This window comes from Coregonus clupeaformis, unplaced genomic scaffold, assembly GCF_020615455.1.
Source record: "Coregonus clupeaformis isolate EN_2021a unplaced genomic scaffold, ASM2061545v1 scaf1586, whole genome shotgun sequence".
Taxonomy (NCBI): domain Eukaryota; kingdom Metazoa; phylum Chordata; class Actinopteri; order Salmoniformes; family Salmonidae; genus Coregonus; species Coregonus clupeaformis.
In genome coordinates this window covers 11,656-83,744 of record NW_025535040.1, presented here as the reverse complement: position 1 = coordinate 83,744, position 72,089 = coordinate 11,656, and the positions used below count along the sequence as shown (strand labels likewise).

General features: G+C 44.1%; 3 protein-coding genes across 3 annotated transcripts in view; 1 reads left to right on the top strand and 2 right to left on the bottom strand.

Moving 5' to 3' along the window:
* LOC121540840 (tripartite motif-containing protein 16-like) overlaps positions 1-16,476 on the bottom strand; it is a 33,760-nt gene extending 17,284 nt beyond the window's left edge. The window contains exons 1-2 of the mRNA XM_045218443.1: positions 15,886-16,476; positions 15,262-15,357 (exon numbers count right to left, since the gene is read on the bottom strand). Coding sequence (XP_045074378.1) covers positions 15,262-15,357; positions 15,886-16,476 — 687 coding nt within the window. The remainder of the gene's footprint in view (positions 1-15,261; positions 15,358-15,885) is intronic.
* LOC121540838 (solute carrier family 15 member 5-like) overlaps positions 1-34,232 on the top strand; it is a 74,297-nt gene extending 40,065 nt beyond the window's left edge. Inside the window, exons 3-7 of the mRNA XM_041849952.1 lie at positions 32,594-32,771; positions 32,927-33,124; positions 33,417-33,548; positions 33,699-33,807; positions 34,145-34,232. Of these exons, the coding sequence (XP_041705886.1) occupies positions 32,594-32,771; positions 32,927-33,124; positions 33,417-33,548; positions 33,699-33,807; positions 34,145-34,232 (705 nt within the window). The remainder of the gene's footprint in view (positions 1-32,593; positions 32,772-32,926; positions 33,125-33,416; positions 33,549-33,698; positions 33,808-34,144) is intronic.
* Positions 34,233-43,428: 9,196 nt separating this feature from the next.
* Positions 43,429-63,590, bottom strand: LOC121540843 (tripartite motif-containing protein 16-like). The gene is made up of 6 exons (XM_041849954.2): positions 62,994-63,590; positions 61,669-61,764; positions 44,723-44,956; positions 44,366-44,525; positions 44,181-44,240; positions 43,429-43,943 (listed from the first exon to the last, which is right to left on the bottom strand). Exons 1-6 carry the CDS (start codon positions 63,588-63,590, stop codon positions 43,429-43,431), a joined length of 1,662 nt encoding a protein of 553 aa, XP_041705888.2.
* Positions 63,591-72,089: the final 8,499 nt, after the last annotated feature.

Here is a 72,089-nt window from a genome sequence, read left to right as displayed (position 1 = left end):
CATCGTTACAACGCTGTACATAGCTCCTATTCAATTTACCAGATTAGAAACTTTGTTTTTTATTGTTTTCACCTTTATTTAACCAGGTAAGCCAGTTGAGAACAAGTTCTCATTTACAACTGCGACCTGGCCAAGATAAAGCAAAGCAGTGCGATAAAAACAACAACACAGAGTTACATATGGGGTAAACAAAACATAAAGTCAAAAATACAACAGAAAATATATATACAGTGTGTGCGAATGTAGTAAGTTATGGAGGTAAGGCAATAAATAGGCCATAGTGCAAAATAGTTACAATTTCGAATTAACACTGGAATGATAGATGTGCAAAAGATGATGTGCAAATAGAGATACTGGAGTGCAAATTAGCAAAATAAATAACAATATGGGGATGAGGTAGTTGGGTGGGCTAATTTCAGAATGGCTGTGTACAGGTGCAGTGATCGGTAAGCTGCTCTGACAACTGATGCTTAAAATTAGTGAGGGATATAAGAGTCTCCAGCTTCAGAGATTTTTGCAGTTCGTTCCAGTCATTGGCAGCAGAGAACTGGAAGGAATGGCGGCCAAAGGAGGTGTTGGCTTTGGGGATGACCAGTGAGATATACCTGCTGGAGCGCAGACTACGGGTGGGTGTTGCTATGGTGACCAGTGAGCTAAGATAAGACGGGAATTTGCCTAGCAGTGATTTATAGATGACCTGGAGCCAGTGGGTTTGGCAACGAATATGTAGTGAGGGCCAGCCAACAAGAGCGTACAGGTCACAATGATGGGTAGTATATGGGGCTTTGGTGACAAAACGGATGGCACTGTGATAGACTACATCCAATTTGCTGAGTAGAGTGTTGGAGGCTATTTTGTAAATGACATCGCCGAAGTCAAGGATCGGTAGGATAGTCAGTTTTACGAGGGCATGTTTGGCAGCATGAGTGAAGGAGGCTTTGTTGCGAAATAGGAAGCCGATTCTAGATCTAACTTTTGATTGGAGATGCTTAATGTGAGTCTGGAAGGATAGTTTACAGTCTAACCAGACACCTAGGTATTTGTAGTTGTCCACATACTCTAGGTCAGACCCGCCAGAGTAGTGATTCAAGTCGGGTGGGCGGGTGCAAGCAGCGTTCGGTTGAAGAGCATGCATTTAGTTTTACTAGTGTTTAAGAGCAGTTGGAGGCTACGGAAGGAGTGTTGTATGGCGTTGAAGCTCGTTTGGAGGTTTGTTAACACAGTGTCCAATGAAGGGCCAGATGTATACAAAATGGTGTCGTCCGCATAGAGGTGTATCCGAGCGTCACCAGCAGCAAGAGCGACATCATTGATATACACAGAGAATAGAGTCGGCCCGAGAATTGAACCCTGTGGCACCCCCATAGAGACGGCCAGAGGTTCAGACAACAGGCCCTCCGATTTGACACATTGAACTCTATCTGAGAAGTAGTTGGTGAACCAGGCGAGGCTGTCATTAGAGAAACCAAGGCTATTTAGTCTGCCAATAAGAATGTGGTGGTTGACAGAGTCGAAAGCCTTGGCCAGGTCGATGAAGACGGCTGCGCAGTGCTGTCTTTTATCGATTGCGGTTATAATATCGTTTAGGACCTTGAGCGTGGCTGAGTTGCACCCATGACCAGCTCGGAAACCGGATTGCATAGCGGAGAAGGTAAGGTGGGATTCGAAATGGTCGGTGATCTGTTTGTTAACTTGGCTTTCAAATACTTTCGAAAGGCAGGGCAGGATGGATATAGGTCTGTAACAGTTTGGATCTAGAGTGTCACCCCCTTTGAAGAGGGGGATGACCGCGGCAGCTTTCCAATCTCTGGGGATCTCAGACATTACGAAAGAGAGGTTGAACAGTGTATTAATAGGGGTTGCGACAATTTCGGCGGCTAATTTTAGAAAGAAAGGGTCCAGATTGTCTAGCCCAGATGATTTGTAAGGGTCCAGATTTTGCAGCTCTTTCAGAACATCAGCTGTCTGAATTTGTGTGAAGGAGAAGTGGGGGGAGCATGGGCAAGTTGCAGCGGAGGGTGCAGAGCTGGTGGCCGGGGTAGTGGTAGCCAGGTGGAAAGCATGGCCAGCCGTAGCAAAATGCTTATTGAAATTCTCGATTATCGTAGATTTATCGGTGGTGACAGTGTTTCCTAGCCTCAGTGCAGTGGGCAGTTGGGAGGAGGTGCTCTTATTTTCCATGGACTTTACAGTGTCCCAAAAGTTTTTGGAGTTAGTGCTACAGGAAGCAAATATCTGTTTGAAAAAGCTAGCCTTTGCTTTCCTAATTGATTGTGTATATTGGTTCCTGACTTCCCTGAAAAGTTGCATATCGCGGAGGCTGTTCGATGCTAATGCAGTACGCCACAGGATGTTTTTGTGCTGGTCAAGGGCAGTCAAGTCTGAGGAGAACCAGGGGCTATATCTGTTCTTAGTTCTGAATTTTTTGAATGGGGCATGCTTATTTAAGATTGAGAGGAAAGCACTTTTAAAGAACAACCAGGCATCCTCTACTGACGGAATGAGGTCAATATCCATCCAGGATACCCGGGCCAGGTCAATTAGAAAGGCCTGCTCGCTAAAGTGTTTTAGGGAGCATTTGACAGTGATGGGGGTGGTCGTTTGACCACAGACCCATTACAGACGCAGGCAATGAGGCAGTGATCACTGAGATCCTGGTTGAAGACAGCGGAGGTGTATTTAGAGGGTAAATTTGTCAGGATGATATCTATGAGGGTGCCCATGTTTACAAATTTTGGGTTGTACCTGGTAGGTTTGTTGATAATTTGTGTGAGATTGAGGGCATCTAGTTTAGATTGTAGGTTGGCCGGGGTGTTAAGCATATCCCAGTTTAGGTCACCAAGCAGTATGAACTCTGAGGATAGTTGGGGGGCAATCAGTTCACATATGGTGTCCAGGGCACAGCTCGGGGCTGAGGGGGGTCTGTAGCAAGCAGCAACAGTGAGAGACTTATTTCTGGAAAGAAAGAAGAAGCTCAAACTGTTTGGGCACAGACCTGGATAGTACGATAGAGCTCTGCAGGCTATCTCTACAGTAGATTGCAACCCCACCCCTTTGGCAGTTCTATCGAGACGGAAAATGTTGTAGTTGGGGATGAACATTTCTGAATTTTTGGTAAACCTTCCTAAGCCAGGATACAGACACTGCTAGAACATCAGGGTTGGCGGAGTGTGCCAACGCAGTGAATAACTCAAACTTAGGGAGGAGGCTTCCGATGTTAACATGCAAGAAACCAAGGCTTTTACGGTTACAGAAGTCAACAAATGATAACGCCTGGGGAGTAGGGGTGATACTGGGGGCTACAGGGCCTGGGTTAACCTCTACATCACCAGAGGAACAGAGGAGGAGTAGAATAAGGATACGGCTAAAGGCTTTAAGTACTGGTCTTCTAGTGCGTTGGGTACAGAGAAGAAAAGGGGCAGGTTTCCGGGCGTTGTAGAATAGATTCAGGGCATTATGTACAGAAAAGGATATGGAAGGATATGAGTACAGTGGAGGTAAACCTAAGCGTTGGGTAACGATGAAAGAGATAGCATCACTGGAGACACTGATTGAGTCGGTCTCCGCGTGTATGGGGGGTGGGACAAAGGAGCTATTTATGGCAGGTTGAGCTGGGCTGGGGAATCTACAGTGAAATAGTACAATAAGAAATAACCAAAACAGCAATAAGGAAGGCATATTGACATGGGAGAGAGGCATAAAGCAATCACAGGTGTTATTCGAGAGAGCTAAGACAACAGCTGGTAATGGCGACAAAGTTTGGACTGAGGCTAAACTTTAACAGGATGCGGTACTGTATAAAGGAACAATCCAGCAGGCATCAGCTGTATAGCTGAGTTATCATAAGGTCCGGTGAACAGCAATAGGAGAGTTCGGAGGTAGTTCGGGTGCTGCTATAGCACTGGCGAGCAAGAGGCCACGGCTAGCGTGTGCTAGCGGGCCGGGGCAAGCAGATGGATCTTCGTGGTCGACGTTGTAACAGGAAGCCTGTTGTAACCACATCAGACGATTTCGTCGGCAGACCAGTCGTGTTGGATCGGCGGGGCTCCGTGTCAACACTAGGAGGTCCCGTCCGGTTGACAGAGAGGTAGATAGCCGGGAGATGGGCCTGGCTCGCGGCTAGCTCAAGGCTGATTAGCCAACAACAATGTCCATTTGGTTGCAGCTAGCTATTTGCTATGATCCGGTGTTAATGGTCCAGTGATTCAGTGATTCCGGCAGAAAAACCGATATGTTCTGGGTCGATAACGCGCTGTGCAGACAGTGCATACTGGCTGATAATAGTCCAGGCTAGAGCTGGCTGGCTGGCTGGTAGTGCAGGCCACGGACAATGGTGAAAAATCGCTAACGGTGGCTAATAGCAAGTAGCTAGTTAGCTGACTACTCCCGTCCAGTAGACAGAGAGGTATATAGCCAGGATATGAGGCTAGCTCAAGGCTAACTGGTGCTTGCTTCAGGGGCAGTGACATCAGCAACATCCATTCGGTTGCGGCTAGCTAGTTGCGATCCGGTGTTAATGTCCAGTGATTCAGTTATTCCGGCAGAAAATCCGATGTTCTGGGTGAAAACCTCTAACGGTGGCTAATAGCAAGTAGCTAGTTAGCTGGCTAGCTGGTTTCAACTGGAGATTCTAGATAAAAGGTAAGTCAATAATAGAATCCGTTCCACATTGAGTGAGGCGGGTTGCAGGAAAGTATATTTTGTAGAAGGATGAAAAGTGTGATAGGGAAATTTGTACTTAAAATAAAAAATAAAAAAACAGGCTATTTACACAGACACATAACAAAGACCACGACCGCACTGTCAATACAGACAGAGAATCTGAGCATACTATAATTCTAACAGGTTGTACGTCCTCCACCCACTGGAGGGCAACTATTATCACCATCAGTTCAACTGAGTATACTGACAGTTCATCTGTTAGTATTCTACATATCTGCACATCAAATTCAGGAACGTAAACGCCTGTTCCTGTGTCCCCACTATCTGGGTCCTTGGATCCATCTGTGAAAAGCGGTAAAAAAGCATAAAAACTTCTACCAATGTAATTGTCAACCAGTTTCTCTATATCACTGACTTCTGACCAATCTTTCATTTTCTCTACCAAGGTTAGTTCAACAACAGGATCTGGGAGTAACCATGGAGGAACATCCCCTATCACCACAGAAGGGCCAACCTACAAATCCCTCAAACCACTCTCATCAGCAAGCTTTCCAACTGCCCAACCAAAACCACTGCCTTGTCTACTAGTATATTCCCAACAGTCATCTAGAACAGTAGCAGTGGGATGCTCAACCTCACAGCCTTTCAACCTAACCCAATAAGATAATGACCATTTTTTACGCCATATACCCAAAGGCATCTCACCTGTATCCACCAGTAAGACACATACAGATGTTGATTTAAATGCACCAATAGATCCTTAAAGCTATATGATGGAGTCTGTCTTTGCCGCTGTTCTTCAGAAGTCTAATCTCGTATGCCCAAATACTTCTCTGCATTTGCCACCACAACATCTATTTTCTGGGATTTACATTCCATTTCTGCAGTACAGTTGATAACCATTGCTATGAACGCTAAGAAGCAAACCTTACTGAATCATATATCACTCGTTGGGCTATCCCTCTGTGCTGGCACAGATCTACTACTCACAGGGATCCTCTCAGGATCTCTCACCCTTGACCCATCCTCCTCTACTTTCTTCACTGCCTCAGCATACGACACCTTCTGCACTACTCTGACTCTAGCCACCTCAACCTGCCTCTCTCACACCGGACACTTCCGATCCCCAGCAACATGGGCATCCCTACAGTTGACATAAACAACTTTATCCACCAAAACTACACAATTCTCTATCCCATGACCTCCTGCACACTTCCCACATCTTGGAATCTCCCTCCAACAAACTGCTGAAACATGACAAATGTTGCACCTGAAATAGCGCATTGGAGTTGGCACAAAAGCTCTAACAGGATAACTGACATATCCTGACATGACTTTGTCGGGTAAAGACTCAAAACTCAAAAGGACTGACAGTGACTCCTCTGTTTCACCACGCTCACCACCGGGTCTGCGTCACACCAAACGGCGGGCATCACAAACACCAGGAATCTTCAACTTCAATTGCTCTACCTCCACACTTAACTCTACCCCAGAAATCACTCCTTTCAATGGTGCCCTGTTCCTAAGAGCAAAGCAAGAAACAGATCTTGACCCAAGTTGCGTGACACGGAGCACACACTCCCTCTCGTCAGAAGAAACACAAACAAATATCACAAGTCCACTACAGGTTACCTTCACTGATTCAACTCCTTTCCCACCCACCCTGAAACAACAACTGGATCTGCCAAAAGGTATGGATCCACTATTCCCAAAAATGTAACTCCTACTGCACCAGTGTTACGTTCCCCAGTTTCTATGTTGTGGTTTGTGTATTTTCATGTAGGTATTTCAGGAAATGGGTTCTTGAAATTCCCCAACAAGCAGCTGATTGATTTGAAAAACATTGATGATTGGAGAGCTGACACCGCGCCCTCGTCAGGACGCAGCTGTCTCCAATTTACCAACTCCTCCTGAAGCTATATAAGCCCCAGTTGCTCAGAAAATGCAGGAAAAAGGGGAACCAGAATTGCTGAGAGTTACAGCATGTTGGTTGTATGCTAAGAGTTTGGTATGTACTGTTGTTGTTGCTCTGAGAACCAATTGTAATGTTTTGTGTTAGTTTGTGGCTCAGAGTTTCTTTAATGTCCTGAGTTAGTTTTTTTTCTTCTCAGGTTTTGTTGTGAACCAGTTTGTGCTATTTTTGTTTCATTTGTTCCCAAGGGGGGGAAGGGGAAGGCACCTAGGGAGTGCTTAGGCAAGAGGCCCGCGGGCATACATTACCTGTAGAAGTTGACTGTCTATGCACACTAGGAAAGACCTGGGCGGACCATCCCTTGTATTTTGGTTAGTGCACCAGGTGGTGCTAGTTAAGTAAGTAGTGGGTAGGCAGGTAAGGTAGGAGAGGGGCTTTGATATTTACTTTCTTTGCTTTGGTTCCGTCCAGCCCTTTTTCCCCAAACTTACCGTGCGAAGGAATAAAATTCCCTGTTAACGGTATTCTCTGCCTTTTGTCATCCTTACTCACACCTAGAGTCCCACACCTCTTTCACATCACGGAGAGTTGAGTTGTAGCAGGGTGTTGTGTTCCCTCTTCCGAGAGGCGTGCGTAATATAAATGGGGGTTCGTCAGGGATTTCATTAAACCCACAGGACCCTACTGCACTGAGCTCTCTGAGTTGTGATTGAGGTGTGATGGTAGGTTGTGAGTTTGGGTGACTTGTTTAGTTTGTGTGTATTCAGGAGGCTGCTGTATACAAGATGGCTGCCTCAGCCATCTCCAAGTTCATTGAAGCGCCCTCTGTTGATAGTTTGGTGAGGTTTCGGAAAACAGATCTTTTCGCTATTGTTGTCCCTGAGAAAGCCCTAAAGGTGGAGCTTTTGGTGCTAGTCAGGGAGGGTTTAATGAGAGAGCGAATTCTCTCATTTCAAGATAAGGAGCGGGAGGCTTCAGGAGAGGAGACGGGTAGAGCTTCCGATGCCAAGTCGGAGGACAGGACAGAGGAAGGGGTTGCTCGTACCCCCTTTACATTGCCCCGATTCGATCCTTTATCTTCTGCTTCAGGTCATTCAAGCGGGACCGCTAGGCTAAAGGTGAGGCTGGCCCGGTTAGAAATGGAGCAAAAAGATAGAGAGACAGATGCAGTTTGAACTTGAAATAAGGAAAATGGAAATTGAAAAGGAAAAGGAGGTGAGAATCCGACAACTGGAGCTAGACGCTGGCTTCAGTGCGACTCCACAAACTGCTTATCATCAAGCCCACTTTGATGTAAGTAAAAATATAGCGTTAGTCCCTCCATTCCGAGAGTCGGAAGTTGATTCCTATTTCTTTGCTTTTGAGCGTGTGGCCGCTGCGCTACATTGGCCACGTGAGGTTTGGCCGCTCCTGTGACAATGTAAATTGTCTGGGAAAGCCCAGGAAGTAGTAGCTGCTCTCTCCCTGGAAGACAGTTTACAGTATGATACAGTTAAAACTACCGTGTTGCGGGCTTATGAGTTGGTGCCTGAAGCTTATAGACAGCGCTTCAGGAACCACAAAAAAAATCTCACCGTACTTTTGTTGAGTTTGCAAGGGACAAAGAGTCTCTGTTTAATCGCTGGTGTTCAGCCAGCAAAGCTAACAACTTTGCTGAGATTTGGGAGTTGATGCTGTTAGAGGATTTTAAAAGCAACCTCCCTGATATAATTGTAGTTCATTTAAATGAACAGAAAGTGGTGACATTGGCCCAGGCAGCAGTGTTAGCAGATGAGTACGCTTTGACACACAAGACTGTCTTTGGTGCGCCTGTTTGAAGACCGAACGATTACATCATCAGTGCCTCGTTCAGGTCGCTTTTCCTCTGACAACCCTAAGCCTTTTCATGAAAACCGTGAATGTTTTTACTGTCACCAAAAGGGTCATGTGATTGCGGACTACCCGGTTTTGAAAAATAAACTTAAACAGTCCCGGTCACCGTCCCCAAAAATGAAAAGTATGGGTTTAGTCAAGTCTTTGGCTCGTCCGTTGGACCGAGTTATTGATTCAGCATTTGAGAAACCGGATCCTGTCTATGCTCCGTTTATATTTGCCGGTTGTGTTTCCTTAACTGGAGAACAAGCTGATCAAAAGCCCATTCAAATCTTACGAGACACCGGGCGGCGCAGTCAGTAATGGTTACTGATGCTTTTCCCTGGTCTCATGAAACATATTGTGGCTCGCATGTCATATTACAGGGGGATCGAGACAAAAACAGTACCTGTACCATTACACTGGGTCCACTTAGAGTCAGACTTGGTATCAGGATGTTTCCGAGTTGGTGTAGTGTCTACACTACCAGTAAAAAGGAGTTACATTGTTACTAGGGAATGATATTGCTGGTGGTAACGTCACTCCTGTGTTAGAGGTAGTAGACAACCCAGAAATCAGAATTGCAAATGATAAGCTGGTTCAAGCATTTCCACATGTTTTTCCAGTTTGTGTGTTAACGAGGGCACAATCTCGCAAACTAGGAGATGTGGTGGATTTGGCTAGTTCCATTTTTGAGAAAGTTGAGGTAGAAGACAATGCACCGAGTATTCCTTCTGCTATGCCGACAGTTTTTACTCTCGTAAAAACTAAGGCAGGGGAAAGTGAAATCGCGCCCCAATTACATGACATTCTTTTGTCTGTCATCCCTGAGAAGGTGATTGAATGTCAAAAGAGACACCAGTCTTCGCAAGTGTTTTACTTCGGTAATGTCCATTGAGGAAGTTAAAACTAAGGAGAATGCTTATTTAACCCTCAATTTGGCCAGGTGTGAGTTTGGGAAGGCTACTGTGACTTACTTAGGGAAACAAGTGGGACGAGGTCAAGTGCGCCCAGTAACTGGCAAAGTGGAAGCAATTGTTGCTTTTCCTGCTCCCACGAATCGCCGCCAGTTGCGCAGATTCCTGGGGATGATAGGGTACTATCGTACATTCTGTAAGAATTTCTCGACGGTAGTAGCTCCCCTTACATCTCTGCTTAGTCCTAAGGTACCATTTATGTGGTCCCTGGACTGTAACTATGCTTTTGAGTCCGCTAAAGCGCTACTTTGTAGTGCCCCAGTGCTTACCACCCCCAACTTTGACAAACCTTTTAAGTTGGAGGTAGACGCTAGTACAGTGGGGGTGGGTGCGGTTCTCTTGCAGGAAGATGGAGTGGATCAACCCGTCAGTTTCTTCTCCCGTAAGTTCAACTCGTGTCAGTCAAGGTACTCCACAATTGAACAGGAGACGCTGGCTTTATTGCTAGCCTTACAGTTCTTTGAGGTATATGTGGGCTCCAGTGCCTTGCCTGTTATGGTCTTCACGGACCATAATCCGTTGGTGTTCTTAAAGCAAATGTACAATCAGAACCGCCGCCTTATGCGGTGGGCTCTGATTGTACAAGGATATAATGTACAGATAGCCTATGTGAAGGGCACGGCAAATGTGGTTGCCGACGCCCTATCATGGGTTTAATAACTGGGGATGCGTTGGTTTTTGTTATTGCAAACCGTATGTTTGCATTTTTTGTGGTGGGCGTGTTACGTTCCCCAGTTTCTATGTTGTGGTTTGTGTATTTTCATGTAGGTATTTCAGGAAATGGGTTCCTGAAATTCCCCAACAAGCAGCTGATTGATTTGAAAAACGTTGATGATTGGAGAGCTGACACCGCGCCCTCGTCAGGGACGCAGCTGTCTCCAATTTACCAACTCCCTCCTGAAGCTATATAAGCCCCAGTTGCTCAGAAAAGGCAGAAAAGGGGAACCAGAATTGCTGAGAGTTACAGCATGTTGGTTGTATGCTAAGAGTTTGGTATGTACTGTGTTGTTGTTGCTCTGAGAACCAATTGTAATGTTTTGTGTTAGTTTGTGGCTCAGAGTTTCTTTAATGTCCTGAGTTAGTTTTTCTTCTCAGGTTTTGTTGTGAACCAGTTTGTGCTATTTTTGTTTCATTTGTTCCCAAGGGGGGGAAGGGGAAGGCACCTAGGGAGTGCATAGGCAAGAGGCCCGCGGGCATACATTACCTGTAGAAGTTGACTGTCTATGCACACTAGGAAAGACCTGGGCGGACCATCCCTTGTATTTTGGTTAGTGCACCAGGTGGTGCTAGTTAAGTAAGTAGTGGGTTGGCAGGTAAGGTAGGAGAGGGGGCTTTGATATTTACTTTCTTTGCTTTGGTTCCGTCCAGCCCCTTTTCCCCAAACTTACCGTGCGAAGGAATAAAATTCCCTGTTAACGGTATTCTCTGCCTTTTGTCATCCTTACTCACACCTAGAGTCCCACACCTCTTTCACATCACGGAGAGTTGAGTTGTAGCAGGGTGTTGTGTTCCCTCTTCCGAGAGGCGTGCGTAATATAAATGGGGGTTCGTCAGGGATTTCATTAAACCCACAGGACCCTACTGCACTGAGCTCTCTGAGTTGTGATTGAGGTGTGATGGTAGGTTGTGAGTTTGGGTGACTTGTTTAGTTTGTGTGTATTCAGGAGGCTGCTGTATACAAGATGGCTGCCTCAGCCATCTCCAAGTTCATTGAAGCGCCCTCTGTTGATAGTTTGGTGAGGTTTCGGAAAACAGATCTTTTCGCTATTGTTGTCCCTGAGAAAGCCCTAAAGGTGGAGCTTTTGGTGCTAGTCAGGGGAGGGTTTAATGAGAGAGCGAATTCTCTCATTTCAAGATAAGGAGCGGGAGGCTTCAGGAGAGGAGACGGGTAGAGCTTCCGATGCCAAGTCGGAGGACAGGACAGAGGAAGGGGGTTGCTCGTACTCCCCCCTTTACATTGCCCCGATTCGATCCTTTATCTTCTGCTTCAGGTTATTCAAGCGGGACCCCTAGGCTAAAGGTGAGGCTGGCCCGGTTAGAAATGGAGCAAAAAGATAGAGAGACAGATGCAGTTTGAACTTGAAATAAGGAAAATGGAAATTGAAAAGGAAAAGGAGGTGAGAATCCGACAACTGGAGCTAGACGCTGGCTTCAGTGCGACTCCACAAACTGCTTATCATCAAGCCCACTTTGATGTAAGTAAAAATATAGCGTTAGTCCCTCCATTCCGAGAGTCGGAAGTTGATTCCTATTTCTTTGCTTTTGAGCGTGTGGCCGCTGCGCTACATTGGCCACGTGAGGTTTGGCCGCTCCTGTGACAATGTAAATTGTCTGGGAAAGCCCAGGAAGTAGTAGCTGCTCTCTCCCTGGAAGACAGTTTACAGTATGATACAGTTAAAACTACCGTGTTGCGGGCTTATGAGTTGGTGCCTGAAGCTTATAGACAGCGCTTCAGGAACCACAAAAAAATCTCACCGTACTTTTGTTGAGTTTGCAAGGGACAAAGAGTCTCTGTTTAATCGCTGGTGTTCAGCCAGCAAAGCTAACAACTTTGCTGAGATTTGGGAGTTGATGCTGTTAGAGGATTTTAAAAGCAACCTCCCTGATATAATTGTAGTTCATTTAAATGAACAGAAAGTGGTGACATTGGCCCAGGCAGCAGTGTTAGCAGATGAGTACGCTTTGACACACAAGACTGTCTTTGGTGCGCCTCGTTTTGAAGACCGAACGATTACATCATCAGTGCCTCGTTCAGGTCGCTTTTCCTCTGACAACCCTAAGCCTTTTCATGAAAACCGTGAATGTTTTTACTGTCACCAAAAGGGTCATGTGATTGCGGACTACCCGGTTTTGAAAAATAAACTTAAACAGTCCCGGTCACCGTCCCCAAAAAATGAAAAGTATGGGTTTAGTCAAGTCTTTGGCTCGGTCCCGTTGGACCGAGTTATTGATTCAGCATTTGAGAAACCGGATCCTGTCTATGCTCCGTTTATATTTGCCGGTTGTGTTTCCTTAACTGGAGAACAAGCTGATCAAAAGCCCATTCAAATCTTACGAGACACCGGGGCGGCGCAGTCAGTAATGGTTACTGATGCTTTTCCCTGGTCTCATGAAACATATTGTGGCTCGCATGTCATATTACAGGGGATCGAGACAAAAACAGTACCTGTACCATTACACTGGGTCCACTTAGAGTCAGACTTGGTATCAGGATGTTTCCGAGTTGGTGTAGTGTCTACACTACCAGTAAAAGGAGTTACATTGTTACTAGGGAATGATATTGCTGGTGGTAACGTCACTCCTGTGTTAGAGGTAGTAGACAACCCAGAAATCAGAATTGCAAATGATAAGCTGGTTCAAGCATTTCCACATGTTTTTCCAGTTTGTGTGTTAACGAGGGCACAATCTCGCAAACTAGGAGATGTGGTGGATTTGGCTAGTTCCATTTTTGAGAAAGTTGAGGTAGAAGACAATGCACCGAGTATTCCTTCTGCTATGCCGACAGTTTTTACTCGTAAAAACTAAGGCAGGGGAAAGTGAAATCGCGCCCCAATTACATGACATTCTTTTGTCTGTCATCCCTGAGAAGGTGATTGAATGTCAAAAGAGACACCAGTCTTCGCAAGTGTTTTACTTCGGTAATGTCCATTGAGGAAGTTAAAACTAAGGAGAATGCTTATTTAACCCTCAATTTGGCCAGGTGTGAGTTTGGGAAGGCTACTGTGACTTACTTAGGGAAACAAGTGGGACGAGGTCAAGTGCGCCCAGTAACTGGCAAAGTGGAAGCAATTGTTGCTTTTCCTGCTCCCACGAATCGCCGCCAGTTGCGCAGATTCCTGGGGATGATAGGGTACTATCGTACATTCTGTAAGAATTTCTCGACGGTAGTAGCTCCCCTTACATCTCTGCTTAGTCCTAAGGTACCATTTATGTGGTCCCTGGACTGTAACTATGCTTTTGAGTCCGCTAAAGCGCTACTTTGTAGTGCCCCAGTGCTTGCCACCCCCAACTTTGACAAACCTTTTAAGTTGGAGGTAGACGCTAGTACAGTGGGGGTGGGTGCGGTTCTCTTGCAGGAAGATGGAGTGGATCAACCCGTCAGTTTCTTCTCCCGTAAGTTCAACTCGTGTCAGTCAAGGTACTCCACAATTGAACAGGAGACGCTGGCTTTATTGCTAGCCTTACAGTTCTTTGAGGTATATGTGGGCTCCAGTGCCTTGCCTGTTATGGTCTTCACGGACCATAATCCGTTGGTGTTCTTAAAGCAAATGTACAATCAGAACCGCCGCCTTATGCGGTGGGCTCTGATTGTACAAGGATATAATGTACAGATAGCCTATGTGAAGGGCACGGCAAATGTGGTTGCCGACGCCCTATCATGGGTTTAATAACTGGGGATGCGTTGGTTTTTGTTATTGCAAACCGTATGTTTGCATTTTTTGTGGTGGGCGTGTTACGTTCCCCAGTTTCTATGTTGTGGTTTGTGTATTTTCATGTAGGTATTTCAGGAAATGGGTTCCTGAAATTCCCCAACAAGCAGCTGATTGATTTGAAAAACGTTGATGATTGGAGAGCTGACACCGCGCCCTCGTCAGGACGCAGCTGTCTCCAATTTACCAACTCCTCCTGAAGCTATATAAGCCCCAGTTGCTCAGAAAAGGCAGAAAAGGGGAACCAGAATTGCTGAGAGTTACAGCATGTTGGTTGTATGCTAAGAGTTTGGTATGTACTGTGTTGTTGTTGCTCTGAGAACCAATTGTAATGTTTTGTGTTAGTTTGTGGCTCAGAGTTTCTTTAATGTCCTGAGTTAGTTTTTCTTCTCAGGTTTTGTTGTGAACCAGTTTGTGCTATTTTTGTTTCATTTGTTCCCAAGGGGGGGAAGGGGAAGGCACCTAGGGAGTGCATAGGCAAGAGGCCCGCGGGCATACATTACCTGTAGAAGTTGACTGTCTATGCACACTAGGAAAGACCTGGGCGGACCATCCCTTGTATTTTGGTTAGTGCACCAGGTGGTGCTAGTTAAGTAAGTAGTGGGTTGGCAGGTAAGGTAGGAGAGGGGGCTTTGATATTTACTTTCTTTGCTTTGGTTCCGTCCAGCCCCTTTTCCCCAAACTTACCGTGCGAAGGAATAAAATTCCCTGTTAACGGTATTCTCTGCCTTTTGTCATCCTTACTCACACCTAGAGTCCCATACCTCTTTCACATCACGGAGAGTTGAGTTGTAGCAGGGTGTTGCGTTCCCTCTTCCGAGAGGCGTGCATAACAACCAGATTCTTCTTTATCATGTCCATTGATGCCAGGCTCTGGTTCCAAGCTCTTCACCAAACCTTCTACCTCACTTAACTCTACCGCAGTCATTTCCATTTCACCTCCAGAACTCGGTCTGGCGCATGGCTCACTCTGTTTGCACTTGAGTTATAACATTTGAAATGTCTCTATTCCTTTGAAACTTTTGTGTAACGTTGACTTAATTTCTGATTTGTTTATTATTTATTTCCCTTGCTTTGGTAATGTAACATGTGTTTCCCATGCCAATAAAGCCAATCTAACTGAATTGAGAGAGAGAGAGAGAACTCCCTGTTAATGTATAGCAGACATGAGTCGCTTATGGTTATGGCTTGTGACTTTAAATCATTGTCAGCACAATAGGGAATGTCCTTTTGGTCAAGATGATGGTTTCTCCTGCAGTAGACCCGGGTTCATAACCCGTCGGTTACATTAAGCAGTCTATTCTCTGAAAGTGGTCCAGACAGCCTGTTCCCAACAGTGGGATTGGATAGGGGCCCCTCCCCCCCCTCTCTCTCTCTGACTGGAGGAGAGAAGTGAAATGGTGTGTCTCCTCTGGTCAACAATACTCACCTTGAGAGACTCCACAGCCTGTTGGAGCTCCATCAGCTTCTTCTCTCTCTCCTGGAATCTCTTCTGGACCTTCTGCTGACTCATCCCCAGCTGCCTCTGTGGAGAATCACTTCAATGAGCTATCAAGCTTTATTTGTCCAGCAGAACAATAGTATAATCATGTGACAGAGGAAGGTCAAATCTTGAGGAAATGTCTCTTTCCAATATTATACAGTATTTTATATGTTGCTATGTGAATAACTATAGTTTTTATGGTAGGAGTAAGTGTATCAAGGGCAATCAGAATGATAATGGTGTTTGACTTTAGAAAATTGTGATACATTTGGAATAAACTTAATATACTCAAGGTCTGTGTTCATATTTATTCTGCAGAGGATTGATTTTATTTGAATGATCTCATATTCAAACAGCCTTAGTTTACATTTTAGTCATTTAGCAGACGCGCTTATCCAGAGCGACTTCCAGTTAGTGATTGCATTCATTTTCATACTGGCCCCCCGTGGGAAACGAACCCACAACCCTAGCGTTGCAAGCGCCATGCTCTACCAACTGAGCTACAGGGGACTACTGTATCTGGAATTCTTCGATTATCAGACAGTAACCAACAAGTTGTTCTGGTTTTACCTGTTTCTCAGTCCTCTCTGCTGCAGCTGACACTGTATCATGGCCTTTATGTTTATCCATTGTACACAGCAGACAGATACACTGCTGATCGGTACGACAGAAAACCTCCAGCAGTTTGTCATGATGAGAGCAGATCTTCTCCTGTAGTTGTGTGGTGGCTTTAACCAGCTTGTGCTTCTTGAAAGCAGGAGATTCATAGTGAGGTTGGAGGTGAGTCTCACAGTAAGAGGCCAGACACACCAGACAGGACATTAGGGCTTTCTGCTTTCTGGTCCCAGTGCAGAAATCACACACCACATCTCCAGCATAGCACAGAGCAGGAGGGGGAGCAGCCTGGAGTCCTGTCTTCTTCAGTTTCTCCACCACTAAAGCCAGCACAATGTTAATCTTCGGAACAGGCCTTGGAGTGAAGGTCTGTCTGCACTGAGGACAGCTGTAGACACCTTTCAGATCAACCTGATCCCAGCAGTCCTCAATACAGCTCCTACAGTAACTGTGGCCACAGGGAATATCTACTGGCTCCTTCAGTAGATCCAGACAGACAGAACAATAGAACTGGTCCTGGTCCAGCAGAACTCTTTGCTGAGCCATTTGGACGGTTGTTCACTCTCACACAGACAGACGACACAGAGACTCAGATCAGTTTTGTTTCCTCAGAAGAGAGTTTGTGGAGGGGGATGGACTTCCTGGTTCTGCCAGAGGGGTGGGGTTAGAAGGAGGGAGGGAGAGGTTAGAGGAATGGAGGAAGAGAGAGAGGAACTGCATGCAACAGGAAGAGGGAGACTAATAGTTTTGTTCCTAGGTTAGAGCCCTTAACATGGAACAAATTAAATAATGAATCTTAAAATGTAAGTTGTTAGAATATATAAAGGGTAACTGTTTCTATGAAGTACATATTATAATAATTTTAATGACCTTCATAATGTCTTACAATACACTTGTGCTCTAATTAAGCAATAAGGCCTGAGGAGGTGTGGTTTTTGGCCAATATACAGTACCACAGCTTGATGACAGCTTTGCACACTCTTGGCATTCTCTCAACCAGCTTCACCTGGAATGCTTTTCCAACAGTCTTGAAGGAGTTCCCACATTTGCTGAGCACTTGTTGGCTGCTTTTCCTTTACTCTGTCGTCCAACTCATCCCAAACCTTCTCAATTGGGTTGAGGTCGGGTGATTGTGGAGGCCAGGTCATCTAATGCAGCACTCGATCACTCTCCTTCTTGGTCAAATAGCCCTTACACAGCCTAGAGGTGTGTTGGGTCATTGTCCTGTTGAAAAACAAATGTGATGGGATGTATAGGCAATATGGATAGAATATGTAGTATATCTGAAGAATAGTGTATGTACAGCAATAGTTAAATAGGATAGGCCTTGACTATAATACAGTTTATACATATGAAGTGGGTAAAACAGGATGTAAACATTATTAAAGTGACCAGTGATTCCATGTCTATGTACAGTTGAAGTTTACATACACCTTAGCCAAATACATTTAAACTCAGTTTTTCACAATTCCTGACATTTAATCCTAGTAAAATTTCCCTGTTTTAGGTCAGTTAGGATCACCACTTTATTTTAAGAATGTGAAATGTCAGAATAATAGTAGAGAGAATGATTTATTTCAGCTTTTATTTCTTTCATCACATTCCCAGTGGGTCAGAAGTTTACATACACTCAATTAGTATTTGGTAGCATTGCCTTTAAATTGTTTAACTTGGGTCAAACGTTTTGGGTAGCCTTCCACAAGCTTCCCACAATAGGTTGGGGGAATTTTGGCCCATTCCTCCTGACAGTACGGGTGTAACTGAGTCAGGTTTGTAGGCCTCCTTGCTCGCACACGCTTTTTCAGTTCTGCGCACAAATGTTCTATAGGATTGGAGGTCAGGGCTTTGTGATGGCCACTCCGATACCTTGACTTTGTTGTCCTTAAGCCATTTTGCCACAACTTTGGAAGTATGCTTGGGGTCATTATCCATTTGGAAGACCCATTTGCGACCAAGCTTTAACTTCCTGACTGATGCCTTGATGTTGCTTCAATTTATCCACATAATTTTCCTTCCTCATGATGCCATCTATTTTGTGCAGTGCACCAGTCCCTCCTGCAGCAAAGCACCCCAACAGCATGATGCTGCCACCCCCGTGCTTCACGGTTGGGATGGTGTTCTTCAGCTTGCAAGGCCGCCTTTTTCCTCCAGACATAACGATGGTCATTATGGCCAAACAGTTCTATTTTTGTTTCATCAGACCAGAGGACATTTCTCCAAAAAGTACGATCTTTGTCCCCATGTGCAGTTGCAAACCGTAGTCTGGCTTTTTTAATGGCGGTTTTGGAGCAGTGGCTTCTTCCTTGCTGAGCGGCCTTTCAGGTTATGTCGATATAGGACTCATTTTACTGTGGATATAGATACCTTTGTACCTGTTTCCTCCAGCATCCTCACAAAGTCCTTTGCTGTTGTTCTGGGATTGATTTGCACTTTTCGCACCAAAGTACGTTCATCTCTAGGAGACAGAACGCGTCTCCTTCCTGAGCGGTATGACGGCTGTGTGCTCCCATGGTGTTTATACTTGCAAACTATTGTTTGTAAAGATGAACGTGGTACCTTCAGGCGTTTGGAAATTGCTCCCAAGGATGAACCAGACTTGTGGAGGTCTACAATTTGTTTTCTGAGGTCTTGGCTGATTTATTTTGATTTTCCCATGATGTCTAGCAAAAAGGCACTGAATTTGAAGGTAGGCCTTGAAATACATCCACAGGTACACCTCCAATTGACTCAAATGATGTCAATTAGCCTATCAGAATCTTCTAAAGCCATAACATCATTTTCTGGAATTTTCCAAGCTGTTTAAAGGCACAGTCAACTTAGTTTATGTAAACTTCTGACCCACTGAAATTGTGATACAGTGAATTATAAGTGAAATAATCTGTCTGTAAACAATTGTTGGAAAAATTACTTCTGTCATGCACAAAGTAGACGTCCTAACCGACTTACCAAAATGATAGTTTGTCAACAAAAAATGTGTGGAGTGGTTGAAAAACAAGTTTTAATGACTCCAACCTAAGTGTATGTAAACTTCCGACTTCAACTGTATGTACCCAGTGTATTCCTGGGTCATATTATTTTGGGAATGGGACAGCGCTTAGACAGTGTTTTTACGCATGCTTTTTAAAAATTGACTTTTTTTCATCCCTGTATTTCTGTCTATGTTGTTGGAGTCTTGCATAGGCAGTTATCTAGCTGCTGTGGTGATAGTAGTAATACTGGAGGATGTCCTGGGTAAACCCCAGGATGTAGACCACAGTTATCTAGCTGCTGTGGTGATGGTAGTAATACTGGAGGATGTCCTGGGTAAACCCCAGGATGTAGACCACAGTTATCTAGCTGCTGTGGTGATGGTAGTAATACTGGAGGATGTCTTGGTGTCACGCCCTGATTGAGAGAACTCTTGTTGGTTGGTCAGGGTGTGAATTTCTATGTTATTAGATTCTATGTTTAGGATCTAGAATATGTATTTCTGTTTGGCCGGGTGTGATTCCCAATCAGTGGCAGCTGTCGCTCGTTGTCTCTGATTGGGGATCATACTTAGGTAGCCATGTTCCCTACCTTAGTTGTGGGATCTTGTTCCTGGTAGGTTTGTGTGTGTATAGCCCTTTGGACTTCACGGTTCGTTGCGTTTGTCGTGTGTTTACTCTTATTGAATAAACATTTACAGTGGGGAAAAAAAGTATTTAGTCAGCCACCAATTGTGCAAGTTCTCCCACTTAAAAAGATGAGAGGCCTGTAATTTTCATCATAGGTACACGTCAACTATGACAGACAAAATGAGAAAAAAAAAATACTGAAAATCACATTGTAGGATTTTTTATGAATTTATTTGCAAATTATGGTGGAAAATAAGTATTTGGTCAATAACAAAAGTTTCTCAATACTTTGTTATATACCCTTTGTTGGCAATGACACAGGTCAAACGTTTTCTGTAAGTATTCACAAGTTTTTCACACACTGTTGCTGGTATTTTGGGCCATTCCTCCATGCAGATCTCCTCTAGAGCAGTGATGTTTTGGGGCTGTCGCTGGGCAACACAGACTTTCAACTCCCTCCAAAGATTTTCTATGGGGTTGAGATCTGGAGACTGGCTAGGCCACTCCAGGACCTTGAAATGCTTCTTACGAAGCCACTCCTTCGTTGCCCGGGCGGTGTGTTTGGGATCATTGTCATGCTGAAAGACCCAGCCACGTTTCATCTTCAATGCCCTTGCTGATGGAAGGAGGTTTTCACTCAAAATCTCACGATACATGGCCCCATTCATTCTTTCCTTTACATGGATCAGTCGTCCTGGTCCCTTTGCAGAAAAACAGCCCCAAAGCATGATGTTTCCACCCCCATGCTTCACAGTAGGTATGGTGTTCTTTGGATGCAACTCAGCATTCTTTGTCCTCCAAACACGACGAGTTGAGTTTTTACCAAAAAGTTATATTTTGGTTTCATCTGACCATATGACATTCACCCAATCCTCTTCTGGATCATCCAAATGCACTCTAGCAAACTTCAGACGGGCCTGGACATCGGCGGCTCCACTCCGGAGCCAGAGCAGTCCGCTCCACCGGTGCCCAGTCCAGCTCCGGTCAGCGGCTCCAGTACGGAGCCTGAGCAGTCCGCTCCACCGGTGCCAGGTCCAGCTCCGGTCAGCGGCTCCAGTCCAGACCCAGACGTCAGCCCCTCTCCAGGTTCGGGGTCTCCCACACCAGGGTCCAGACAGGGCTTGGAGTATAGTGGGATGAAGGAGAGGGGAAGCAGCGCGCCAAGGTCCAGACCAGACCAGGGGCACAACATGGAGGCGGAGAATAGGTGGTCGTCACGCCCGGAGCCGGATCCGCCTCCGAGGCGGAATGCCCACCCGGCCCCTACCCTGTTAAGTAAAGGTTGTGCGGTCACCTTTTGGGGGGGGTACTGTCACGCCCTGACTCAGGGGACTCTTATTTGTTGAGTCAGGGTGTGATTTTCTATGTGGTGTGTATCTATGTTTATGTTCTAGTATGTGTAGATCTATGTTGGCCGGTGTGATCCCCAATCAGAGGCAGCTGTCGCTCGTTGTCTCTGATTGGGGATCATACTTAGGCAGCCTATTGGCACTTGTTAGTTGTGGGATCTTGTTCCGTGTGAGGTTTGGTGTGTGTTACCTTTGGACGTCACGTTTCGTTGGTTTATTGTTTTGTCGTTGTTTATTCGTTAAAATAAACATGTATGCATAACACGCTGCGCCTTGGTCCGACCCGTCTATGAACGAACGTGACATCTGTTCATTTTTCCCTCGATCCTGGCTATTCACCCAGTCCGTACCTCTGAAAAAAATCCCCACAGCCTGATGCTGCCACCACCATGCTTCACCGTAGGGATGGTGCCATGTTTTCTACAGGCGTGACGCTTGGCATTCAGGCCAAAGAGTTCAATCTTGGTTTCATCAGACCAGAGAATCTTATTTCTCATGGTCTGAGAGTCCTTTAGGTGCCTTTTGGCAAACTCCAAGCGGGCTGTCATGTGCCTTTTACTGAGGAGTGGCTTCCATCTGGCCACTCTACCATAAAGGCCTAATTTGTGGAGTGCTGCAGAGATGGTTATCCTTCTGGAAGTTTCTCCCATCTCCACAGAGGAACTCTGGAGCTCTGTCAGAGTTACCATCGGGTTCTTGGTCACTTCCCTGACCAAGGCCCTTCTCCCCCGATGCTCAGTTTGGCCAGGCGGCCAGCTCTAGGAAGAGTCTTGGTGGTTCCAAACTTCTTCCATTTAAGAATGATGGAGGCTACTGTGATCTTGGGGACCTTCAATGTTGCAGAAATGTTTTGGTACCCTTCCCCAGATCTGTGCCTCAACACAATCCTGTCTCTACGGACAATTCCTTCGCCCTCATGGCTTGATTTTTGCTCTGACATGCACTATCAACTGTGGGACCTTATATAGACAGGTGTGTGCCTTTCCAAATCATGTCCAATCAATTGAATTTACCACAAGTGGACTCCAATCAAGTTGTAGAAACATCTCAAGGATGATCAATGGAAACAGGATGCACCTGAGCTCAATTTTGAGTCTCATAGCAAAGTCTGAATACTTATGTAAATACTGTATTTCTGTTTTGTATTTTTAATAAGTGTGGAAAAATAATAACTTGTTCATTTTGGGGTATTGTGGGTAGAGTGATGAGGAACATTTAAAATCAATTTTAGAATAAGGCTGTAACGTTATAACGTGGAAAAAGTCAAAGGGTCTGAATATTTTCCGAATGCACTGTATGTCAGCTAGAAATCAAAAATGGATGGCCTTCAGAGATAGATGGGAGGGGTTGAGAGTAGCTGAAGGCGGGGACTAAAAACAAACAAAAGATAACTAATGTAAAATGTAGTGTCCGTGAAATGTATGTAGTATGTCAATTTGTAATCTGGAAGTGGAAGCCTAAGTATTGTTGTCCATTAGTTTACTCCAATTAGGGGAGGGGTGGTAGGGTTGGGGAAAATAATATAGAAGGGAAATATACTTAAAATATATAAATATATTTAAAATAATATTTACAAAAAATATATATGGGGGATTGGAAATGATGCAATTACACTGATAGAAGCCACAATATATCTGCAATATTAAACCTGATCCCCCCCCCAAAAAAAAAAAACAACAACAACAACAACAAGACAATAATAATCATAATAATATCTGATTTTAAAAAATCTGTCAATTTCCTCCTTGTACATGTTTGGTAGTTGCTCTTTCAGTTCATTGACACATTCCTTCACATGCTTCAATGTGATAATGATGCTGGGTATGGCCTCAGATCCAGGAGGAACACAGAGAGACTGGAAACTATGTTATTGAGAAAGACAAAGGTTATTTGATTTCAATTACATTTCACTGGAAAAGAGGTCTAGAGATAGTAATTGAAAAGTGTTATAGTGTGGACACTATATAAACAATTCCTACTGAATGGGTTGTGTACTTAACTGCAGTATAGTATTTTTACTATTTATGGGAGCATGGTTATTATGGACATTGGTGTTGACTGTGACCTTTACCCTCCTGTGATGTCATCATCCTAGAGTCGGCACAGCATTAACGGGACACTACCTCATGTTGAGTTGGGTATATCGCTCTCCTGTATTCTACCGTTTGTACATGGCTGTACCCCTTTATTAGTAAAGGGGTACAGTAAAGGCAATTGTCACGGCCCCTCCTCTGCAGTGCAGGGGCTGTTCCTCCTGCAGGCAGAGGAGGGTCGTTAGTGATTGGAGTTGGTGTGATTGGAGTCACCTGGGCTCAGGGTATTTAAAACTGCTTCACTAACCGCTCTCTCTCTCTCTCTGCTCCTCCAGGTATGATCCTGTTTTGTTTGTAGGTCTACTTAGTTTCCACTCAGTCATGTTCACACACACACACAGATTCATGCATCCATGCACCTTACCTACACCCTACATTATGACATTTCCACACCTCATTCCTTTTTCTTTATTTAAAGCTAATAGTTTTTGGTTTATAATAAATAACCTTTTGATTGGCCTATACCTGTTGTTCATGTCCCCTCATTTTTGCCACAGGCTATGAGCCGGCCTGTGACAAGTTGTGGCTCGTCTGTAAGTTAAAGTTAATTGTACTGTAGTCTTATTTTAGTTTACTTTAACATTTTGTCATAGTTGGTTAAGGTTTTGTCTAGATTGCCTTTGCTTTATTATTGATACGTTTGTTTATTTGTAATTTGGCTTATTTGACTTGTTTTATAGTCAATTTGGGTTAGTTTAGTTCAGATTGCCGAATATTTTTGTTTGAGGGGATGTTTTGGTTGGGCCAATATTGTTGGAGAGAGCGTTGAGCCATGTGTTCTTTTGGTTTAGTTAATTTGGTAGTTAAATTTGGGTAGCAATTCACTCTGGGTTGTTGTTCAAGTGGGAGTCCTCTCCTGTTCAGGCTTATCAGCGAGTGTCAGTAGGAGGCTTGTGGTGTTTTAGGTGGCAGTGAACGTGGGTAGAGCTTCCCTTTTCCCTTACATCGGCTCGGGAGCACCTCCGTGGTTATGGGGGGGGCTGCCAGTTTCTGGTTGTCTTTTCCACTCCACTGGTTTTGTGTGCATAAAACCCCACCACATGTGACTGCACGAAGACTAGGGCCAGTTAGTTAGTTGGTTTTGGAGGATAGAGGGGTGTGGCTCTTGTACTTAAACCCAGACTGACAACAGGTGAATTGTGTATTTTTTTGTTTTGGAGCATTTGTAATGGTTGTTTTGGTTGAGTAAAATGTCTTACATTCTGAGTGGTTTTGTTCAAGCTCCTTCAGAGATAGCCTTAGAGTTGTGTACCAAGGAGCAGTTAATTGAAATTGCTGAACATTATCAGATTGAGATTGTTGATAAAAAAATTTAAGAGATCGTTAAAGCTAAATTAAAGCAGGGTCTTATGGAAATGGGTGTTTTTTTCGGGTCAATCTGCTAGTACTGAGGGTACAAGTTTTCAGTCTAGTCCTTAACTTTTGAGCAGCAGAGGGAGCTAGTGCGATTGAGAAATGCTAATAGAACAGAGGGACTACCACAGTTTGATGTTTCACAGAATCTTTGTTGCCTAAATTTGATGAGTCAGATCCAGACGCATACTTTGCTTTATTTGAGCGTATTGCGGAAGCTAGAGCTTGGTCTGACTATGTTGTTGCAATGTGTACTTACAGGTAAAGCACGTGAGGCTTTTGTAGCACTGAGTGTAGCTGACAGTAAAGTGTATGATAAAGTTAAATCAGCAGTTCTGAAGGTCTACGAGCTTGTGCCAGAGGCATATCGTCAACGTTTTCATTACAGGAAAAAGTTAGATTCACAAACCTATTCTGAGTTTGTTTGTGATTTGACTTCTGCATTTAATCGTTGGTGTACAGCTTCTGAAGTTAGTACTTTTGAGGGTCTGTCTAATTTGATTGTGTTAGAACAGTTCAAAAATTCTGTGTCTGACCAGGTTGCTACATACATGAATGAACGTAAAGTTAAGTCTTCAGGTGATGCAGCAGTCCTTGCAGATGAGTACAGGCTAACACATAAATGCCATGTTGAGTCAAACAGTGACATGTACCATAAAAATAACTTTACTTCTAGTAATAGTAGGTCACCTTATTTTGGAGATTCTTTTCAAAGGCCTCCGCAGAAGTTTGGGTCTGGAGGACTTAAAGCACCGGTTAATGCTAATACCTGTCGCTACTGTTTAGTTGAAGGACATTGGAAGAAAGATTGTCCTCTACTTAAATCAAAAAAAGTCAGGTCAAGTTAGACCTGCTGTGATGGCAGCTCCTGTTACAGCCTCTGACCACCAGATTGAGTTTTTTCAGCCACTAGTTGAGTTTGATTCTGTCTTCCCACTGTGATTTTTCAGCTTTTATTTCAGATGGTGTAGTGTCCCTGGTAGATGGCAACCAAAATGTTTCAATCAAGATCTTAAGAGACACTGGAGCTTTAGATTCTTTTATTTTGGAATGTGTGTTGCCATTCTCTAAGGAGTCTGATACTGGCAGATGTGTAATGGTATGTGGTGTGGGTTTAGTTCCATTCTCCTCTCCTTTACATGAAGTTACCCTAAAATGTGGTCTGGTAGAGGGTGATGTTGGGGTTAGACCCCAGTTGCCAGTAGAGGGAGTACACATGATTTTGGGGAATGACTTGGCGGGTAGTAAGGTGTGGGCAGATGTCAAATTAAACATCTTTATGAAGCAACCTTCAGTGTCCCCAGCAAGGGTATCTCCAGATCTCAACTGTGTGTCTCCTAAGGTATTTCCAGTTTGTGCTGTTACCCGCGCTGCCTCTCGTAATGTTGAGGGTAAGCCAGAAAGTCTTGAGTTGCCAGTCAAACTCCAGACAGAACAGTTGACTAGTTCTAGAGATTCATTGATAGCTGAGCAAAAGGCCTATACTACCTTGGCTGATCTGTTTGATAAAGTTGTTCCTGATTCAGTGGTGAGGAATAGTGCTCAGTGTTATTTTCTTCTTGATGGGCTGTTGGTCAGGAAATGGGTTCCACACTATGATCAGGGTCTAGGAGAACCAGTCTTTCAAATAGTTGTACCTACTACTTTGCGAAATAAAGTGTTGCAAACTTCACATGATGATGTGGCAGGTCATATGGGTGTTCGTAAAACTTATGATGGTATACTCCGTTATTTTTTCTGGCCACGTTTAAAGCGGGATGTAGCTCAGTTTATTAAAACTTGTGATACGTGTCAGCGCACAAGCAAGCCAAACCAGGTTTTAAAGCCAGCACCTTTGTATCCAATACCAGCCGTAGGGCTATGTTCTCAACAGAAAATGAAACTGAAATATGACGGACAGGCTGAGCTCCGTGAGTTTAGTCCCGGTGATCGTGTACTTGCTCTTTTGCCTCTTGTAAGTTCACCTTTTCAGGCAAAATATTGTGGTCCTTTCACTGTGTTGCGCAAAGTGTCAGATTTGAACTATCTTATTGAAACCCCTGGTCATAGGAAGTCCTCTAAATGATGCCATGTGAACCTGTTAAAATGTTATCACTCATGTGATCTAAGCAAAGTGGAAGGCACTCAGCGTTGACTGCTGCTCCAGTCACTACATCTTGTGGCTTTAACTTTGTGGAGGGGGGAGAAGAAGAGGTAGTTAGGGTTTCGAATGAGGTCTTACAAGGTCTGTTGAAAAATTCCCAGACTTTGCAAAACCTTGGGGTTTTGGTAGATCATTTAGACTGAGAAACGTGATGAATTGGTAGCTCTTATTAGAAGCTACCCTGTTTTGTTTTCTGACACACTATCGAAAACCCATTTAATTGAGCATGACATAGATATCGGAGATGCTAAGCCTATTAAACAGAGATTTTATCGTGTGTCTCAGGAGAAGAGACTGCAGTTGGAAACAGAGGTGCAGTATATGTTGGACAATGGTATTGCGGAGCCATGTTGTTCAAATTGGGCTTCACCCTGTCTTCTGGTCAAGAAGTCTGATTCCACTTTCAGACCTTGCACTGATTATAGAAAAGTTAACAATGTTACTAAAGCAGACCTTTACCCTCTTCCTAGGATGGAGGACTGTATTGATCAAGTTGGGTCAGCAAAGTATGTTAGCAAATTTGATCTCTTAAAGGGATATTGGCAAGTACCCCTTACCAAAAGAGCTTGTGAGATTGCTGCCTTTATAACTCCTTCTGGTTTGTTCTCTTGTACAGTGATGCCTTTCGGCTTGCGGAATGCACCAGCCACCTTCCAGAGGCTGATGAATCGGGTGGTCTCAGGTCTGGAAGGGTGTGCCGTGTATTTGGATGATGTGGTCGTATACTCAGACTCTTGGGAGGAGCATGTCTGTAGAGTGCAAGCCCTGTTCGAAAGACTGGTGTGGGCCAGGTTGACTATCAATTTGGCAAAGTGTGAGTTTGCTAAAGCTACAGTCACATACCTAGGTAAGGTTGTGGGTCAGGGTGTTGTCTGTCCCGTGGAAGCCAAGGTTCAGGCTGTGAATCAGTTCCCACAGCCTACCACAAAGAAAGAACTGATGCGTTTCCTGGGAATGGCGGGGTACTACCGTGCTTTCTGTAAACTTTTCGGTAGTAGTGTCCCCCCTGACCAATCTGTTAAATTCAGCCTTGGCCTTCATCTGGTCCACCCAGTGTCAAGAGGCATTTGATGCAGTTAAGGCTCTTTTGTGTTTGGCACCCGTGTTGGCAGCATCACATTTTGGGAAACCTTTCAAATTGCAGGTAGATGCCAGTCAAATTGGTGCTGGGGCTGTGCTTCTCCAGGAAAATGATGACAATGTCCAGTGCAGTGTCCAGTCACTTTCTTTTCCCGGAAATGTAATAAGTATCAGCAAAACTTTTCTGTAATTGAAAAGGAGGCTTTAGGTCTCATTTGGGCTTTACAGCACTTCGAGGTCTATGTTGGTTCTGGTTTAACCCCTGTAACTATGTTTACTGACCACAACCACTTATTTTTCTGAAGTCCCTGCAAAATCCAAACCAGCGCCTGATGTGTTGGGCTTTGTTCTTGCAACCATTCAACCTCGATATTAGACATATTAGTGGTAAGGATAATATCATTGCTGATGCTCTGTCCCATGCTCCTTTAGCCTAGTTTGTATTTTCTCTCTGCTGACCCATGCGGGCTGTCTGCGCCTCTTTTCTCTTAAATTGCTCCCCAGGTACCAGGGCTGCTGAGTTTGAGGACGGACAGTCAGCTAGGGGACACGGGGCTACTGTTAGAAGCCGGGACTGGTATCCGTTTTTTTTTGTTTTTGGGAGGAATTTTGGATTGTTTAAAATATGTTGGGTCGTAATTTGGGTTGAGGGTGGGACCCTCATTTTAAGGAGGGGGGTGTCACGGCCCCTCTGCAGTGCAGGGGCTGTTCCTCCTGCAGGCAGAGGAGGGTCGTTAGTGATTGGAGTTGGTGTGATTGAAGCCATCTGGGCTCAGGGTATTTAAAACTGCTTCACTAACCGCTCTCTCTCTCTCTCCCTGCTCCTCCAGGTATGATCCTGTTTTGTTTGTTCCTTTGTAGGTCTACTTAGTTTCCACTCAGTCATGTTCACACACACATATTCATGCATCCATGCACCTTACCTACACCCTACATTATGACATTTCCACACCTCATTCCTTTTTCTTTATTTAAAGTTAATCGTTTTTGGTTTACAATAAAGAACCTTTTGATTGGCCTATACCTGTTGTTCATGTCCCCTCATTTTTGCCACAGGCTATGAGCCGGCCTGTGACACAATGAACATTGAAAGGCGTGTGGATAATCCTTGTAAAGTTACTACAATCAACATCAATGTTCAGCTAATAGCTCACCCTCTTGTCAAATGTTTCCTACATATGTATTTAATTTGTTATGAATTTCCAGATATGAATTCTGAATCTCTTTTTCTTAAGCGGGGTTGCCCTATTTTCATTTTGAGCTCATGCCTCTGAAAGGTCTGTGCACGGCCCTGGATACACTGCTGATAGCTACAGATATTCTCCTATAGTTGTGTGGTGGCTTTGACCAGCTGGTGTTTATTGAAACCAGGAGATTCATAGTGAGGTTGGAGGTGAGTCTCACAGTAAGAGGCCAGACACACCAGACAGGACATGAGGGCTTTCTGGTCCCAGTGCAGACATCACACGCCACATCTCCAGGTCCAGCATAGCACAGAGCAGGAGGGGGAGCAGCCTGGAGTCCTGTCTTCTTCAGTTTCTCCACCACCTCAGCCAACATGTTATTTTTCCTCAGATTAGGCCTTGGAGTGAAGGTCTGTCTGCACTGAGAATGTCACACCCCACATCTAAAGGTCCAGCATGACAGTGAGCAGGAGAAGCAGCTTGGAGTCCTGTCTTCAGTTTCTCCACAACTTCAGCGAGCACAGTGCTCCTGTTCAGAATAGGTCTTGGGGTGAAGGTATGTCTGCACTGCACTCAATTTGGTTTATTTGGAACCCCAGCGCAGGTTAAGTAGTGGAAAGAACACGTTGTGTTATTATTGACCCAGACAATTGGGTTTCGTGAATAACCCAATATGTTGGGTTGTTAGTATTAACAGAACATGGGTTAATTTAACCATCAGTTGGGTATTTTTTTTACACTCATGCTTGGTTGACCTAGCAAATGGATCTGTTTTACTGTCATGCTTGGTTGACCTAGCAAATGGATCTGTTTTACTGTCATGCTTGGTTGACCTAGCAACTGGATCTGTTTTAATGTCATGCTTGGTTGACCTAGCAACTGGGTCTGTTTTAACATCATCCTTACTGTAGGTTATTTTCAGGAGGCGTGGCTTATTATGGGTTTGGCTTTCAGGTAGATCTTATTGGCCAACCATGAGAGTAAATGTCATTCCAGTTTATCATCTTAAGTTTACATACTGTAAATTCAAATATTCCTTGTTAAATTATTCTATAATATGAAGAGTATTTATTACATATTATAATAAGGTATACCACTGTATTATAGCCCAACAATGAGACTTACGTGGGCTTTTAGGAAACTCATACATTTCTATAAGCATCATTGAAGCTACAAAAATTTCGATGTTCAACCTTAACATGTGCTAACTACGCAACAGACCAGATGAACAGGAATTACATTTACTCTCATAGGTGGCTAAAAATAACTATCTGAAAGCCACAACCCTACTAAACTACGCCTCCAGTCTTCTGATCTGACCTGTTGGGTCATATCTCAATAACCAAGCACCAATAACCCAACACCCAATATTCATAACCCAGCAGTTTTGAAAGAAAACAACCCAACTAAGTGACCCAACGCCTGCAACCCAACATTTGGGTCAACCAAACAACCAAGTATTGTTTAGAGTGTGGGGACAGCTGTAGACACCTTTCAGATCATCCTGACCCCAGCTTTCTTTAATACAGTCGATACAGTAGCTGTGTCCACAGACATTAGTCACCGGATCCTTCAGTAGATCCAGACAGATGGAGCAACAGAACAGTTCCTGATTCTCTGCCATTTTGGTGCTCTCTCCCGTAGGTTAAGCAATGGCAGTGTCAAAGATTACTTTCGGTTTCATGGAACTCTACACCAGAGGACAGGGAGTGGCGTCCTACTTGAGTGTGTACTCTGTATGTAGAGGGGGTGTGGTTTCTTTGATAAGGAAGTGTGACAGAGTGTTGGGTAGTAGGCAGAGATAGTTAGTATTCATGTTACATGTATTTGAAATACATATTTTAATTACTTCTGAATATTTTGTCATTTGAATTACACTGGGATGAACTACACTCCAATGCATTTTTTTTTTTTTTTCAATATACTAAATACTTTTCTATATCATTTTTTAAATAGCGGTTCACATGTTGTGGCCCCCCTTTCACCCTGCATTGGTATCAGAAGTCTGATAGCACTATGGTGTGATAAGAATGTCTGCTAAATTAACTAAATATAAATGTATATGTAAAAATGTTAATAAATACTTTGTTGAGGGAAAATGTACTTGATACGATTGTAATATATTGTTATCTCACCTAGCTGTCTTAAGATGAATGCACTAATTAAAAGTCGCTCTGGATAAGAGCATCTGTTAAATGACAAATGTAAAATGTAAATGTAAAAATCAATAATTGCAAAGTATGCTGAGTATTATTCTAATGAGCTCCACCTGGAAACAAGGTCAATAATAATACGCAGGGCCGGCTACTTGCAAATTTATTTTTGTATTTAAAATTAAATACATTACATTTAATTAAATATATTACAAAATACAAGTATTTTGTAGTTTATTTTGATACATTGGTCTTTATGGTATTTTGTATCTGTATTTTGTCATTGTATTTTGTATTTTATCCCTTCCCTGGTAGTAGAATACTCTGTCTGCAGGGTGTTTTCAGGGCATGACCAGGACACTGGCGGCAAAGGACCGGTTTAAACAGGAAAATGTCCTGGAGTTTTATAAAAAATAAATGTTTCACAAATCACTTTCAAAAGTTATTGAAAAGTGAAAATAAAATACCTAGCTCTCCTCAGAGCATAATCACTGGGCAATCACTTAAAAACTCAATTTAAAGAGATACTTCGGGATTTAGGCAGTGAAGCCCTTTATCTACTTCCCCAGAGTCGGATGAACTCATGGATACCATTTTAATGTCTCTGCATCCAGTATGAAGGAAGTTTGTAGTAGTTTTGGGAGCCAATGCAAACTAGCGTTAGAGCAATGACTGGAAGTCTATGGCATGCTAGCAGTTACTATAGACTTTCAGTCATGGCGCTAACGCTAGTTAGTAATTGTGTTAAGGCTATTTAGAAAATTCCTTCAAACTGCACGCAGAGACATAGAAATGTTTTCCATTCATTGATTTTTAGAAATGTTCAGTTCCTTGTATAATTTCAGTGGAAAGTACAAATACACTGCTCAAAAAAATTAAGGGAACACTTAAACAACACAATGTAACTCCAAGTCAATCACACTTCTGTGAAATCAAACTGTCCACTTAGGAAGCAACACTGATTGACAATAAATGTCACATGCTGTTGTGCAAATGGAATTGACAACAGGTGGAAATTATAGGCAATTAGCAAGACACCCCCAATAAAGGACTGGTTTGCAGGTGGTGACCACAGACCACTTCTCAGTTCCTATGCTTCCTGGCTGATGTTTTGGTCACTTTTGAATGCTGGCGGTGCCTTCGCTCTAGTGGTAGCATGAGACGGAGTCTACAACCCACACAAGTGGCTCAGGTAGTGCAGCTCATCCAGGATGGCACATCAATGCGAGCTGTGGCAAGAAGGTTTGCTGTGTCTGTCAGCGTAGTGTCCAGAGCATGGAGGCGCTACCAGGAGACAGGCCAGTACATCAGGAGACGTGGAGGAGGCCGTAGGAGGGCAACAACCCAGCAGCAGGACTGCTACCTCCGCCTTTGTGCAAGGAGGAGTTGGATCAGCCTGTAGTGTGGTTTTCCACTTTAATTTTGAGGGTGACTCCAAATCCAGACCTCCATGGGTTGATACATTTGATTTCCATTGATCATTTTTGTGTGATTTTGTTGTCAGCACATTCAACTATGTAAAGAAAAAAGGATTTAATAAGATTATTTCATTCATTCAGATCTAGGATGTGTTATTTTAGTGTTCCCTTTATTTTTTTGAGCAGTGTACATGATTTTTCAGATGTTGGGGGTAAAACAGGCAAATCTATAATGTTTATTTATGCTCCATAAAGTTGTCCTAGAATCTGTTGTTACCCTGACCTCTCCCACAGATTCCATCAGGTTACTACATTCAGACCATGAACTCTAACCTGCACCTGAACAGCTTCCTCCTGCCCATCGGTGCCATGAACGTCATCAGCATCCTACCTCTGCTGCTGCTGGCCCCTCTCATGGAGTGTGTCACCTCCTGCTACCTGTCCATGGAGAAAACACCTTTCTCCCCCGCCAGTCATCAGTAAGCAGACACACACACAGACACACACACACAGACACGCAAGTATGCACACACATGCACAAATACCATCCACATCAATGAGCCAGTCAATGTTAATGTCTCTCTCTCTCCCTCTCTCTGTTTCTCTCCCTGTCCCCTTCCTCCTCTCCTCTCTCAGTGCTGGGTCATGTGTGTGCGGCCCAGTCTGTCCTGGTAGCGGGCCTGTCTGAGGTCCACAGGAAGGGCTATCCTCTGACGGAGCAGGCCCTGTCAGGGAAGGTGCTCCAGGTGTCCTCCGTGGCCTGCTTCCAGCTGGCTCCCCAGTACATCCTACTGGGGCTGGCTGAGGCCCTCGTCACCCCCGCCTGGGAGTGACAGAGAGCCAGCACGTATTTCTGACACACCTATTGCTGCTACACTGTTCGTACACAGAGACAAATTGGGTTGGAGATTTACAATGTCAATGGACACCATATGTAGTTGGAATGAAGTTAGAATGTGGAGTGTTGGAACCAACTGCCAACATGGAGGATAGTATTCTGAACTCTGGAAGCTAGGGTTAGGATGCCCCCTACTGGTGTATTAGAGACAGACAAGAGACGTTTGAACCAAATGAATGCTTCTTTCTCTTCCTAGTCTTCCTCTCTTCTCTGTTCCAGGCTCTGTGATCTCCTTCCACCTGACACCCAGTCATTTCAGAGGCATCTCCCTGCACTTCCTCACCCTGTCCTACGGAGGGGGCTGTTTCCTGGGAGCCCTCATCATCCAGCTGGTCTACCTACTCTCTGGAGGTAAAGGCTTCACTAACAGATGCATCACCGTAACCATAGAAACTGAAGAGGAACATACATTCATGTTGGAATGGTTGATGGGGGTCTGTCTGCATTATGGTGATTCAGTCCTATGGCCACTGATAGCACTGTTCTCCAGTCCAACTACAGGTAACTTGTACCCAAACACACTGCATGAAGGGAATCTGGAGCATTTCTTCTTCTTCTTAGCCATGTTGATGACCATAAACACTCTGGTGTTCTGGTGGATATCTTCCAGGTCCAGTATGAGAACCTCTCATGTATCAATATAGTCACTGTAGATGAGACAGAGGACATGAGGAGGAGAGGAAGCCATTAGAGTTCTTTCAGTCTTGGACTTCAACATTTTCAGTTAAACAAATTGGAGAATTTCCTTGACCCCTTGAGGTGACCTGAACAAAGTAGCAATATAGTCTGTGCAGTTGAGACAGACGACAGTGTGGAGACAGGTGACAGTATTGAGACAGGTGACAGTATTGAGACAGGTGACAGTATTGAGACAGCTGACAGTATTGAGGCAGGTGACAGTATTGAGACAGATCCACCCTAGCAGTCTCTCCTCCCCTGTGTCCCAGGTACCTAGACCTGAGTGTAGTGCAGAGTAGAGGAGTAGGAAGCAGCCTTCTAGCAGAGAAACTCCTGCAGTACAAGACCTGCCTGTGATTCCACGACACCATGGAACGCTCCTCCACAACAGTCTCCATAGAAACAGTGTTGTGACCTCTACACTACCTTTGTCCCCTGTAGCGCTGGACTTCCACTTGGTTTATTTATGTATGTACTGTGTATTCTTTTCATTGACAGTCAGTTTTAGACAGTTTAGATGGTTATAGACTTCAACCTTTGTGTTCCTTCCTGCTCCAATATAATGTGTGGGTGTATTATGTCATCTATTTGTCTAAATGGATATACTGGTACATACATTACTGGAAATAGCTGATTCATTGGGTCAATCAATTCAATAATAGAGCAATTCCAATGTCATGATGATGACTTATATTTTGAAAAATCACTTTGCTTCAGTAATTGATTCAGAATACTGAATTGTTTGTATTCATACATGTACATGGGTGATTTAAAGATATTCTCATCTGAACATAAATGGATCAACAATGATCCCAGTTTCTGATTTGACTGGTTTGCCAATACTACAGTTTACATCAAGAGAAAAAGAGACACATTTACAGAGGATTGCAACAGCCAAGAGGTGATAAGGTAGACAGTAAAAGTCTGAAGCCTGAGTGTCAGTCTGTATGTGCTATCAGGCCATCTGTTTAGCAAGAGCACTAACAGATCTGGGACCAGCCTACAAAGAATGTTCTATGTCTAATGATTTTTTTTTTCTCCCACTCTACCTCCCAGTAGCAGACTCCAGACAGGCCCTCTCTACACAGCACCTGTCTCCAGTAGTCAGGATAGGGCTGAGCTTTGTCAGTGGCTGTCACCTTCCAGTTTACCTCAGGCAGGCTGAGTTCTGGATGAGCTGTATTCAGATCCAATGTCAGCTGGAGGACTTCTGACTGATGAACAACAAAACCCAATAAGTAAAAGAAAGAACATGTATGTTGTCTTTGAGAGGGTGTTTGAATATCACTGACAGAGGGACAACTCTTCTTTGGTCTTCAGCTCAGGAGACATTTGGAATTCTGTCACTATTTAAAATGCAATGTAAATGAATATTAAAAGAAGAACGTGTTAGTATTTTGAGACTAAAACACATTACACAATAAGCAAAAATAGACAACTGCTCAGCAATATACCTCAAATAAGTTGATTACATTCCATGAGAAATATACCACATATTTTAATAGAGGTTAAAAAACAGCATATCTTAGATCATATGTGTGCACTCCCTAACATTTTTAGACATCATTCCTATCTCCTTCACATTTTGTCCAGTTGATCTTTCAGTTCAGGAGGATAAAACGTCATGCCGTCAAAGGAGAGGTGTGAGTTGGCAGGCAGGATGGGAGAGGCCACAGGCTCAGGAGGGTCATAGAGAGACTTAAGACCCTATAGGGAGAGATGAGAGAACTGTTGAACAAATGAAGACTTCCAAAGCTCAAACACATTCCACTAACATGGGGAGAAAGGCCAGATATGACACTTTGAGAGACATATTCTGCTGTTGATAGACCATGTGATGTCACCTGGACGAAATGGATGTGATCCTCTGTGTGAGAGAGCTGCTCCAGCTCAGTGCTTCTCTTCCTCAGCTCAGCTATCTCCTGCTCCAGTTGCTCCAGGAGTCCTTCAGCACGTTGTCGTATCGCGTAAGTGCTGGCAATCATTGCTGATAAACAAAGGAGTCCGCTCATACTGAACTTTGATCATAAGGTTTATTCAGATCACAAGCTTTCAGCATAAGTTACAGGTGACATGCCCACCCGGAGAGCGACGCCTCAGATTGCAATGGCCGCTCTGCCCTTTCTTTGTCTAGCCCCTACTTATAAACAATGCAAAAAGATGGGTGGCTCCCTCTTCTGGCCAATCACCAGTCTCCCCTGGGGCGTCACCCCACAAACGCCACATTTGACCTAACATAAACAACATTCCATTTCTTCAAGAAAAACATTTAACAAAGGCATAATCCCAATACACGACAACGTCTCACTGCAGTCTTCTCCTGGCCTCAAATCAACCTTTTCACCTCAGTGATTATTCTCTCAATGGACCCGATCAGTTCAGTAAAGATTGTCTCATACTTACTAACTTCTGCCTGTACAGAGCCCTGTTAACTCACAGAGAGAGGAGGGGGTCAATTTCCACTGTTACTGGACTCCAGACAACCTGTTCCCCAGTGTGGCGCTCTTACAGTTTTTTTGATCACTTTGGTAGTATTTTCACAAGTGTGGTAAAATGTCACAACTCTTAGTACAAAACTCAACACAGATCATCAACACTCCTTTTCTTTTGTTTTAACTACAAAATCACACAATAACCTTTTCACCAAACCTGACCGAGTGGCACAGTGGTCTAAGGTACTGCATCGTAGCGCTAGCTGTGCTACTAGAGATCCTGGTTCGAATCCAGGCTCTGTCGTAGCCGGCCGCGACCGGGAGGGAGACCCATGGGGCGGCGCACAATTGGTCCAGGGTAGGGGAGGGAATGGCCGGCAGGGATGTAGCTCAGTTGGTAGAGCATGGCGTTTGCAACGCCAGGGTTGTGGGTTCGATTCCCACGGGGGGTATGAAAAAAATTATAATGTATGCACTCACTAACTGTAAGTCGCTCTGGATAAGAGCGTCTGCTAAATGACTAAAATGTAAATCTAGAAATACCTTTCATATAAAGTAATTGCTTTTCACAATGCAATGCTCACAATACTTTTCAAATGATTATCTTCTCATTTGTTTAAATACATTTGACCATCACTTAATCCAATTGTGCTTAATGATTAATCACTTAACCGTTTGGTAAAACTATAGATTTTAAACTGGTTTGTCTACTATATAAGGATTTTGAGAACTAAAATGTGTTTATAAAGTATAAACATCTAGATAACATGTATGATACATGATAACCATACATAATGACTACTCATTATTGCTAATTGATTCCACATAGTGGTAACCACAATTGGTCACCATATAAAAGGGTGTTTATGAACACTTGCAATTTCTTTCAACATGGAGCAGGATAGACAGCAAGGGAGAGGAAGAAATCGAAGAGCTTGTGGACAAGGGGCCCGTCAGAGAGGAGGGCATGGGCCCCATTAAAGAGGTCAAAGAGGAGGGCATGGGTCCCACCAAAGAGGTGGACATCAGAGAGAGGGAGGCAGATGGCAGGGATCTGTTGTGTCTAATGAAGTCCGGGCCATCGTCGTTGACCATGTGGTAAACAGAGGCCTTACCATGGCAGAGGCTGCCAGAATAGTTCACCCCAATCTGAAAAGATCAACTGTCAATAAGATCATGAGAACATTTTCTCCAAGAAAACCGGAATGTCTGCAGGATATGCACTATGCTTTACCATTACATTTACAGTAAATAACATTGTAATGCATGTAAATTCACAAAACATGTTCCAGTATTGTTACAGTATGATCTATTGACAGTATGCATTTTTACATTTTAGTCATTTAGCAGACACTCTTATCCAGAGTGACTTACAGTTAGTGCATACATTTTCATACTCTGTTCTACCCTCAGAATTGACAGAAGACCCCGTGGTGGTGGCCGTGTGCTGACCGACCAGCAGGAGTGGGAAGTGGTGGAAATGGTGAGGGCCAGGAATGACATACGTCTGTCTGAAATAAAGCAGGCCATTGAGGAGAATGATGACACCTTTGCCAATGTGGCATCCATCAGCCTACCAACAATCACCTGCCTTTTGAAGAGGCACCAGGTATCTATGAAACACATTTACCTGGTGCCTTCTGAGAGAAACAACTGTGGGCCGAGTATGTTCAGGTACAGCACTATATACTGTATTACTGTTGCTATTAATGAACATGCTACTTCACAATATCATAATGGAACTATACTGTAAAAATAACTAACCAAAATATATTTTTAGAGGGTGATGGTGCTTGATGCTGCTGTGAACCATCACTAGTATATCTTTGTTAATGAAGCGGGCTTCAACCTGGCCAAAACTTGGCGCCGTGGGCGGAATCTCATCTGCCAACGGGCGTCCGTCCAAGTGCCTGGACAACGTGGGGGAAACATTTCCAAGTGCAGCAGCTATCTCTGAAGATGGTGTGGTAGGATGTAGACCATTACTTGGATCCTACCACGCTGCACACCTCATTGTGTTTCTCAATGAAATTGAGCAGGCCTGTCAAGGTGAAGGGGTCACCTATGTCATTGTGTGGGACAATGTCAGGTTCCACCATTCAGAGGTGGTTCAGGCATGGTTTCAGGTCCCTCCCTGATTCGTGACCCTATACCAGCCCCATACTCTCCTTCCTCAACCTTATTCAATTATTTTTTTCATCATGGAGGTGGAAGGTGTACGATCGCCATCCCCATGAACGTGCCACCCTCCTTCTGGCCATGGATGAGGAATGCGACGACATCAATGCAGACCAATGTCAAGCTTTGATTCAATATACCAAAAGGTTTCTCCAGCGGTGCATGAACAATGAGGACATTTACTGATGTGGATGAGAATTTATGGCCAAATGCTCTAGATAGGCTTGATGCAAATTAATGCATGCTAAACATTATTTTATTTTCATTCATTTAATGTCTTACATGTATGATGCAATTATATATGAAAATTACCTTTTTTTCCCCCATGAATGATTGTTGAGGATTTCTTCATTGATTACACCTTTGATTACACATTGGACAGATATCATGGAAATGATAGATTCTGTCCATTTTGTTGGGTAATGTAAGTGTATTGCCTAATGTGAACTGTAATTTACAGTACTGTAGCATATTACTTTCAGCACTTCTAAGGGTTATTTGAAACACTTATCTTGCAGTGATTGCTATTGGATTAACTGGTAGTTAAAACTACTCAATTGAAAAGATATCATTAAGTTGTTTTGGTGATTAAACCAATGCTCTCATTACATATCACAATACATTTATATTTTGAATCAATAGTTGTGTGGTGAGAGATGTTTACAATTCAAATGAATGCACAATGACAGGTTTTGAATGAAAGACTGGCTGCATTACAAGCGTGACCAGCTAGGAGTTTTATACTAAGAGTTGTGAAAATGTACCACCTGCTTGTGAAAATAGTACCAAAGTCATTAAAACAAAACCGTAATAGGATTATTATAATTTTTTTCTGGGGGATGAATTGTTAATTGATTTTCAATAAGGAACACAGAGGGAAAACACAACAGAAGGAAAAGGGGGGACGTAACCACTAACATTACAGTATGATATCCTAATGAGGCAACCACTAACATTACAGTATGATATCCTAATGAGGCAAACACTAACATTACAGTATGATATTCTAATGAGGCAAACACTAACATTACAATATTATATTCTAATGAGGCAACCACTAACATTACAGTATGATATTCTAATGAGGCAACCACTAACATTACAGTATGACATTCTAATGAGGCAACCACTAACATTACAGTATGAGGCAACCACTAACATTACAGTATGATATCCTAATGAGGCAAACACTAACATTACAGTATGATATTCTATTGAGGCAAACACTAACATTACAATATTATATTCTAATGAGGCAACCACTAACATTACAGTATGACATTCTAATGAGGCAACCACTAACATTACAGTATGAGGCAACCACTAACATTAAAGTATGATATCCTAATGAGGCAACCACTAACATTACAGTATGATATCCTAATGAGGCAACCACTAACATTACAGTATGATATTCTAATGAGGCAACCACTAACATTACAGTATGATATTCTAATGAGGCAACCACTAACATTACAGTATGATGATCGAATGAAGCAACCACTAACATTACAGTATGAGGCAACCACTAACATTAAAGTATGATATCCTAATGAGACAAACACTAACATTACAGTATGATATTCTAATGAGGCAACCACTAACATTACAGTATTATAATCTAATGAGGCAACCACTAACATTAGTGTAATATTATAATGAGGCAACCACTAACATTACAGTATTATATTCTAATGAGGCAACCACTAACATTACAGTATGATATTCTAATGAGGCAACCACTAACATTACAGTATGATATTCTAATGAGGCAATCACTAACATTACAATATTATATTCTAATGAGGCAACCACTAACATTACAGTATGATATTCAAATTTGGCAACCACTAACATAACAGTATGGTATTCTAATGAGGCAACCACTAACATTACAGTATGATATTCTAATGAGGCAACCACTAACATTACAGTATGATGATCGAATGAAGCAACCACTAACATTACAGTATGAGGCAACCACTAACATTAAAGTATGATATCCTAATGAGGCAAACACTAACATTACAGTATGATATTCTAATGAGCCAACCACTAACATTACAGTATGATATTCTAATGAGGCAACCACTAACATTACAGTATGATATTCTAATGAGGCAACCACTAACATTACAGTATGATATTCTAATGAAGCAACCACTAACATTACAGTATGATATTCAAATGAGGCAACCACTAACATTACAGTATGATATTCTAATGAGGCAACCACTAACATTACAGTATGATATTCTAATGAGGCAACCACTAACAGTACAGTATGATATTCTAATGAGGCAACCGCTAACATTACAGTATGATATTCTAATGAGGCAAACACTAACATTACAATATTATATTCTAATGAGGCAACCACTAACATTACAGTATGATATTCTAATGAGGCAACCACTAACATTACAGTATGATATTCTAATGAGGCAACCACTAACATTACAGTATGATAATCGAATGAAGCAACCACTAACATTACAGTATGAGGCAACCACTAACATTAAAGTATGATATCCTAATGAGGCAACCACTAACATTACAGTATGATATCCTAATGAGGCAACCACTAACATTACAGTATGATATTCTAATGAGGCAACCACTAACATTACAGTATGATATTCTAATGAGGCAACCACTAACATTACAGTATGATGATCGAATGAAGCAACCACTAACATTACAGTATGAGGCAACCACTAACATTAAAGTATGATATCCTAATGAGGCAAACACTAACATTACAATATTATATTCTAATGAGGCAACCACTAACATTACAGTATGATATTCTAATGAGGCAACCACTAACATTACAGTATGATATTCTAATGAGGCAACCACTAACATTACAGTATGATAATCGAATGAAGCAACCACTAACATTACAGTATGAGGCAACCACTAACATTAAAGTATGATATACTAATGAGGCAACCACTAACATTACAGTATGATATTTCTAATGAGACAAACACTAACATTACAATATTATATTCTAATGAGGCAACCACTAACATTACAGTATGAGGAAACCACTAACATTAAAGTATGATATACTAATGAGGCAACCACTAACATTACAGTATGATATTCCAATGAGGCAACCACTAACATTACAGTATGATATTCTAATGAGGCAACCACTAACATTACAGTATGATATTCCAATGAAGCAACCACTAACATTACAGTATGCTATTCTAATGAGGCAACCACTTACATTACAGTATGATATTCTAATGAGGCAACCACTGACATTACAGTATGGTATTCTAATGAGGCAACCACTAACATTACAGTATGAAATTCTAATGAGGCAACCACTAACATTACAGTATGATATTCTAATGAAGCAACCACTAACATTAAAGTATGATATTCTAATGAGGCAACCACTAACATTACAGTATGATATTCTAATGAGGCAACCACTAACATTACAGTATGGTATTCTAATGAGGCAACCACTAACATTACAGTATGATATTATAATGAGGCAACCACTAACATTACAGTATGGCATTCTAATGAGGCAACCACTAACATTACAGTATGATATTCTAATGAGGCAACCACTAACATTACAGTATGATATTCTAATGAGGCAACCACTAACATTACAGTATGATATTCTAATGAGGCAACCACTAACATTACAGTATGATATTCTAATGAGGCAAACACTAACATTACAATATTATATTCTAATGAGGCAACCACTAACATTACAGTATGATATTCTAATGAGGCAAACACTAACATTACAGTTTGATATTCTGATATTCTAATGCCAGTGATCAAATCTCCAATCTACACCCTATTCCCTATGTAGTGCACTACTTTTGATCTGGTCAGAAGTAGCCTAGTGCACTACATAGGGAACAGGGTGTCATTTGGGCCAGAGTCAGTAACTCCCCTGGGTATGAATTCTCTCTCTATCTTATCTGTCTTCTATATTATGTTCTCCTCTCCTCCTCTCTTCTCTCCTCTATTCACTCTATTTTATCATCCACACCACATGCCAGCTTCAACACAATCCATTTACAAGTTAAAGACACACCTTGGAATAAATAGCAAAGGAAAACTACTACTAGATGTATTTTTTATTTCCCATCACCATGAATCATATTTAATAACTGAACAGTAGCAGACATAACTTCATCTGTTCCTGACTCTAGATAGTGAATTAAAAAGACCATAAATCTGCAATGATATTAATGTACTATTCTGAACATTACTGATATCCTGAGTGGCAAGTCAAGATATCTGAAGTTATTTATTGTTTGGTTAATAACACCACCGGCTGGACAGGTTTAATGTTGCTTGACTGAGCAGTATGGGAGCATGAAAGATTGCAAATTTAGGGCCGGTTTCCCGGACATCTCCATTGAACATGCTTTTAGTCCAGGACTAGGCTTAATCTGTGTCTGGGAAACCGGCCCATATAGTTTAAGTAGACAGTAAGTGATACCAGCTTGTAGTGGGCTGACTAGTCCTTGGGAATTGTCCTTTTGTTCCTGGACCATTTTCCATGCAGCTCCAGGTGACAGAGAACACATCAATTAGGGCCGAGACTACAAGCTGTTCAATAATACTGAGGGAAATTACATAGAGACAGAGCACCTATTGAGAAAACATATCAATGGTTCTGAATGCCAAGCAATATACATCAAGAGCATACATCATGATTAACGTGAAAGCACAAGATTAAAACATTGCACTTTTAAAAACATATGAATGCTTTGAATTGTAATTCATTAGATCTTCTGAATATCAAATCAGCACATAAAACAGAGCAGAATGAATCATCACATCTGGGGACCATCACCACCAGTATGACTTGTATCTATGTGGACCCTACTACAGTTTAACCAGCTCAGCTATAGACTACACCAGCATGACTAGTATCTATGTGGACCCTACTACAGTTTAACCAGCTCAGCAGTACTATTATTGAGATAAAACCCAGGATAGAGGGGCTGAGTGAATGTGGTCTGGACTCTGTGGAGGAGGGTCATTGTGTCAGAGACACTATAGAAGGACAGAGTACCTGCCTTGTGATCCAGGTACACTCCTACTCTGGAGGACCGAGGGCCTGATACTTTAGTCTCAACATTATTGTGTCTGAAACAATAACCACCTCTATAGTATTCTAAACTCCAGGACTTGTCATTCTCTCCAAATCCACCATCTCTCTCTGTTCTGCTGATGTCTTTATATGAGACTGCAGTATCAACATCCTCCCCACTCCACTCCACCTCCCAGTAACAGCGTCCAGACAGACCCTCTCTACACAGAACCTGGTAGTAGTATGTGAATCTGTCTGGATCATCAGGATATGGTTGGACTTGGCCTGTATAGGTCACCTTTCTGTTCCTTTTAGACAGAGAGAGGTGTGTGTATGCTGTGTTTGGGTCCAGTGTGAGCTGACAGGAATCTGGGAGAAGAGCAGAGCAGAGACCAATGAGGGGAGTTAGAACAATAAGTTAAGGCAAATACTGTATCTACCCTGTCTTTGATTAGAGCACAGCAGAGATCAAATCAGAGAAATATGAGGAGTCAGATAGATACCCAGTCTTTGATTAGATCTACTATTGCTATATATTTCTAGAGGGATTGTTAGGTGTGTCAGTAAAAAAGAGACTGTTAGTTACTTCAGAATAAAGAGACTTACATTGTAAGAACTGTTCTCTGGTCTTGGGCTTTGGAGGCAGTACAACATCCACTATATTCACTACAGACACACAAACACATTCACAGAGAGAGGGAATGTTATCATCATACCATATTCCACATGTATATGACTAGTAGGGAACTTTCAATGGTCTAACGTTGATGTTCTTATTATTTTCTACACACCTGTAGTGGAGATCTTGGTCCATTCTCCTTTAAGGAAGTCTTCTAGTTTCTCTCTCAGTTCAGACACAGTCTTACTCACATCTCCAAAGTACTGAAGAGGACGGACAACGATGCTGGGTAAGTCTGAAGATACACTGGTATTGGAGAGAGACTGATAACTCTGGGGGGGAAGAGAGAGAGAGAGAGAGAGAGAGAGAGAGAGAGAGAGAGAGAGAGAGAGGGAGAGAGAGAGAGAAGAGAGAGAGAGAGAGAGAGAGAGAGAGAGAGAGAGAGAGAGAGAGAGAGAGAGAGAGAGAGAGAGAACAAATGATTGAGAGTTTTAATTTCATATCACATGTAACAAGGCAGTTTAGTTACCTGGAGGAAATGGATGTGATCCTCTGTGTGTGAGAGCTGCTCCAGCTCAGTGCTTCTCTTCCTCAGCTCAGCTATCTCCTGCTCCAGTTGCTCCAGGAGTCCTTCAGCTTGACTCACTTGAGCCTTCTCTTGGGCTCTGATCAGCTCCTTCACCTCAGAGCGCCTTCTCTCAATGGAGCGGATCAGCTCAGTAAAGATCTTATCACTGTCCTCCACTGCTGCCTGTGCAGAGCGCTGTTGAGAGAGAGAGAGAGAGAGAGAGACTTGTCTTACTTTAATGAGCCATCCTCATTACACTAACACCCCCACCCCTAAAAGCACATTGCGTGCCACCACAACCTCCACACAGTCACATTATACAGTACCCAACACCACAGTACAATACACCATCCAGCACCACATTACATCCGTACATCTAACCCCTCCTGTCCAGCCATACAGACAGCCCCCCTGAGCCCCCATACCTCCTGAAACATCTCCACACTGTTGATCATTTTGTACAACTCAAACTCAACCCTAAGGCGTCAACAGTAATGGCATTACCCTGGCAACACAGAAAAAACATGATGAACAGTCTGTAATTGCAGAAAACGGACACCCCTCCCCAACTCCCAGGTCAACCCGAGCCAACCAGCTATTGGTGTCCAGGGCTCCATGTAATACCCTCCACTGGAGGAACCCTGACCTTTCCAGCACTGGGAGCTTATAGAGCACCTTCCACCTATACCCTGCCATGCTCTCAGCCCCCACAACCCCCTGCCACTGATGCCCCTTCACTCCCGCTAAGCTCCTGATGTGTCTAACCTTGACACTGAGGGTGTACAGCACCTTACCCCCCACCTCCTCAAACTCCCCCAGGCTCAGAGTGTTACAAGTCAGTAAGTCCTCCGGACTCTCCTGCCAGTCCCCAGTCTCTGCTGTCACTTGCAATGGTGGAAACGGTGGTGGCCCCTCCTCAGCAGCTGCCAGGCCCTCAGTACTGAAGCATAGAAATCAGAGACCACCAGGCCTTGTCCACCGTCCTTGACAGGCAGGTAAGCATCGCCACCCTCTGCCAGTGATGCCCAGACCGGAAAAAAAATCACTAACTTGCACTGCAGGTCCACAAGCAGAGCACCGGGGGGTTGAGAATGGCAAATTTATGCAATAGGGAGGACGCCACCAAGTTGTTGATGATCAGCACCCTCCCTTTGTATGACACCTGGGAGAGGAGCCACCAAACGTCCTGGTACACAGTACGTTTAGTCCTTGTGTACAAAAGAGTCCAGGTGGGACTTGAGTCTGTTGAGTCTGAGTCCCCGACGCAACACAAGTCCTGTCCAATAATTCCCCAGAACATTTTATAAAAACCCACAGGCAGACCGTCTGAGAGACAGCAGCTGAGAGTTTGTGAAAGGCCAGGGAAATGTCCATTTGTTTTCTCTGTGACAGAGAGAGTTTGGAAAGGTCTGTGAGCAGAATCTGAGAACACCCACGATCACAGAGTTCTGCCCTCTATAAATCTCCACAGCCCGCTCCCTCATCACCTCACAACAGAAGTTACCCACCCATCAGGCTCCCTCATCTCCCCCACAACAGAAGTTACCCACCCATCAGGCTCCCTCATCTCCCCACAACAGAAGTTACCCACCCATCACGCTCCCTCATCTCCCCACAACAGAAGTTACAAGCCCATCAGACAAACATAAAACAAGGGATTTTCTTGGTTTCCCCACTCTGTTTTTCCAACCCCAAAAAGAAAGAGCTGGGAGCATCCATCTCTCTCAACATGTTAAATCTAGCTCTGGGCTTTCCCTACATCCCACCACTGACTGAGAGACTCAAACTCCCCCTTCTGCTGTCCCCACCTCTCCCAAAAGCCTTGGAAGCTTTAGCAAAAAGTGGCATCTTGTAAGAGCTTTACATTGAATTTCCAATAGGACACCTGCCTGGGCCCTGGTGAAACAGAGAACTGAGCCCTGTACTAGGTACAGACACATTTATGAAAGCAAAGACAAGGTCATTGATTTTGGCTCTAACCACTAACAACCTACCCTTACACACCTCTTTTGCTACCCCTGCACTAAGATTTGTGCCATGGCTCAGCACCTGTGCCCCAATCCACCAGACCCCCAATACACTTCATTAAATCACAATACTGTGTCTCTCACAAAAGATGTACATGTTTTTGTTTGACATATTCCCCCAGTCTCTGCCGATGTTCATGTTAAGGAAGTCTAACTGTGAAATCTCCATAAGAGGTGGGAGGGAAATCACCACAATCAGAAACCAGTAGAGAAGCCCATAAAGCCGCCATACCAGAAAAAAACATAAATTTCAGTAGATTCTGAAGACATGCCCTTAAGAACCCATGACCCATTTTCTCAGCCTATACCGCTTCCTGGGTGAGAGGTCACTAAACGATTAGTTACCGGAGTGTAACTCCAGTTCTATGAGTGGAGCGGAGCCCCATAGGGGAGCTCTGCTCCTATTGGTTTATCCTCTGCCCTAAGGCAGCATCAGCCTGAGACAAAATTATGCACACACCTACAGCCAATAGGAGTACAGGTGTCCCTATAAGAGGGGATGCCTCCCCTCAATCAGCCTCCCAATATATTTTTCTTCAGCGAGACTAGAGAGGGTCGGCAGGGCCTTAAGTCCTATGGGGCTCCGCTCCACTCATAGAACTGGAGTTACACTCCGGTAACTAATCGTTCTATATCGTGGAGCTCCGCCCCATAGGGGAGCTCTGCTCCTATTGGTTTAAGGCGGAGCGTAGCGCTCCAAAATGTACTCCCTGCCGAGCCCAACACTTCCCATCGAAACGAAAAGGTCAGGCCTAGCAATGGCTGCGACCAAGTCCTGCAGTACTGCAACTAAAAAAAAACTACGGGCGTCACAATATACCGCGTCATCGGTTAAAGACCCGCCCCACCTAGTCCAATGGCAATTCCAATGACTAGTGGGCAGATCACCAGAATAGAAGCCATACTACTCTGTACTAGCAGATAGATGTGCCTCAATATCCTGTGAAAACACTACCGACCACTAATGGAATGACACAGAGTGTCACTCTACATTGTGAACGCGGTAGACCGCCCCACTCATTCAATGGAATCCCAAGATTAGTGGACAGGAACAAAACATGAGTCATACTAAACTGAACAAGCAGATAGATGACCTCACATTCTGTCAATCAACACATGCCTCTACCGTACTGAACCTGTCAGTCAGGAGTCATGCCACCAAATATGTTTTCTTATCCAAAGCGGACCTGATGGAAACCTTGTCCATAGTCCTGCTTTTTCCTCTCTTCCTAGCTCAATATCTCCCTTCAGCTATGCCGAGTACAGACCGAGCCAAAGAGTTAGAAAACACATCTGTCAAAAAACACGTCTTCCTAACCAAAGCGGACCTGATGGAAACCTGTGTCCACAGTCCTGCTTCTCCTCTCTTTCTTGCTCAAGATCTCCCTTCAGCCACGCTGAGTACAGATCGAGCCAGAGAATTAGAAGACATATCCAAGAGATAGAAACGGATAAATGGAGACGGCGTCGACCAGGATGCTGCTCTACAGATATCCTCTACCCCTGTTCCTCTGAAAAGGGCAGTAGAAGCCGCTACTCCACGAGTGGAGTGAGCTCTGATACCCTGAGGCAATTGCCGCCTGCTGCCTCATAAGCTGTCTCAATGCCTTCACAAAGCCAGTGAGACAACCTCTGTTTTGAAAGTGGTCTACCTAGTGCAGCCGCACCGTGACACACAAACAACTGAGGCGATGACCTAATCGCTGCTGTGTGCTCGACGTAACACGCCAAAGCGCGTACCGGGCACAGGCAATGGAGCTTTTCCTCACTCCCTCTCTCTATGAGGAGGAGGAGAAAAGCCCACAGCTCCACGGTCTGTGACCTATATGAACTCTTAATAACCTTCGGCACAAATGCCGGGTTAGGACGTAACACTGCTCTGCTCAGGTCACCATTGATGGCCAAGCAGTCAGGTCTCGATCGAAAAAGCACACAATCACTGACCCGCTTAGCTGTAGTCAAAGCGAGCAACAGTGCTGTCTTTATAGACAGCATCTTGAGGGGTATTTGATTCAATGGCTCGAACGGCGACTTACATAGCGCTTCGAGTACCAGGGCCAAATCCCACTGAGGAAGCGTGACTCTAGGTGTTGGCCTAAGTCGCTGCGTTCCTAATAGGAAGCGTTTCACTAGAGGGTGGCTAAAGACATTGTCTCTGCCAAAACCCACATGACAAGCTGAAATCGCTGCTGCAAACACTCTAATCGTGGCAGGCGATTTTTGCTTATCAAACATGAGCTGTAGAAAAGAGAGAATACTCTCCACCTGACAGCTCATGGGGTCTACACCTTGTGTGACACACCATCGTGAAAACACGTTCCATCTACTGGCATACATCTTAGAAGTGGAACTGGCACGTGAACCCTGTATGGTCCTGATCACTGCATCAGATAACCCACGGCGCTCTAGCCTGTCCCTCTCAGCAGCCAGGCCTTCAGTGGTTGGCCGATTATGGGCAATTTCCCTATCGTGCCAGCCGCCTGAGACAAAGCGTCCCGTCGATGTGGAATTGGCCAAGGTGGCGCAATCAACATCTGACTCATCTCCGCAAACCAAGGAGCCCCCCGGGCGATCGGGCGCTATCAGTATCACTGACAGTCCCCTAACCTCACCCTGGCTAGCAATGGGAGAATGCAGGACAGCGGAGGGAACGCATACAGGAGAACTCTCGGCCACGGTTGGTGCGCAAAGGCGTCCCTTCCCAGTGGCGGTTCGTCCTGTTCCCTCAGAGAGAACCACAGGGGACATTGCGCGTTCACGCGTGACGCTGAATAGGTCCACCTCGGCTCTCCCGAATTGTTCCCAAATCTGGAGAACAATGTCTGGATGCAGACACCACTCGTCGTCTCGAGGACCCCCTCTTGACATGAGGTCTGCTCCTACGTTCAAGTAGCCCGGAATGTGTGCTGCTCTCAATGAGCGAAGGTGCTCGTGAGCCCACAGCCACAATTCCTCTGCCGCCCGATGGAGACCAGGAGACCTGACTCCTCCCTGGCGATTTATGTGGTCTACTGTCGTCCGGTTGTCTGACCAGACCAGCACATCGCGACCCCGAAGGGTAGACGCGAAGTGGGTCAGAACCAGTCGAACCGTTTCCAACTCCAGGAGGTTGATGTGACGACCTGATTGAGGCCACACACCTCCTATCGCTTGTGTCTGACATGTCCCTCCCCATCCCGTCAGGGACGCATCCGTGAATACTGGGATGTGAGAGGACACCTTTCCTATCGGGACTCCGTGCATGAGAACGCGCAAGTTTCTCCAATAGTTTAGGTCTGCACTGAGCGAGAGGGGAACCACCACCAACCGATGACGTTGACGCAATGGGTCTAGTCTTAGTTGGGCGAACCATCGCTGCATCCTGCGCATATGCAGGAGTCCCAGCAGAACCACAGAGTGGGCTGACGACATGAGACCCAAAAGTGACATGATCGACAGCGCCGTCACAGTGTGATTTGGACGACACTTCCTTAGGGCTAGCAACAAGGCTACCCTTCGGGGGTCCGAAATTCGAGCCCTCATCCTCACAGTGTCTAGCTGTATCCACAGGTAGACAATCTGATGAGTGGGCCAGGGCGCGCTCTTTTTCCAATTCACAGCAAACCCCAGACTTGTGAGATGCATCACTGTCTGTGTTGTCTGAGTGATCGCCAGCTCTGCTGACGGGCGAGAACCAGTAGGTCGTCCAGGTAGGCTAGTAGCCGTATTCCCTGACGACGCAACGGTTCCAATGCCGCCTCCACACACTTGGAAAATGTGCGAGGTGCCAGGGCGTACCCAAATGGCATCCTCGTGTATTCGTACGCCACCCCCTTGAAAGGCGAACCGCAGAAACTTCCTGTGACGCGGCTGAACCGGCACATGAAAGTATCGCCGTCCTTTAGGTCTATGCTCGTACAAAAGTCCCCTCTCTGGACACATTCCAGCAGACATTTTGTCGTTAGCATTCGGAAGGGCCGTTTGGTTATGCTCTCGTTGAGAATGCGTGAATCCAAAATCGGCCTCACTCCCCCCGTCTTTTTGGGCACTAGGAAATAAGGCGAATATAGCCCTTTGTTCCTTTGCTCCCGGGGAACTACTGTCACCGCCTCCTTCGCCAAAAGTTCCGTAATCTCTGTCATTAGAGCGGCCACTTTGTCTGGCGTTTTCATCACCGTCTCCACCACTCCCCTGAACGGGGGTGGGGTCCGGTGGAATTGGAGAGCATAACCCTTCTGCAACGTCTGTTCTAGCCAGCGTGAGAGGATGCAGCTTCTTCGCCACTGCCAGCAATGCAGAGAAAGCGGCTGGGCCCGAAGCTGTGGTGTATCCAGTAGGAAGGACCTGTATTCCTCTATGGCCCTTACCGCCACTGTTCCCCAACATCGAAATGGTCTCCCGTGAAAGGGAGAGGAACCATCAATGCGTTCTGAGATAGAAAGAGGAGCAGGGACGTCGGTTAGACTCGTAACCGTCGTATTCCTGCCCTCCTTGAACGCATCGCGGGTCTGAATTGCGCTGACTGAGGTCACAGCCTGCGGCAGGGCACCATCCCCAGCCAGCGATTGCGTCATCTTAGGTGACTGCAATTCACTATCAGAGCCCTTCACCACAGTACTCCTAGAAGTCTGTAGTATGAGGTCTCTATGAGGTAAAACAAGGCGGCGCCTTGAAACCTTCTTAACTTTCACCTTCTGTGTGTGTTCAACTCTGCACCCCTGGTGGGTTGATTCACACTCAGTGTGGTGAGTACTAGCTCGTTCTGTCAGGGGAGCCCGATCGTTGGATATACCCATAACCTTAGTAATCCGCCCCTCCGTGAACGTAGCATGGGTCTGAATCGCATACCGAGACCTTGGTCTGCGATAATGCGCCGTCCCCCAGATAGCTGCTGTGTTACTGCATGGGGGCGCCGATACTCTGGACACCTTCGTGACCGCGGTAATCGGGCCCTCCGTGAACGCAGCATGGGTCTGGCTCGTACTAGCGAAGACCTTAGTCTGTGCTAGTGCGCCATCCCCAACAAGCGGCTGCGTCCTCATGTCAGAATCTGACCGGGACTGCTGCCTGCTATGTAAAACACTTCTTATACGTGAAGTGTGATGTGACGACCTGATTGAGGTCTTATGGATACCTACTCTATGTGCCTGTTCAGCAACGCACCCTCGGTGGGCTGAACGGCTCTTAGAGTGGTAAGGAAGGAGGGTGAGATTTGAACGCTCTCGGACGTATTATGGAAAAGGAGCTCTTTTTGACAAAGTCAGGTGGAGCCAACTCTTTATTAAATACATCAACAAAGGCATTTACATCAACACCCATCCCTTCAACCGAAGGGTGGGGGGACAGTGGGCGCTCGACACCATCGATGCGTCCTCCATCCACTCCCCGCGTCCCGTCACGTACGCCTCCTCTTGCCTCCTTGGAGGGCCAGGTCGACGTCCTCGTCACCTCCCTCGCCGGCTGTAGTGGGGCTACCGTAGCTGCTGGGAGGGCAGGGCCCGTTCCCCTGCTGCTCGTGACCGCCGGATGACGCCGGTTACGCCGCCTCGCCATAGACCCCGGTCTACTTGGAGGGGCGGAGGTAGATGGCCTTTGGGATGGAGCGGGGCCGAGTCGTCCTGCCAACGGCAGGTGCTTGGCCAGCTGTTTCTTCTCCTCCTCCAGCTTAGAAAAACGCTCCGTCGCCTCTTTGACTGCGACCCCAAAGAGGCCGTCGTCAGAGAGGGGGCGTTCGAAAGAGACGCCTGTCTGCCTCTTTTCATGGATGTCAAGGACAACCAGAGGTGTCGTTCCCGACCACCGAAGTGGCCATGGATCTCCCGCGCAGACTGTGGACGCCTGTGTCAGGTGGAGTATGGCACCAGAAATTCTGGACGCCTCCTCCACCTCCTCCGGTGCCAGCTCTGTCTTGCCCGTGGTTAAACGGGACAGAGAGGCCGCCAAGAGGGCAATGTTATTAGCTGCTGCTACAGCTTGGGCTCCCAACCCAAAGGACTTCTCTAACAGCGACGCTGTGAGTCGGTCCTTGTGGGATGGCAACGTGGCCTTCTTGGAAGAGGGCCAAGGGCTCGAACCCGGTACGAGATACGCCGCCATGGCGCTCTCTAACCTGGGGATTCCCTGACCCTGGAACCTTCCTTCCACTCTCGTGAATGGGAGATACGCTTTTACAGGCGAACGCGCCGCTAAAGATGCCTCCCACGAGCCCTCAACGTATCTAGCCAAAGAAGGCATGGCAGGAGCCACTGGCTCTGCCGCCTTCCTTGGCCTGGAATAGGGACCGCCCTCCATCATATCAACCTCCGGTGCGGAGGGAAGAGGGGGCAGCCGTATTACCAGCCGTTGAGCAGCTCTCTCAATGAGACCCGGAAAATCCGATCTCAGAGAAGCTGCGGCGAAAGAGAGAGCTTCTGATCTCTCAGAGCTCGTATCTCCTTCGCTATAAGGACTACAAGCCCTCTCGCTCTCCAAAGGAAAGGGGGGCTTGAAAATATGAGGGATGGGGTCCGACTGTTCCATTGGAATGCCAGACTCCTCCTCAAAGTCCTATCTTCCCCCGAGTCTGCACCGTCGGACGACGCCTCTGAAGCAGAGGCTAGTATCGACAGCACGTCCTCAAGGGGGATGTCCTCCCTGAAAAACGCCAACGCTGCTTCCTCTCCCTTTAAAGAAAGGGAGGCGCAGGAGGCGCAATTCGGGGACTGCAGACGCCTTCCTTGGCATGCTGGGACCCCAAACACACGAAACACAGGTCGTGGTGGTCACCGCCGCCATGGAAGTGCATCTGCACTGAGCTCTGAAAAGAGCTTTTGGGGGTGGAAAATCTCCCGGTGTGCTCATTTAGACGACGTTGATGACTGGAATATCAACGGCGTTTTTCTCGTCCTGAGTCTTGTGCTTCGTCTCTTCTTGGCTCTTCAGTCTAGTCATCCAGTCGCTGAAGAAAAAGGGAGGCTGATTGAGGGGATGCATCCCCTCTTATAGGGACACCTGTACTCCTATTGGCTGTAGGTGTGTGCATAATTTTGTCTCAGGCTGATGCTGCCTTAGGGCAGAGGCTAAACCAATAGGAGCAGAGCTCCCCTAAGGAGCGGAGCTCCACGATATAGAACCCCTCATTCTTCATCACGTGTTGTACTGACCTTACAAACCTTCCAGCATCAAGAAAATAAGACTCCAGCAGAACCTTTTTCCCCTTTAGTCTCCATCAGGAACCTAGAAAGTTATCTCACCGTATATACTGGGCCCTCAGCCTGACTGGCTGTCAGCTCTGGATCCAATGAGCCGTTTGAAAACGAGACCGCCTTGTCCTCCGCTCCCGCAGACTCACCTCCCCCTCTTCCTCCTCCTCCATTGGCACGGTACCGTCCTCCTCCTCCCCAGGTCTACCCCCTGCACTTCCCCCCTGATCAGTGCCTCTTCCCCACTGACAGGCAATATTTCCTGGGATGAGCCCACCAAGCCTTCGCCCACCGGAGTCTCTGTTACTACAGAAACCTGCCTCAGCTCATGTAGCCCAGCTGCAACCCTCCCCACCACCGCTTTCTCCACGGCCTGCGCACCACCACTTGACCCTGCTCTACTCTCCTCCCTCCTGGTACCCCCTCCATATATTTTGCAATTCTGAGTAATTACTACTTTAGTAAGGATATACACTTTATTCAGTACTACTGCAGTTGCTAAATAATTCCAATAGATGGAAGCATAAGATCATGAATGACATTTCAGAAGATTAGTTTAGTTCTCTCCCTGGATACACCACTCCCCCTCACAGGAAAACTCCTGCCTGCGCTTTTTTCTGTCCCTTTCCGCACTGCTAACGCAAGAGGAAGGACTGAAAACACATTACTGTGAAGTAATATAATGATGATTCATGTTTATTATTACCTTTTTATAGTAATGTTTTTAAATTATACTTCATTACTATAACGATTATCAATAAGCCTGAACATTAATTTAGTCACCTCTTGTCACGCGACGTGTATGCGGTCAGCGAAGTCAAACGCAGGACACAGAGCGGCTGGCAACGTACTTTACTGAACACAGTAAAAACTTACAAAACAACAAACCTCCAAACAGGGAGGAAAACACAAAGACCTGTAGCACAAAGCAACTGCCGAAATGACAAAGAACAATCACACACAAAATAACCAATGAGAGACAGGGGGTAATATAGGGAATACAATCCAACATAATGGGAAACAGGTGTAAACAATAAAGACCAAACAAGACAAACACCGAAACATCGATCGGCAGCGGCTAGTACTCCGGGGACGACGAACGCCGAAGCCTGCCCGAGCAAGGAGGAGGAGCAGCCTCGGCTGAATCCGTGACACCTCTACTAGACAAAAATATTTTCTTAGTACATTCATTGTCAAATCTATCAACCATCATCGAGCCACTTCTCGCACAAGTAGCCAAATCAACATCAGCGACAGCGAGCACTCTGCCTTTTCACGCAAGCGAGGGGTGTGTTGAGGTAAATTTGCTAAACGTGAGGGTTGCATGATGCAATTTATTGGCGGGCTGGAAGATGCAGTGTTTTGTCTTTTCTATTCTGAGACTGTTTCCTCCCAATATGAGATATTAAGAATATTTTTATAATGCATGTTAACTAGGGTTGAGGTTAACGCATCTGACTAGGGATAATTTGGCTGAGGTTCAATACCTGCTATAGTTAATATATTTTGCTGCTGTCTCAAAAGCAACACAGGCCTAATACGAGATATATAGCTAACTGTAAAGTAATGAGTGACCATTTTAGAAAATCATGGGACATAGTCTTTGGTTGCATGCTATTTTATATCGTTCTTGTTATTGCTTGTAGCCTATAACTGATGCTTCGTGGTCTTATGCTGCCATCTATTGGAAATATTTAGCAATTAAAAGTTATTAATTCACAGAAAGACATTGGTGAGGCAGCTGAGAAATAAAAGTGTATTTTTCTTACTAATTCTGGAGATCAGTCTCAAACCTGCCCCACCTATGACATGCCAATTGCTGGACTTTCACATAAAGGTTACTAGGTCACACCCAGCTGAAACCACATTTAAAAAATAAAACAAATTTGTCTTGTTTATCAAGTGTTCTGCCTTGCACTAATAAATATAATAAAATAACAACTAAAAAGCATATTCTTACATAGGTTTTATTTAAAAAATAACAATAAATGATACTTAGTACTATAAATGGTATTTACTAACATAACTGTATTACTAAAATAGTTTGTAAACGTGTTCTAGGCTACCCTACCCTAGAATTAGGGTTAAGGCTAAAATAGGTTATACATAGGGTTAGAGTTTATGTATAGCACTTCGTGACATCTGATGTAAAAAGGGCTTTATAAATACATTTGATTGATTGATTGTCAGGTTTAGGGTATTTAAAGCAAAAAACTAAATGTTTATAGCTCTCTTGCTCCTCCCTGTGGCCTTCTGTGGGTACTACATACCTCATTCACAACACTTGCTAGGCTCATAATCTGAGGAAGCAACTGTGTCAGATCTATAAATCAATGAGCTACACCTATCCATTTAGTTTGCAACTCAGTGTACCTGCGCAGCATTCGCTCAATTCTGGCTTTTTAAATCGGCCACATCTTGAAAAAGAGGACAGGGACATGCTTCGCATGTAATAAGCGGAGGCAGATTATCTACCACAACTCTTGTCGAAAGAGGCGAAATCTGCACCAACACACCCCTCACAAAAATCCAACTCGCAACAAGACAAACCTTTTTCATTAACACAACCACCGCCTTGTTCATTCTGGATGCAGAGTCCAGATGTTCCGCTCCCACCTGTTCGCCGACCATGAGCAAAACTTCCTCCACACCTTTCTCCGGAACGCACCCGAAGCGACAGCGTTTCTTCTCCACTCGGTTGAGGCCATCACGCCACCCTAACAAACTACCCCTACTACCCCTAACCAATAAACAAACCCTCCACCATGAGAAAATACATTCAGAAAATACGCAAGAACCAAAAGAAAAAAGAACAGTAGCCCTCCTCACGAACCACAAAACTCTCACATGACCAATGTCTTCTTCTATGATTTAATGGCGGTCCACAAACCAACTTTAAAGGTGCATGCCGCCACCTACTGTGCTGGAGTGTGTGGTCAATCACGGTTTCCAACATTTCTAAATCCTCCTACCTAACTCAGTACTTCTGAGAAAATAAAGAAGAGCCCTACTAACTTCTAATAGACCCTCCCCCATCCCCAAAATCCCTTCCAACCCCCCCAACCCCGTCCAACCCCGTCCAACCTCAATGACCCTACACTTCCATCTTTCCCTCTCTTCAACATACTTACAACAATATAACAACACATGCTCCACCGTTTCATCAACCATACACCCCAGACACAAACCATTCCCATGCTTGCCAACGAGATGTAATGACGAGTTCAATGTACAATGTCCTAAGCGCAATCGAGAAAACACCACCTCTTCCTTCCTAATCTGACCTTTGAATCTTGGTCCACCGACCTTTCTTTGGAGGGCATATAAATGCCGGCCCTTGTGCTCAGAGTACCATCTCTTCTGCCACACATCTATCAAAATGTCTCTGATCTTACATTTGGCCTCTCCTCTACCCAGTGGAACATTAATATAAATTATATCTTGTTTCAAAGCTCTTTTAGCTAACTGGTCTACAATTTCATTCCCTTCCACACCCGAATGTGCTGGGACCCAGCAGAATCTCACTACTACACCCATTCTCTCAATTCTCCATAATAACATGAATACCTCCAATAGCAGGTCACTCCTATTAGATTTACCAGATGATAAACTATTCAATACAGACAGAGAATCTGAGAATACTATAATTCTACCAGGTTGTACGTCCTCCACCCACTGGAGGACAACTATTATCACCAACAGTTCAACTGAGTATAATGACAGTTCATCTGTTAGTCTTCTACATATCTGCACATCAAATTCAGGAACGTAAACGCCTGCTCCTGTGCGCCCACTATCTGGGTCCTTGGATACCTCTGTGAAAAGCGGTTAAAAAAGCATAAAAACTTCTACCAATGTAATTCTTTCCTTTTCTCCACCAAGATTAGATCAACAACAGGGTCTGGGAGTAAACATGGAGGAACATCCCCTATCACCACAGAAGGGCCAACCTCCAACTCCCTCAAACCACTCTCATCAGCAAGCTTTCCAACTGTCCAACCAAAACCACTGCCTTGTCTACTAGTATATTCCCAACAGTCATCTAGAACAGTAGCACTGGGATGCTCAACCTCACAGCCGTTCAACATAACCCAATAAGCGAATTACCATTTTTTACGCTGTATATCCAAAGGCATCTCACCTGCCTCCACCAGTAAGACACATACAGATGTTGATTTAAATGCACCAACACAGATCCTTAAAGCTTTATACTGAATTCTGTCCAGCTTCTGAAGCCAAGTCTTTGCCGCTGTTCCATAAACTATACACTCATAATCAATTGTCGTCCTGATCAGAGCTCTATAAATATCCATCAATGATTGTCTGTCAGCACCCTATTCATAACCAGAGACCCACACAACCAACTACCGCAAAAGTGATGGAATGACAGAGACACAGACATCGTTACAACACTGTACGTACAGTCATGGTCAAAAGTTTTGAGAGTGACACAAATATTAATTTTCACAAAGTCTGCAGCCTCCGTTGTTATGATGGCAATTTGCATATACTCCAGAATGTTATGAAGAGTGATCAGATGAATTGCAATTAATTGCAAAGTCCCTCTTTGCCATGAAAATGAACTTAATCCCCAAAAAACATTTCCACTGCATTTCAGCCCTGCCACAAAAGGACCAGCTGACATCATGTCAGTGATTCTCTCGTTAACACAGGTGAGAGTGTTGACGAGGACAAGGCTGGAGATCACTCTGTCATGCTGATTGAGTTAGAATAACAGACTGGAAGCTTTAAAAGGAGGATGGTGCTTGAAATCATTGTTCTTCCTCTGTTAACCATGGGTACCTGCAGGGAAACACGTGCCGTCATCATTGCTTTGCACAAAAAGGGCTTCACAGGCAAGGATGTTGCTGCCAGTAAGATTGCACCTAAATCAAACATTTATCGGATCATCAAGAACTTCAAAGAGAGAGGTTCAAATGTTGTGAAGAAGGCTTCAGGGCGCCCAAGAAAGTCCAGCAAGCGCCAGGACCATCTCCTAAAGTTGATTCAGCTGCGGAATCGGAGCACCAACAGTGCAGAGCTTGCTCAGGAATGGCAGCAGGCAGGTGTGAGTGCATCTGCACGCACAGTGAGGCGAAGACTTTTGGAGGATGGCCTGGTGTCAAGAAGGGCAGCGAGGAAGCTACTTCTCTCCAGGAAAAACATCAGGGACAGACTGATATTCTGCAAAAGGTACAGGGATTGGACTGCTGAGGACTGGGGTAAAGTCATTTTCTCTGATGAATCCCCTTTCCGATTGTTTGGGGCATCCAGAAAAAAGCTTGTCCGGAGAAGACAAGGTGAGCGCTACCATCAGTCCTGTGTCATGCCAACGGTAAATGGCCCTGAGACCATTCATGTGTGGGGTTGCTTCTCAGCCAAGGGAGTGGGCTCACTCACAATTTTGCCTAAGAACACTGCCATGAATAAAGAATGGTACTAAAACATCCTCAGAGAGCAACTTCTCCCAACCATCCAAGAACAGTTTGGTGACAAACAATGCCTTTTCCAGCATGATGGAGCACCTTGCCATAAGGTAAAAGTGATAACTAAGTGGCTCGGGGAACAAAACATCGACTTCTTGGGTCCATGGCCAGGAAACTCCCCAGACCTTAATCCCATTGAGAACTTGGGTCAATCCTCAAGAGGCGGGTGGACATACAAAACGCCACAAATTCTGACAAACTCCAAGCATTGATTATGCAAGAATGGGCTGCCATCAGTCGGGATGTGGCCCAGAAGTTAATTGACAGCATGCCAGGGCGGATTGCAGAGGTCTTGAAAAAGAAGGGTCAACACTGCAAATATTGACTCTTTGCATAATCTTAATGTAATTGTCAATAAAAGCCTTTGACATTTATGGAATGCTTGTAATTATACTTCAGTACACCATAGTAACATCTGAGAAAAATATCTAAAAACACTGAAGCAGCAACTTTGTGAAGACCAATACTTGTGTCATTCTCAAAACTTTTGACCACGACTGTACATAGCCATAATATAACGTTTCTTCTTCTTGGAGTTTAACAGCGTTTGGCATCCAATATGTTGCATTACCGCCCCCAACTGGACTATAATAGGAATCCATTATACTTTGTGATACAAAATGGGAAAAGGGGAAATTATAATGATACAAAAAAACACCCTTCCAACTAACCCTACACTCATTAAATACCCACTACCCCATTCCACTACTTTGACCCTATCTGCTCCTGCACCATGCCAACGGCCTGGGAGGACGGGACACCACCACTCAACACACCCTGTAACTCTTCTGAAGTCATATCTTGTACGGCCAAATACTTCTCTGCAGCTGCCACCACAACATCTATTTTCTGTGATTTACTTTCCATTTCTGCGGTACAGTTGATAACCATTGCTATGAACGCTAAGAAGCTAACTTTACTAAAGCATATATCAATCGTTGGCCTTTCCCTCTGTGCTGGCACAGATCTACTACTCACAGGGATCCTCTCAGGATCTCTCACCCTTCACCCATCCTCCTCTACTTTCTTCACTGCCTCAGCATACGACACCTTCTGTACTACTCTGACTCTAGCCACCTCAACCTGCCTCTCTCGCACCGGACATTTCCAATCCCCAGCAACATGGGCATCCCATCAGTTGACACACAACTTTATCCACCGAAAGTACACAATCCTCTATCCCATGCCCTCCTGCACACTTCCCACATCTTGGAAACTCCCTCCTACAAACTGCTGCAACTTGACCATAAACGTTGCACCTGAATCAATGCAGTGGATTCAGCACAAATGCTCTAACAGGATAACTGATATATCCTAACATGACTTTGTCGGGTAAAGACTCAAAACTCAAAAGGACTGACAGTGACTCCTCTGTTTCACCACGCTCACCACCAGGTCTGCGTCACAACAAACGGCAGGCATCACAAACACCAGGAATCTTCATATTCAATTTCTCCACCTCCACACTTAACATTACCCCAGAAATCACTCCTTTCAATGGTGCCCTGTTCCTAAGAGCAAAGCAAGAAACAGATCTTGATCCAAGCTGCGTGACACGGAGCGCCCACTCCCTCTGTTCAGAAGAAACACAAACAAATATCACAAGTCCACTACAGGTTACCTTCACTGATTCAACTGCACCCAACTCCTTTCCCACCCACCCTGAAACTACAAATGGATCTGCCAAAAGGTATGGATCAACTTTCTACAACAATGTAACTCCTACTGCACCAGATTCTTCTTAATCATGTCCATTGATGCCACACCTTCTACCTCACTTAACTCTTCCTCATTCATTTCCATTTCACCTACAGAACTCGGTCTGGCGCACGGCTCACATAACATTTGAAATGTCTCTATTCCTTTGAAACTTTTGTGAGTGTAATGTTTACTGTTAATTTCTGATTGTTTATTATCTATTTAACTTGTTTTGGCAATGTAAACATATGTATCCCATGCCAATAAAGCCCTTTGAATTTAATTGCGAGAGAGAGATGTCCATGTTAATGTATAGGGGACATGAGTCGGTCATGGTTACTCAAGGTTATGTGATCTCTGCGCAATAGGGATTGTCCTCTTGGTGTAATGGTCAAGATGTTGGTTTCTCTCGCGGTAGACCCGGGTTCATATCCTGTTGGTTACATTAAGCAGTCTATTCTCTGAAAGGGGTCAGATTGGAGAGCTAGCTCTCTCTCTCTCTCTCTCTCTCTCTATTGTGTGTCAACAATACTCACCTTGATAGACTCCATAGCCTGTTGGAGCTCCTTCAGCTTCTTCTCTCTCTCCTGGAATCTCTGCTGGACCTTCTGCTGACTCATCCCCAGCTGCCTCTGTGGAGAATCACTCTTCAATGAGCTATCAAGCTTTATTTGTCCAGTTGATCAATAGTATAGTAATGTGACATAGGGCCCATAGAGAGGAATGTCTAAAATGTTGAGGTAGTCCCGTTCCAATATTATACAGTGTTTTCTATGTTGCTATGTGAATGATTATAGTTTTACACAGTGGTGTAAAGTACTTAAGTAAAATTACTTTAAAGTACTACCTAAGTAGTTTTTTTTTTGTATGTGTACTTTACGTTACTATTTATATTTTTGACAACTTTTACTTTTATTCCACTACATTCCTAAATAAAATGTACTTTTCACTCCATACATTGTCCCTGACAGCCAAAAAAACCTGTTACATTTCGAATGCTTAGCAGGACAGGAAGATGGTCAAATTCACGCACCTATCAAGAGAACACGTGGTCATCCCTACTGCCTCTGATCTGACGGACTCACTAAACACACATGCATCGTTTGTAAATTATGTCTGAGTGTTGGAGTGTGCCCCTGGCTATCCGTAAATTTAAAAAACAAGAAAATCGTGCCGTCTGGTATCTTTAATAAAAGGAATTTGAAATGATTTATACTTTAAATTTTTGATACTTAAGTACATTTTATCAATTACATTTACTTTTTATACTTATGTATATTTAAAACCAAATACTTTTATACTTTTACTCAAGTAGGATTTTACAGGGTGACTTTCACTTGAGTGTCACGTTCGTTTAAGGACGGGTCAGACCAAGGCGCAGCGTGAAATGCGTACATGTTTATTAAAACAATAAACACACGAACAAAACAACAAAACGTGAAGTCCTCAGGCTAAACACACCACAAGCCTCCAACACGGAACAAGATCCCACAACTAATGAGTGCCAATAGGCTACTTAAGTATGATCCCCAATCAGAGACAATGAGCGACAGCTGCCTCTGATTGGGAATCACACCCGGCCAACATAGAAACACACAACAGAGAATGAAAACATAGAAATACTAACATAGATATCCACACCCTGACTCAACATACAAGAGTCCCATAAGTCAGGGTGTGACATTGAGTTATTTTCTATTAATGTACCTTTACGTTTAAGTATGACAATTGTGTACTTTTTCCACCACTGGTTTTACAGTAGGCCTACATGTATCAAGGAGTTTAGGCTGAACAGGACTCATAAAAGGGCATTCAGAATTCTGTTTATCAGACAGTAACCAACAAGTTGTTCTGGTCTTACCTGTTTCTCAGTCCTCTCTGCTGCAGCTAACACTGTATCATGGCCTTTATGTTCATACATCACACACTGATAACATATACACTGCTGATCGGTACAACAGAAAACCTCCAGCAGTTTGTCATGATGAGTGCAGATAATTTCCTGTAGTTGTGCTGTGGCTTTGACCAGCTTGTGCTTCTTAAAAGCAAGAAATTCATAGTGAGGTTGGAGGTGAGTCTCACAGTAAGAGGCCAGACACACCAGACAGGACATGAGGGCTTTCTGCTTTCTAGTCCCAGTACAGAAATCACACGCCACATCTCCAGGTCCAGCATAGCACAGAGCAGGAGGGGGATTAGCCTGGAGTCCTGTCTTCTTCAGTTTCTCCACCACCTCAGACAACATGTTATTTTTCCTCAGATTAGGCCTTCGAGTGAAGGTCTCTCTGCACTGAGGACAGCTATAGACCCCTATCAGAACATCCTGATCCCAGCAGCCCTCAATACAGCTTCTACAGTAACTGTGTCCACAGGCAGTAGTGACCGGCTCCTTCAGTAGATCCAGACAGACAGAACAACAGAACTGGTCCTGGTCCAGCAGAACACCCTGCTGAGCCATTTGGACGGTTGTTTACTCTCACACAGACAGACGACACAGAGACTCAGATCTGTTTCGTTTCCTCAGAAGAGAGTTTATGGGAGGGGGATGGACTTCCTGGTTCTGCCAGAGGGGTGGGGTTAGAATGAGGGAGGAAGGGAGGGAGGGAGAGGTTTGAGGAATGGAGGAAGAGAGAGAGGAACTGCATACAACAGGAAGAGGGAGACAAAAAGTTTTGTTCCTAGGTAGACCTTAACATGGAACAAATTAAATAATGAATCTTAAAGGGTATATATATCTATCTATCTATATATATATATAAAGGGTAACAATTTCTATGAAGTATATATGTAAAAAAAAAATTATGACCTTTATAATGCCTTATAATACACTTACTTGTTCTAATTAAGCAATAAGGCCTGAGGAGGTGTGGTATACGGCCAATATACAGTAACACGGCTAAGAGCTGTTCTTAGGCAAGACTCAACACGGATTGAGAATTATAGAACACTTTAAAAAATCAAATCAAATGTTATTGGTCGCAAACACATATTTAGCAGATGTTATTGCGGGTGTAGCGAAATGCTTGTGTTCCTGGCTCCAACAGTGCAGTAATATCTAACAATACACACAAATCTAAAAAGTAAAGGAATGAAATTAAGAAATACAAATATTAGGACGAGCAATGTTGGAGTCCGGAGTATAAATATATCTATACAGTCATGGTCAAAAGTTTTGAGAATGACACAAATATAAATTTTCACAAAGTCTGCTGCTTCAGTTTTTATGATGGCAATTTGCATATACTCCAGAATGTTATGAAGAGTGATCAGATGAATTGCAATTAATTGCAAAGTCCCTCTTTGCCATGAAAATGAACTTAATCCCAAAAAAAACATTTCCACTGCATTTCAGCCCTGCCACAAAAGGACCAGCTGACATCATGTCAGTGATTTTCTCGTTAACACAGGTGAGAGAGTGTTGACGAGGACAAGGCTAGAGATCACGCTGTCATGCTGATTGAGTTAGAATAACAGACTGGAAGCTTTAAAAGGAGGGTGGCGCTTGAAATCATTGTTCTTCCTCTGTTAACCATGGTTACCTGCAAGGAAACACGTGCCGTCATCATTGCTTTGCACAAAAAGGGCTTCACAGGCAAGGATATTGCTGCTAGTAAGATTGCACCTAAATCAACCATTTATCAGATCATCAATAACTTCAAGGAGAGAGGTTCAATTGTTGTGAAGAAGGCTTCAGGGCGCCCAAGAAAGTCCAGCAAGCGCCAGGACCGTCTTCTAAAGTTGATTCAGCTGTGGGATCGGGCCACCACCAGTATAGAGCTTGCTCAGGAATGGCAGCAGGCAGGTGTGAGTGCATCTGCACACACAGTGAGGCGAAGACTTTTGGAGGATGGCCTGGTGTCAAGAAGGGCAGCGAGGAAGCCACTTCTCTCCATGAAACACATCAGGGACAGACTGATATTCTGCAAAAGGTACAGGGATTGGACTGCTGAGGACTGGGGTAAAGTCATTTTCTCTGATGAATCCCCTTTCCGATTGTTTGGGGCATCCAGAAAAAGCTTGTCCGGAGAAGACAAGGTGAGGTGCTAACATCAGTCCTGTGTCATGCCAACAGTAAAGCATCCTGAGACCATTCATGTGTGGGGTTGCTTCTCAGCCAAGGGAGTGGCCTCACTCACAATTTTGCCTAAGAACACAGTCATGAATAAAGAATGGTACCAACACATCTTCCGAGAGCAACTTCTCCCAACCAACCAAGAACAGTTTGATGACGAACAATGCCTTTTCCAGCATGATGGAGCACCTTGCCATAAGGAAAAAGTGATAACTAAGTGGCTCGGGGAACAAAACATTGAAATCTTGGGTCGATGGCCAGGAAACTCCCCAGACCTTAATCCCATTGAGAACTTGTGGTCAATCCTCAACAGGCAGGTGGACAAACAAAAACCCACAAACTCCAAGCATTGATTATGCAAGAATGGGCTGCCATCAGTCAGGATGTGGCCCAGAAGTTAATTGACAGCATGCCAGGGCGGATTGCAGAGGTCTTGAAAAAGAAGGGTCAACACTGCAAATATTGACTCTTTGCATAAACTTAATGTAAATGTCAATAAAAGCCTTTGACACTTATGGAATGCTTGTAATTATACTTCAGTATACCATAGTAACATCTGACAAAAATATCTAAAAACACTGAAGCAGCAAACTTTGTGAAGACCAATACTTGTGTCATTCTCAAAACTTTTGACCACGACTGTATATCGATCAGCATGTTTATCTGTAACACACTTGGTATCACAATTCTTGAACCCTTAAACAGAATTCCATCAAGTCCAGATAGCTCATCCCTGCAGTGACCATAAGGGTATGGTATAGCTTGTACAGACTACCTGCATGTTATGGCTTGAATCACCTTTTGCAAACACTAATCTTCTGCAGTAGCAGGTGAAATAACTGTCCACATTTCATCTGAGACTGGGCAACTCTTTCTGATAAGGTTTACATGTCTGGTCTCGTCCTGCTCGTATATCTGGTTTGGTTCTGAGCTGTCAAAAGCTCTGGACAATGTGTCTGCCACTAACAATTCTTTCCCTGGCCTGTCCTCGAGTTGCAAGTCATATTTCTGAAGTTTTAGAAACAGTCTCTGTTCCCTTGGTGGTGTGTGTGTTAGACCCTTCTTTGCAATAGTAACTTAAGGTTGATGATCTGTTTCAGCCCACACTGTTTTACCACAGATAAACACACTGAATTTCTCACATGCATATGACAGTGCCAATGCCTCTTTCTCAATCTGAGCATAGTTACACTCAGAAGTTGTCAGAGCCCTGGAGGCATATGCAACTGGGTGCCATCTAGTGCCATACTGCTGTAACAACACTGCACCTTAACCTGCTTTAGAGGCATCTACTGAAATGTAGGTTTTGAGCTTTTTATCACAGAACCTCAGTAGTGGAGCATGCATGATGTAGTGGAAATTCTAATCAATAATGAGGAGAGACAGGGTCAATCACCAATCCGGATATTACTTTATTCAAAACGTATCAATAAGGTAATAAGTGAGGCTGGTCGACCCAACAGTCTTGACACAAAGAATACAAAAATATTTTATAGCAAAGATACACCCTCTTAGTCTACGTGACAAATAACAGATGTATGGAATGAGTCAAAAGGTGAGACTTGATATATGAGAAAGGAGTATCCCCCAGCCAGAAAGCATTTGCTATGAAGACTGTTCTTACTGTATGGAAATCAGAGTTTAGCCTCCAAAACAAGCCTCCTCTCATCATTATCCATACCCCAGCCATCTCTCCCTGGTACCTCATTACACAAACACCAACTAATTCTATGGAATGCGTTCTGTAGGTTTTATCACCAAAGGCATCGTAAATCTACTGTCAGTGTTAACAGACACATGAGAGTTCTAAGAACCCTTTTCTATTGCAAAAAACAACCATTTGATGCAATAACAGTATTAGAACATCATCTAGACATTGTTGCTCTCACAATGATCAATGCCTTGAGCTCCTCAAACTCTTTCTGATGATTACTATTCCAACACCAATCTGTAGTTTTACACAGTAGACTTCTCATCTGACTAGTGTGAGTTGCCAGATTAGGTACAAATTAGCCCACATAGTTAACCATCCCTAAGAACCTTTGTACGTCCTCTTGATCAGTAGGCAGTGGCATGTTCTTGATGGCTGTCACTTTGCTCTGGTCTATCTGAATACCTTCACATGTTAGTTTTTCACCCAATAAGGTTATTTCTGTCTTTCTGAATTCCCATTTGTCTGCGTTTAGCTTTAGCCCATTATCTCTGGCTAGATCAAGTGCTGCTTTCAACCTGGTGTTGTGCTCTTCAAGAGTCTGAGCACATATTAGCACATCATCAATGGACACTGTGGTGCCTGACACACTCTCAGATATCTGTTGGACTGTCCTTTGAGAGACACTGGTAGGAAGCAGCCTCAGCAATGTCAACGGACCCAGAAACATGTGAGGAATGGATGAGGGGAGACGACACACAGAGAGATACACACACACACACAGACGTGGTACAGTACTGTCCTACAACAAGCAGGCTTAACATCCCCTCCCCAAACACACATTTGTTTATTTTTTTTATTTTTTTTATTTTATTTCACCTTTATTTTACCAGGTAAGCCAGTTGAGAACAGGTTCTCATTTACAACTGCGACCTGGCCAAGATAAAGCAAAGCAGTGCAATAAAAACAACACAGAGTTACATATGGGGTAAAAAAAACATAAAGTCAAAAATACAACAGAAAATATATATACAGTGTGTGCAAATGTAGCAAGTTATGGAGGTAAGGCAATAAATAGGCTATAGTGCAAAATAATTACAATAGTATTAACACTGGAATGCTAGATGTGCAAGAGATTATGTGCAAATAGAGATACTGGGGTGCAAAAGAGCAAAATAAATAACAATATAGGGATGAGGTAGTTGGGTGGGCTAATTTCAGATGGGCTGTGTACAGGTGCAGTGATCGGTAAGGTGCTCTGACAACTGATGCTTAAAGTTAGTGAGGGAGATAAGTGTCTCCAGCTTCAGAGATTTTTGCAATTCGTTCCAGTCATTGGCAGCAGAGAACTGGAAGGAATGGCGCAAAGGAGGTGTTGGCTTTGGGAATGACCAGTGAGATATACCTGCTGGAGCGCAGACTACGGGTGGGTACTGCTATGGTGACCAATGAGCTAAGATAAGGCGGGGATTTGCCTAGCAGTGATTTATAGATGGCCTGGAGCCAGTGGGTTTGACGACAACATGTAGTGAGGACCAGCCAACAAGAGCGTACAGGTCACAGTGGTGGGTAGTGTATGGGGGCTTTGGAGACAAAACGGATGGCACTGTGATAGACTACATCCAATTTGCTGAGTAGAGTGTTGGAGGCTATTTTGTAAATGACATCGCCGAAGTCAAGGATCGGTAGGATAGTCAGTTTTTACGAGTGCATGTTTGGCAGCATGAGTGAAGGAGGCTTTGTTGCGAAATAGGAAGCCGATTCTAGATTTAACTTTGGATTGGAGATTCTTTATGTGAGTCTGGAAGGAGAGTTTACAGTCTAACCAGACACCTAGGTATTTGTAGTTGTCCACATACTCTAGGTCAGACCCGCCGAGAGTGGTGATTCAGTCGGGTGGGCGGGTGCCGGCAGCGTTCGATTGAAAAGCATGCATTTAGTTTTACTAGTGTTTAAGAGCAGTTGGAGGCTACTGAAGGAGTGTTGTATGGCATTGAAGCTCGTTTGGAGGTTTGTTAACACAGTGTCCAATGAAGGGCCAGATGTATACAAAATGGTGTCGTCTGCGTAGAGGTGGATCTGAGAGTCACCAGCAGCAAGAGCGACATCATTTATTTTTTTTCAATTTAAAGTTTTATTAAGTTTTCAATCAACCAACCAAACACATTCCACATTCACAGATGTGAATAAAAAAAATAAAAAAAAAAAAAAATATTTTTTTTAAAATAATAATAATAAAAAATTGTTTTATATATGTATATATATATACATACATATATATACATACATACATACATACACACACAAATAATAATTATAACAAAATTTAAATTATAGAACTTGCAGCAGCACTATCAAGGTTCTTATTAGCTATTTCCAGCCTTAGCTGAGATGACGAGCCAATAATTAGTTTTTAGGTTTACAGCACCTTACACAACACGCATCTGCCCATCTCCTGATTCCCCCATTCACTCTGTCCAATTTGAAATATAGTTGAGTAGTGGAGACCAGAGTCTATCAAACTTGGGCTGTCTCTTGTGGAGGTCATAAGTGAGCTTTTCAAGAGGGAGAAAGTCAACAATCTGGTCAATCCACATTTTAAATGTAGGAGAAGTATTAGAGGCCCACAATAGAAGAATACATTTCTTAGCAAAGTATGTAATGGTCATGGAGCAAATTTTCTCTTGTCAGGATCAAGAACAAAGTCCTGCTGGGCATTAAGAAGATAGAGACACGGGGTCATATCAAACTGTACATCTAGTATTTTCTGTGCAGCAGTATGTATAGATTGCCTAAATCTGGCAATCTCTCTGCAGCTCCAAAATACATGCATATAGGTTCCACTTTCAGAGGTACATCTATTACAATTAGGAGAAATGTCTGTTTTCATTTTATGGAGTCTCAGGGGAGTGTAATAAAATTTGTACAAAAATTTGTAATTAGATTCTTTCATTTTTACATTAGTAGAGGAGCAGTATACCCTGTCGCAAACCTCCGCCCATAACTCATCACTGATAGTCAGACCAAGGTCCTTTTCCCATATTATTTTCAAAGGAGTAAGGAGGATCCTCCTTTCTCAGAAAGGAGATCTATAGATACAGTGGGGAAAAATAAGTATTTAGTCAGCCACCAATTGTGCAAGTTCCCCCACTTAAAAAGATGAGAGAGGCCTGTAATTTTCATCATAGGTACACGCCCACTATGACAGACAAAATGAGAAAAAATAATTCAGAAAATCACATTGTAGGATTTTTTTATGAATTTATTTGGCAAATTATGGTGGAAAATAAGTATTTGGTCAATAACAAAAGTTTCTCAATACTTTGTTATATACCCTTTGTTGGCAATGACACAGGTCAAACGTTTTCTGTAAGTCTTCACAAGGTTTTCACACACTGTTGCTGGTATTTTGGCCCATTCCTCATGCAGATCTCCTCTAGAGCAGTGATGTTTTGGGGCTGTCGCTGGGCAACACGGACTTTCAACTCCCTCCAAAGATTTTCTATGGGGGTTGAGATCTGGAGACTGGCTAGGCCACTCCAGGACCTTGAAATGCTTCTTACGAAGCCACCCTCGGTGCCCGGGCGGTGTAGTTTGGGATCATTGTCATGCTGAAAGACCCAGCCACGTTTCATCTTCAATGCCCTTACGATGGAAGGAGGTTTTCACTCAAAATCTCACGTACAGGTCCCATTCATTCTCTTCCTTACACGGATCAGTCGCCCTGGTCCATTTGCAGAAACAGCCCCAAAGCATGATGTTTCCACCCCAATGCTTCACAGTAGGTATGGTGTTCTTTTGGATGCAACTCAGCATTCTTTGTCCTCCAAACACGACCGAGTTGAGTTTTTACCAAAAAGTTCTATTTTGGTTTCATATGACATTCTCCCCCAATCCTCTTCTGGATCATCCAAATGCACACTAGCAAACTTCAGACGGGCCTGGACATGTACTGGCTTAAGCAGGGGGACACGCGTCTGCACTGCAGGATTTTAGTCCCCGGCGGCGTAGTGTGTTACTAATGGTAGGCTTTGTTACTTTGGTCCCAGCTCTCTGCAGGTTATTCACTAGGTCCCCCTGTGTGGTTCGGGATTTTTGCTCACCGTTCTGTGATCATTTTGACCCCACGGTGAGATCTTGCGTGGAGCCCCAGATCGTGGGAGATTATCAGTGGTCTTGTATGTCTTCCATTTCCTAATAATTGCTCCCCACAGTTGATTTCTTCAAACCAAGCTGCTTACCTATTGCAGATTCAGTCTTTCCCAGCCTGGTGCAGGTCTACAATTTTGTTCCTGGTGTCCTTTGACAGCTCTTGGTCTTGGCCATAGTGGAGTTTGGAGTGTGACTGTTTGAGGTTGTGGACAGGTGTCTTTTATACTGATAACAAGTTCAAACAGGTGCCATTAATACAGGTAACGCAGTGGAGACAGAGGGAGCCTCTTAAAGAAGAAGTTACAGGTCTGTGAGAGCCGGAAATCTTGCTTGTTTGTCGGTGACCAAATACTTATTTTCCACCATAATTTGCAATAAATTCATAAAAATCCTACAATGTGATTTTCTGGATTTTTTTCCTTAATTTGTCTGTCATAGTTGCTGACGTGTACCTATGATGAAAATTACAGGCCTCTCTCATCTTTTTAAGTGGGAGAACTTGCACAATTGGTGGCTGACTAAATACTTTTTTTCCCCACTGTATAGGATATTTTGCCTTTAATGGATTGTGCTGTGACAAGAAGGGTTTCAACTTCATTCAACTGAGTTCTAAACCTCCTCTTGGAAGTAAATGAGGAGATGACATGTCTAATTTGTAGATATTTAAAAAAATGGGATCTTGGCACATTGAATTCATTGCAGAGCTCTTGAAAGGATTTCAGTGTAGTGGTCTTCTGATGAAATAGGTCTGAAAAGGTCCTGATTCCTAGAGTATGCCAAAGATTGAAGTTGGCATCTCTCAGGCTTTGGCAAGTCTGGGTTGCCTACTATAGGCGAGTGAGAACATATTTGGGGAGGAGATGCCCAAGAGTTATTTCCCTTACAGTCCTCCACGCTCGTAGGGTACTGTAAATCACAAATGTTTTGGCTATGTTGCCCACTTCACTAAAGTTATCAATGAATATAGTTGAGCTTAGTGGCAATGAACCACAAGATTGGGCTTCTATCTGGCTCCACGTTGACTCTTGTCTGTTTGTGATCCATGTTAGCATGTTGCGGATTTGGGCAGACCAGTAGTACAA

Bases quoted from the DNA above. Each gene is read 5' to 3' on its own strand.
- LOC121540843 (XM_041849954.2), bottom strand. From the start codon at position 63,590: ATGGCTCAGCAGGGTGTTCTGCTGGACCAGGACCAGTTCTGTTGTTCT. The intron at 44,957-61,668 runs GTGAGTATTGTT...CTCTCTCAACAG, and splicing joins AGGCTATGGAGTCTATCAAG to CGCTCTGCACAGGCAGCAGT. The intron at 44,241-44,365 runs GTGTGTAGAAAA...GTGTGTCTGTAG, and splicing joins GACCAAGATCTCCACTACAG to TGAATATAGTGGATGTTGTA.